The 71,322-nt window shown below is 47.3% G+C and overlaps 1 protein-coding gene across 2 annotated transcripts; it reads left to right on the top strand.

Annotated features, from left to right (window-relative positions):
- The first annotated feature begins 31,971 nt into the window (after positions 1-31,971).
- Positions 31,972-46,388, top strand: ACKR3 (atypical chemokine receptor 3). 2 transcript variants are annotated; one of them, XM_030917025.1, is made up of 2 exons: positions 31,972-32,080; positions 44,465-46,388. In XM_030917025.1, the coding sequence occupies exon 2, from the start codon at positions 44,492-44,494 to the stop codon at positions 45,578-45,580; it is 1,089 nt and encodes a 362-aa protein (XP_030772885.1). In that variant the 5' UTR covers positions 31,972-32,080; positions 44,465-44,491; the 3' UTR covers positions 45,581-46,388. The 2 variants fall into 2 exon arrangements, with proteins under 2 accessions (XP_030772885.1, XP_010356225.1); XM_010357923.2 differs by lacking the exon at positions 31,972-32,080 and adding an exon at positions 34,069-34,222.
- The last annotated feature ends 24,934 nt before the right edge of the window (positions 46,389-71,322 follow it).

Raw genomic sequence — 71,322 nt, 5'->3', positions numbered from 1 at the left:
TTCCAGGCCCTTCCGGCTCTGAAGAGGAAACTTTCTAGCAAATGTGGATGCTTGTTTCCAGTCCTGTAGGTCCATATTCACGTATTTTCTCACTCACTGAAGGGGTCAGGAAGAGAGTTGAAACCTCAGCAGGAAATTGGGTTGGGGGTCTAGGATGGAGCAGATTTGGAGCAATGCAGTGTTTTTGGAACCAGGCCAGGGAACGCCGTGGTAATTACTCTTTGTATTTCTAATGTTTCACAGGCTGAGCTTGGTGGTGTGCTTGATGCAAACATGGCAGATACGAGCCTGGTGTTGTACCTGTGGGCCGGGATGAGGCAGGCACGGTGTGTGTGAGGCTCTGGGTGTAGAATCGGCCAAAAGTGGAGACTTGCTAAAAGACTCTGTCTCCAGTAAATCAGCTGCCTGTGGGCCTGACTCCAGTCAAGATTGGCACCAGACTACCTTGGCTAAAGTGTCAGGGCCTCACATCAAGGTCATGCATGGAAGGAGGAATCCAAAGGAAGCTGGGGAAGGCCACTGGCTTCTCCCCTTGGGTGGAAAGGCGGAAGCCCTGGAGTGGGGGTTTAGGAGCAGTGCTCCTGTCTCCACAGAGTTGGCTTGGCCATGATGGAGGAAAGGCCAGGTCTCAATCTGGAACCTTCTAGAGGAAGGGGAGGGCTGATGTCAGGCAATCAGTCATGAAACCTTGATGTTGGGATCCAGTCCCTTTGGAGGGGAGTCCTTTTTTTAAAAAACTTTTATTTTAAGTTCAGGGGTACATGTGCAGGTTTGTTACATTGGTACACTTGTGTCATGGGGGTTTGTGGTACAGATCATTTAATCACCTAGGTATTAAGCCTAGTACGTATTAGTTATTTTTCCTGATCCTCTCTCTCCTCCCATTCTCTACCTCACCATAGGCCCCATGGGGTAGGGGACCTTCTAAGTCCTGAGTAACAGCAGCTTTTATAAACACAGGTTTTGCTTGGTGTCCCATAGGCTCCCCTAGCTGGGCCGGCAGAGGAAGATGGGTACAGAGGATGGCGAGGAGGGCAGTGGGAGGAAAGGGAGACAGAAAAGAGCAAGGGCTCCTGCTGGAGCCTGCGTTCCTCCCAGGTATTAGGCCTAGCACGATGGGGTTTGTTTGGGGAGCTCATCTCAGGGAACAGGAGCAGGGCTGGAGAGAGTGAAGTGGGGAGGAGGGCAAGGTCTCCACAGTACCTCCTCAGGCTGGCGCCACTGTGGGCTACAGAACCCCGTTCTTGGGGCACTGAGGAGTTGGGGGGACCTGCCTCTCAGAGCGGTCTGCCTGAGAACAGAAGGAGGAGCCGTCATCCAGTACATGCCTTCCCCCGGTCCACGGCCGCCACACAGAATCATTCCCAGGCTGTGTGCGCACCATGCGGGTGTCATAGGAAAGGAGCCCACAGGTACCTCCTGCAGGAAGCTGGTTGCTGCCACAGTGGCTGGAGTAAAAGGTGGGATGAGAAGCCAAGAGGTTGAGTTCAAGCAGAGGGCTCTGTGGTATGACGGGAACAGGAAAGGCTTCTGTGATGTTCATGAACTTGGTTGGTAGCTTATGGGTAACCCATGTCTTTCTATCTGGGGGAGGGAACATTGGTCACCTTTAGTTCTTGGGTTTCTGCCAGATGACCTGGTTCTGGGGGAAGGCCAGGTGTGGAAGTCAAGAAAAGCAACTCATTTAACCTATCTATCTGAGACTTAGTCTTCTCACCTGTAAAATGGGAATAATAATTTATTTCCTGTCTCCTGGGTATTGTGAGGTAATAGTGAATTACAATAAGAAATTTCCAAAGGAAATGCCTTGAGGTGTGTAAATCCCTATGCAGGTGTGAAGTGAAACTAATAGTGAAACACAGATGCATGTGAACTCTTTGGCAGTTGTGACAGCTGGCCCCTTGAGGGTTCTAGGGTGCCTAGTGAGTGTCTGGCACTTTTATATGCATAATATCATCTCATCCTCCTTGCAGCTCCTGTGGCGATCGCTGTTATTATTCCCATTTACAGATGAGGACACAGAAACTCAGAGAGAGCAAGGGCCTTTCCCTGGGCCCTGTAGGAAGTGGTACTGGGAGGCTCCACACTACCTCTCTGCATTGCAGAAGCCCAGCCCATCTGCTGCCCCAAATCTCTCACCTCTGCTTGGTTAAACACGGTGTCATCTGGCTGTGTAGCACTGTGGCAAGTAGTCTACTAATCCTGATTGGATTCTAGGAAGACCAGCAATGGGATGGGTGCCACCTACTTACAGGGAGAATGGAGGGGGTCAAGGTCAAGCCCAGGGGCAGTCAGGAGGAGGCAGAAACTGGTAAGGAGGCTGGTTTTGTTTAGCACAAAAATTGTTACCCAGGCTCCGTGAATAGGCTTGGGGCAGTGTCTCAACCTCTTGAATGGCTTGTATATGTATGGGCCCACGGGTGCATATGCTTTTTTCTAGGAAGCAGATTCATCATTTTTATTAGTGTCACAATAATCCATGACCCAAAGTTTGAACGGCAGTTCTCCATTGGGCCACTCTGGCATAAATGCAAGTGGTACAGGGCCCCTTGGATATCTCTGTACACAATGAGACCTGGACAACCTGTCCTTCTGAATGACTTAAATTCCAAGAATTTTGCTTCTTTGCGTGGCTGCTTTTAATTTTATGTTTTTACCTTTTTGCTACTATTATTTATGAGCCAGAATTAGGAATTTTCCGAGAAGAACTGGAGGGAGGGAAAATGTGTCCCAGCTTCATCATCCACGTGCTGTCTTCCACGGCCTTTATTTTGTCTGCATTTTCTCCACAAGGTTTAATGTTCTTATCAAATTCAGTTTTCTTTCTCTCACTAATACGTATTCATGCTCTTTCAAGCAAGCAAATGTGCTTCTATTAGGCAATCGGCTCTTGCAGATTACACCTTTTTTAGTTGCTAGGCTAGAAAAATAAAAATAACCTAATAAGAAAGTGTTTATGTTGAAAGTAGGTATTCCAAAAATAATAGTTCTTTTAAACATAATTCCCAGAACAACTCTTAACAGGTCTTGATTCAAAGAGGTTTTGTTTTCTTTTTTTTTTCTAGTGTGAAAAGCAATATAAATAAACCAGATCCTTTCCTTGCATAGGGTGGTTAATATTAGCACACATCACACCTGGTATTTGACTTCTTGGAAACTTGCTAAAAACCTTGTGTGGCCATAATCCCTGACTTGATTACCTGTGATTGAGTGTGTTCTGCAAAGTAACAGGAGCTTTAGATGTCTCTTGAAAAGAAAAGCAGAACAGACACAAATTGCCAAAAAAACAGCAGCACAGTGATGATATGTTTTCACAATTTGAAATACTAAAAATGTGGTCAAAAGAATCCATTCTAGTCAGAGATTGGGCTCTGTCTGTGGCCACAGGGGAAGCCAGGTGCCCTCTCTCTTCTAGAACCTGAGAGCCCACCACCCTGACCTTGGAGGGATAGTAAGACTTGAAACCCCCACCCTCCTACTGAGGAGTCCCTTGGAGAAATCAAGGGCAAAACTGGCCCCAAGCATGGAAAGGGGCTGCAGTTCTAAGGTGGTTTGGGGGCAGAGCTTTCCTTCTCTCTTCTGAGAAGTGGCTGGGGGTAAGACCAAGTCTAGTGGACCTCTTCATCAGTAGATATCTGCCCTGCCCTTAAAAAGCCAACAGCAAGCTACAGGTAGGCAGGGTTGCCAGATAAAATACAGACTGCCTAATTAAATTTGAATTTCAGATGGACAAGGAATAGTTTTTCAGTACAAGTATGTTCCATGCAGGTAGGTGCCATGCATGCTTCCAATATTTCATGGGACATTCTTATCCTAAGAAATGATGTGCAGTTTACCTGAGATTGAAACTTAGCTGAGCATCCTGTATTTTTATTTGCTAAGCCTGGATACTCTAGCTCAAGGCAAAGTAGGTGTGGACAGACTGTGTTGGCTCACCTTTCTGGTCAGGGCTATAGGTTGTGCTCTCAGGTTCTAGAACTTCATGTAGCTGGAATGATGCAGTATGCCTTCTTTTGCGTCTTGCTTCTTTTACCTGGTCTATTATTTTGAGATTCGTCCCTGTTGCTGCCTCTATTGTAGTTTGTTCCTTTTTATTATTGAGTAGTATTCTACTGTAAGAAAATACTACAGTTTATTATCACATCTGGATGGGCTTTGGGTTGTTTCCAGTTCTTGTCTATTATGAATAACACTTTTATGAGTTTTGATGGGCAAGTTTGTGTGTGTGTGTGTGTCTCTCTCTCTCTCTCTCTGTGTGTGTGTACACATTCTTTTCTTTTCTTTCTTTCTTTTCTTTTTTTTTTTCTTAGACAGAGTCTCGCTCTGTCGCCCAGGCAGGAGTGCAGTGGTATGACCTCAGCTCACTGGAACCTCTGCCTCTTGGGTTCAAGCGATTCTCCTGCCTCAGCCTCCCTAGTAGCTGGGATTACAGGTGTTCGCTACCATGCCCGGCTAATTTTTGTATTTTCAGTAGAGATAGGGTTTCACCATGTTGGCCTGGCTGGTCTCGAACTCCTGACCTCAAGTGGTCCACCCACCTTGGCCTCCCAAAGTGCTGGGATTACAGGCGTGAGCCACCACATCCAGCCACTGTTTTCATTTTTCTTGGGTAAATACCTAATAGTATAATTCCTGGATCTTGTATTGTGTTAGTCTGCTCTCATGATGCTAATAAAGACGTTTCTGAGACTGGGTAATTTATAAAGGAAAGAAGTTTAACTGACTCACAGTTCTACATGGCTGGAGAAGCCTCACAATCATGGAGGAAGGCAAAGGAGAAGCAAAGGGATGTCTTACATGGCGACAGGCAAGAGAGCATGTGCACGGAAACTCCCATTTATAAAACCATCAGATCTCATGAAACTTACTCATTATAATGAGAACAGTATGAGGAAAACTGCTTCCATGAGTCAACTATCTCCACCTTGCCCCGTCCTTGACACAGGAGGATTATTACAATTCAAGGTGAGATTTGGGTGGGTACACAGCCAGCTGTATCATATAGTAAGTGTATGTTTAACTTTACAGGAAACTGCAAAACGTTTTCCAAAATGGCTATACCATTTTATATGGTGGCCAGCGATATGTGAGTATTCCACTTGTTCCCCATTCTTGCCAACACTTGACATTGTCTGTGCATTTATTTAGTTATTGTAGTAATTGTAAAATAGTGTCTAAGAATTGTGGTTCTAATTTGTGTTTCTCTGATGATAATTCAGTTGAAAATCTTTTCATTTGCTTAATGACCATTCATGTGTCAAAATAAATTGCGTGTTTGTCTTTTGCCTGACTTTTTATTAGGTTGTATGTCTTCTTATTGAGTTACATGGGTTCTTTCTATATTCTGGACACCAGCCCTTTGCAGATATCTTTCTCCAGTCTCTGACTCGCATCTTCATTTTTATAGGTGTCTTTTGAAAAGCAGCGGGTTTTACTTTGATTAACTCAAATTTGTCATTATTTTTTCATTAATGTTTTTCATGTTCTTCATGTTTCATTAGTGCTTTTCATGTTCTAAGAAATCTTCCCGCCTCAAGGTCACAAAACATTTATTTTCTTATACAAGTTGTATAATTTAATCTTTTACACTTACATCTAGGATCCATTTGGAATGAATTTTAGTGTGTGGTGCAAAGTCAGGGTTGAGGTTCATTTTTTCCCCACGTGGTTATCCACATTTTTCCTTCATTTACTGAAGAGACCACCCTTTCCTCATTGATTGCATTGGTGTCTTTGTGGGAAATTTATCGATCACGTATGTGTGTGCCTGTTTCTAGGGTCTATCCTGCCCCACGAATTTTACATGTCTGTCTTTACACAACAGCACACAGTCATGATTATTGTAACTTTATAGTAAGTACTTAAATCACTTGTACCCGAATACCTATAACAGATTACTCCACTTTCTGGCAGAATCCAAGCTAACAACTGGGGACATCTTACTGCACAGCTCCTTGCTAGCATCTCTAAATTTTTACATTGGTACCTGTAGTGACTTGGATCTGTTTCTGATCCTGTCTCTGGACTGATCTATAAAAAGCATTAACTGAGTATCCTTATCTGATATCACTGTAGAAAACATGTATTTTCCCTTCCTCTCTGCAATAACCTCATAAAATTGTAAAAGTATAAGTTGTTGAAAGTTCTTAAAAATAAAGCTTACTTTGCATTTCTAGTTTCTTAACTTTCAGTCTTTTTCTACTTTTGCTCCAAAAATGTTACCACAACAGACAAATGCCAGTGGTAAGTGTTAATACCAGCAGTTTCAGCCTTTTTTAAATACCAAAGAACATGTGGTTCATGAAACATCCCTCGTCTGACGTATTCCCATAGCCTTGTTCAAATTCCTGAAGAATTCCCCTGTCTAAGAACTGGGATTCCACCTCTTTCTCTCCTTCTCAGAAATGTGCATCTAAGTCAAAATGATTGAGTCATATTATTATAAAGAAAATCTCCATTTCGAAATGGTCAGTACTTCTTATCTGGTACTTTATTGAGAGTAACAGGTTGTCTGTGTGCGAGCACAGATCTGCTGCTCTGTGTTTTGTTTAACTCAGCACAGAACCATGTACACAGCAGGGGCTTAATACCTGTGGAGTGGGTATAAAAATGATATGGTTTGGCTGTGTCCCCACCCAAATCTCACCTTGAATTGTAATAACCCCCATGTCAAGTGTGGGGCCTGGTGGCGATAATTGAATCATGGGGGCAGTTTACCCCATACTGTTCTCATGGTAGTGAATAAGTCTTATAAGATCTGATGGTTTTATAAATGGGAGTTCCCCTGCACATGCTCTCTTGTCTGCCACCATGTAAGATGTGACTTTGCTTCTCTTTCACCTTCTGCCATGATTGTGAGGCCTCTCCAGCCATGTGGAACTGTGAGTCCATTAAACCTCTTTTTTTCCTTTATAAATTACCCAGTCTTGGGTATGTCGTTATTAGCAGTGTCAGAATGAACTAAAACAACAAATAAACAATCTACAAATTTAGCTGGATTCCACCATGCTCTGTATGTTATTGTGAATTAATACAGGGTGCTCAGTCAAGTCTGTCTACAGCAAGGAGATGTGCCTCCACCTTGGTGATGGACCTGTTGGTGATGAAAATTGAAGGCCTAACAAGAGACAGATTGCACTGTCTCTTCCCAAGTCCGTGTTTAGTGACATCATGTCGGTAGTTTCCAATCTGCCAAGATGGGAGTATTTACACTATAGACATTGGCATGAGCTACAAATTAGAGCTTTTATCTCCTCAAGGAGCAGACTGTTAAACACCAGTGCATCACTGGACATGACCTTTCTGTTGGTAGGAAGTCAAGGTAGCAGTTGAGTTTTCGTAATGTGCTGTTGCTGTGTGGGACGAGGAAGGGCTCATCCTGACTGAGGCAGTCATTTTAGGGACTGACATCTCCTTGCTGTAGACAGACTTGCCTGGGCACACTGTATTAATTTGCAATATCATGTAGAGCATTATGATGGAATCCAGCTAAGAACAACCTCAGAGCCAGTCTCCAGAAGTCCCTCTAGGAGAGGGCGTGGCCAGTGGTTGGCGCCCTGGGCTGCATGTCCCCATGTGTGTCTGCCTTTGTGTCACTCGTTTACTCCAGCAATTGCAGGAGACTGGGACCTCCTATCTTCAAAATTACTACCCCTCTTTATGTAGAGGCACACTGCCTAAAAAAACAAGTTGGAAAATTTTCCAAATAGCTTTGACTCAGTACTTATCTGACAGCATGTGGACTATCTCTTGGGTCTTTTACACCATCAAACCAAATTGGCAGCACGAAACTTATAATCCTATTTACACATGTTTTGGGTTAGGAAGGAGTGGTACAGATTTTGTTCTAAACAGCATTGTGGTATTTTTAAGAGCAGTTGCATTTCAGTTTGAATTAAGTTTACATATAACTGAAAAAGGATATGACATTTCTTATAAACAGGAAAGTAGCATCAATCTGGGATGCCACTCACGGGTGAGAATCTAACACGGGATGTTCCCCCTTCATTCTGAGAGTGTCTTGGAGAAACGCAGAGTGTTCCATAGCTTGTGTAGTAGTACATCATGCCATCGTTTCTATTCTGTTTGGGGGCCACTGAGTTATCCATTAGTTACTACTTGTACAATACATTCTATATGTGGGCTCTGTGAGAAATGTCAAGGCTACAAAGAATGTGGCTCTTGCCCCCCAGGACTACAAATTCATTGTGGAAGACAGGGCAATAAAGCAATGACAATTGGGTGCAATCAGTGCTTCACAGAACTTAAGAAGAAATCAGGGAATCTTTCCAGGTGAGGTGCTACTTGGACATATATTTTCAAAGCAAATGAGTGAGAGTTATTCTAGCAGACAAGGAAAACGAGGCTGCTTCGGACAGAGAGAGGTGAAGGTGAGAAGGAGACCCTCTTGCCTTTGGGGATCTCTCTTGGGCTCAGGGGATGTGGATCAGTGGCAGGCACCCATCTGGGAGGATGGGGCTCACGTTTTGTGGACCCATGGAAATGATAGGAGCAGGATATAAAAGTGGAATCATTTTGTTCAGTTTCAGAGGATCCCCAAGAAAATGACCGCTATGTTCCAAAGCAACGTTTGAGGCCACTGTGTAGGAGGTGGTGAAGAAGACAGGCAGCTTTATTACTCCTCACCCTTTACCCACACTGAGAAAATAGAAAAGGGCTTGGAGATAAAAAGAAGATTTTGGAGAGAGTTACTGATATGTTGTGAGTCCCAATCCCACCCCCAGGGTAGTGGAGGGATAAATATACACCATGGGTAAAGAGATGAAGCCCTCACCCTCCAGAGCGGGTGCCCAGCCTGCAGAAGGCGTGGACCCACAAGGACGGGAAACTGCAAGTGACATCACGTATTTTAATGGAGTTGCTACACTGGATGATTTCACTACTACCTTGGATGGGGGCTTGTATTATCTGGAAGTGGCCAGAATACTGATGAAATGTGACCTAAATTTCATTCAAGGGCAGGAGAAGATTCAGCTTCCAGTGTCAATTTGAAGGGTTGATGGGATCCAAAATAAAATTACTGTATTGTTATATCCACGATTTGAATTGTGCTTGTCCAATGACATAGTGGTTACAGATATGTGCAATTTTTTCTGCTGGGAGAAGGGTTTATATACATATATATCATATATATGTTATTATATATAATATATATTACATAATATGTATATATTATTATATATAACACACACATACACACACACATATAGATATATAACTCCAAAGAGGAGAACTCTGGTGCACAGATGGTGGCTGGCAACCAGGGCAGAGCAGAGGTGGGGAAGACACGTGGCCCCCAAGGAGCCTGGTATCTCAGGGCTGCCAGGCACCCTTGTTCACTGTGGTCACTCAGGGTGTTCGCCTTTGCTGCCCTTGGGTTCTGTGGGACACCCCGGGTCCTTTCTGTGCCTTCTTCATCTTTAGGAGCTTCCATGTGGCTGGGAGGGCGTCTGTTTCTAGCAACTGAAGGATGTGAGACAAACGCCCTGACTTCCAGGGGCTCTGTTGTCCAGGGGAGTTTGAGAGTTCGTGCCTGGTGGGGTCACTCACAGGTCTGAACTGCCCCCTCTGCTGGGATCCACAGCCCTCCTCCTGTCACCCTGCCTAAGAAGACGAGACCCAGGCTTTCCGCTTCATTCACCATCTCAAAGCCACATCACATAGAAACTCAGGGTTTCTATTTGACATTTCTTCCTCATTTGTGCAGATGTCTGCGGGAAGGACATATGCTACACCCCATGGTCTGGGAGCCAGCGAGCCACAGGCAGATCGTCAGTGTTTAGATGATGATGTTCAAGGTATGGCAAAAAGGGTGCACAAAATATTAGGGCTCCAGGGAAGAATGAGTGTGTCAAATCGTTGATAAAACTGTGGCAGACTGACAAAATCAACTTTCAATGCTGCACTTTACAACTTGGTTATGAAACGCTAAGATGTCATGGTATATGACATGGAATCTCTTCTATCTGGGGATGTAAAATAAAACCCCTGGGAATATACTTTATAGTTCTTATGGGGAGAGCTCACTGTGTTTTCCAAGCCATATAAATTTATATTATTAGAAAGAGAAGTCATGTTTATTTATTAAATTATTTGCCTGGTTTAGTGTATCATTGTTGAATTTCACACGCCGAAAACATACGGTGTACTGAGAAGCGAAAAGCCCCAAGTTTAAAGTCTGCCAGAAAGGAAATGAAGTTGTGGACAGCTGTTCTTGGTTTCTCAGCATGACTACAAAGGAGGGGCCATCTTTTCACCACAGTAAGTTTTGCTTCCTTTTCAGAGATTCATTGCATGTATTCCTGGAGAAAATACAGGCCCACGTTTTGTGAGTTGTGAAGCACCAACAATGCGATGTTTTGCTCCCGTGCCAGAATTTTCCTTCTAACAATTCTTTGTCCCAGGAGAAGCTAGATAATTAACTAAGTTTGTTGAATTTGTGATAGGAAGATGATTTTTTAGTTCGTTGTAGGCAAAATGGGTACTTTGATGACAGGCGTGCTCCTGGGGGAAAAGGACCTCTTTGAGGCCTCCTCCAGTAAGGATGGCTTCTCAGGGCTGACTCACTGACACACACCTCTTGACTTCAGTGGTTAGTGAAGGTCCCCCTCTACCTCTCTGAGTCCATCTCTCTAAACAAGGGCAGGGCTTGTCTACATTGTGATTTTACTACATAGATATTGTTCCACTATAAATTTTATAAAATTTGTTGTCAGTTTTTGGTGGTTATAATGATAAATTATATTTCCAGGTATCAGAGTGTGCTCTGAGATTTAAATTGTAACATCCAAGATAGTGCTCAGGCCTGCCAGAGGTGACCACCCTCCTGCCTGAAGGTTTGCTCACTACAGGAAGAGAGGGTCGGAGAACCTGGGCAGCAGAGAGTGCGTGGAGCACCGGAGGCAAACACGTGGGCAGTGCCATCCAGACCCTGCCTGGGGACATGGAGCCTCATCCAGAGGACTGGGTGATCCAGCCCATCGCCAGGAAGGACAAGGAGGCTGTGTTTCCTGTGACAGTTAGCAGGAGGCTCACTTAGCCCACTCCCTTTGCTCTGAACCCACCCCAGTGAAAGCGTGTTCTTACTATGTTTTGACTTCTCTCTAAGAGCTGCCTACAGGGAGAGAAAGGGGCTGGCCTTGGAGGTGGTTGTTCCCACTGTAAATCAATGCGGCATTGGCCCTGTGACTTGTGTCTTCCCCTGAACAGTGCATCCTCTCTTGATGGGCTTCAGCGGCATTGGCTCCAGAGCTGGAGAGTTGGAGGTTGGTGGGGACTTCCTATTCCGCTTGCCTTAGATGGCATCCATCACCTCTGTCCATAAACACACGTTGTCATGGTGACAGGTGGTTGTGAGGCCTCAGCAATAATGATTTTAGAAACTGCGGAAAACCTATTACAGTGTGAAGAAGGAAATAAAAAGTGAGAGAGCTAATGACTGTTTACAAATATTCTTATTTTTATCTTCTTGCTTTTTAACATATTGCAAGTCATACAGTATAAAAATGTTAGTACACTTAATGGAAGCTCAGATCCTAAATAAGAAATGCTCTTTAGAGAGGCAAATTTATCTCTAGGTTTATCTGCCAAAGAATGTATATTCCTTATACACCAAGAATAGGCTCCATAAATATATGAATAATTTGGTTTGGATTTACCTACAAGCGGATGATTTCCTTTGCTCACCTTTCCTTCTTGTATATCAGACCATTTTTTTCTGAGACCATTTTATTTCTTTAAGGAGTGGAACCTTTTGAGAAGTTCCTTTAAGGAAGGTTTGCTGGCAGAAAACTCAATTTTTTGACAATTAAAATGTCTTTTAAATTTTTGCACTCATTCTTAATAGGTAATTATCTTGGGCTTACAATTCTAGGTTGATGACTGTTGTCTTTCATCATGTTAGAGATATGAATCCACTGACTTCTGGCTTCCATTATTGCAGCTGAAAGTAATATTTCAATCGAATTGCCCATTCTTTGTGCAGTCTGCCTTTTCTCCAGGCTTCTTTTAAGATCTTCCCTGTTATCTTTCATGCATTTTTTTAGTTTATCTGGGTGCTAGCTGTTCCAATGCCTTCCGCTTGAGATTTGTTGTGCTTCCTGAATCTGAGGATTTGTGTCTTTCATCAATTCTGGAAAACTCAGAGGAGCCACTTTCCCAGATGATTGTGTCATCCCACTCTCTGAAGTCTTTCCTTCTGGAATTGCAATTAGACATATGTTCCACATTCCCACTGGCCTTTCCTTGTTTTCGTGTCTCCTTCCCATTTCCCATGTCTATGTTTTTTTCTATATTCTAATTTTGCAGTCTGTATCTGATAATTTTAAGAACTGTGGTTTTGCAGGTTTGATTCTGCTGTTTGTTGCTCCTGCTTAATGCTCATAGTATCTTGTTTTTTTCGTGTATTTTATGATTTAATTTTTTTTATTATGATCTCATGATCAGTGGTATTCAGGGAATGGTTTGAGGCCTAGGTTGAGAGCGCTTCTCCCAGAGAGCATGTGTTTGTTTCAATCCGGCTACTGCATAAAGGCCTACTTTAAATTGAATTCTTAGCCAAGATACTTTTGGACCACAAAGATGTTATGAAATCAGGCCCTAAACCCACATAAGGTCTTGTGTGTTATTTTGAATTCTCAGGGAACATTTTTGCTCCCTCCCACCAGAACCTAGGTTAAGATGGTAAGATTTTCACCATCTCCCTCGTTAATCTTCCCCGGGAGGGTGTGGCATCTTGCAGGGAGGTCTTTGACCTGACTCCTCAGCTTTGTCACCAGCCCCATTTTTCATAAGCAAACCAATTCAGAAAGAGGACAGCTGAGTGAGGACAGTGTACACCTTATGGGCAAGAGTTACCATTCAACTTTGGAGGAGAGCTCCATGTGACTCTCTAATGGCAGAGACTATGGAGCATTGTTTGAAGAGAGTTGCAGATGTTGACCTTCTCTGACATAACAGCCAATAAAAACTCACATTAGCACAGTTCAGTATTTATTTAATTGTGATTTATACTTACTGGATGAGTTTCTTGCCAACTAGCTTATTAAAAGCTCATGCACATGCATCTAAAGAGGTCATATTGCCATTTTGGAGTGTCATTCCTGATGGCAAGCAACAAGGGCGCACATATTTAAAGCAATACTTACAACTTTAACTTGAGCATCTTTTAGTCAAAAATTAGCATAAATTAAATGAAAAACTTGAATTACCTTAGGTCCACTTTGGAAGGAACCTGAGACTGCTTTAGTGTGTTACTAAGAACTCATGGTAAGCTTTGTTTATCCGATATGTTTATCTTCTCATTTCCAATAAAATTGAGCAGAGATACTTTTCAGGTCCAGGTCTCTCTGCCCCTGCCCTCTCCCTGTGTCTTCTCCTCTAGCCCTAGCTCCAACCCTCTAGACCCAAGGGGAGAATGTGCGGAAAGGGAGCGGCTTCCTCCTTTGCTGGCCCCAGCCTGCCCCACAGTCCCTCCTTGGCCTCTGTAAGCCTGCCCATATCCTTTCATGGAACCCTGCATAGTCACCCCTGCTGAGCGCTCCATCGGTTCCCTGTCCCTGCCAGCAGGGTGACCTAGATATCCTGCATTCCTCCTTAATAACCCGAAGGCTCACATCCTCTGGGTCCCTGCACACAGTGAGGTGGCACGTCTGTCTCTCTGAAAGATTAGTCTCCGTGAAGCCTCTTGACTAAGTGGTGTGTCTGGTCTCCTGGGAATTATGTGGCCAGTAGGTTTTCAAGCGATTTAATTCTTAACTAAATAACAGTGGAGGCAAGATGTTAATTAGGGCAGCACCCTCCTCCCTTGGCTGCACTTCTGGGTGTGAGAACGGTAGTAGGATCATAGTTGGTGTTGGAAGACGTGTGTGTGGTCCGCAGTCCACTCAACCCATTGGTGAAAGGGAACGAGCCAACACGGACATACCCTCCATAACTGTGGCAGGTGCAACTATGGTGGAGCCCTGCACATCCCTGGGAAGTGCATTTTGAATGTGGACATTATCTGTTTTGGGTTTGGCGGAAGAAAATTGGCTGTGAACTATGTCTCAATCCATTTATTTCTGGAGGAGTGATGGGTAAACAGTGTTTGCAAATCATCAGTTTCTCTAATGTGACGGAGGGAATTTCTAGCTCTCTGGTGTTTCTGACATCCCCGACTGTGAGGGCCTATGCTAAGGCTGCCTGCTGTGGGCGGGGTACTGTCTGCCCAGGTACCCCAGGCCCTTTTGACAAGGGCTCTTTAAATGCAGGTTCATTAACAGCTCCAGTCCTATTGCCACAGCCAAACCGCAGCAGTGTGGATTCCTGCTTGGTGCATAGTCTGTTTCCACCCCTAAGGCCATGCGAGGGGCTCTTCCTGGCCATTCTGCACAGTAAAGGTGCAGTGTGAGGAGAATTCAACAACATCCTTCTTCATGCCTGCCCCTGGGGTCCGCTGGGCATGTAATGTGGCAGGATGGCTTTGCAAGACGAGGCCCGCATGGGAGATGTTGGGGGTGGCAGGGCACCCGGCTGCACACACATCTGCCAGGCCAGTGTGCACGCTGCTCACCTTGGCAAAAGAAAACCTTTCAGTTTCCATTGGTGCAGTTAGGGTTGGTGTGTCAACATTCTTCACGTCATCGGGCAGTAAAATACATGCTGATTGACGGCAGCACCTGCCAAGGATATCCAGGCTTGTGAGATTGCTCTGGTTGGCTTCAGGCAGGTGGTCTGCACCAAGGGTGAGGCTAGGGGTGAGCAGGCCTGAGACTTAGCTCCGGGCAGTGCGGGCTCTCAGAGAGCAAGTGAATCCAGTCTCCCTCAGTCAGCTGGGGACTGGCCTGGCACTTCGTAGCTGAGCAAGGCTTTGGACAAGGCATGAAACCTCTCCAAGCCTCAGCCCCTCATAGGTAAAATGGGTGTCTTAATAATTCTCTGCAGGGCTGTCACCAGGGCTCAAAGAACAATGCAAAGTCAAAGTCTCCATTAAAGAGCGGCTACTCAATACATATGTCTTACCACTGTCCTTGTGTTTATTATTCATGAAACCACTTGCCATGTCATGTGCATTCACACACGGCTGCCCCAGCTGGGTGGCTGCAAGAATGACTCTTACCTTTCTACTTCCCACAGCTGGAAAGCCGGGCCCTTCCTTTTGGTTTCATGTTACTAATCCTCTACCTTGTTTGTAAGTCCTCGTTAAGGGGAGAGTGCCTTCTTCCCTGTGGAAGTTTCTGCCTCAGTTTCCCTGCCTTCTTCAGCCTTGTAGGCACACCTGCCCTGCTGGGCTCTTCCACTAGCTGCAGCCCCTGCCTCTGCATCTCACACTTCCTGAGGGCAGGGCTGGGAGGAACCCGGCGAGCACCAGAAGTGGAAACTTGGTGCCCCTTCTCCCTCAGCCTCCCGGTGCTCAGGACTCCGCATGTGGGCACAGCCAGGAAGTCCAGTTCTCAGGCTTCATGCCCCAAGTCCCATGTCCCCTCTCACCCAGCCATTTGAGTCCCTTGTCAAGCCTCAGAAGACCCCACTGGTGGCTTTGAGCTGGAGGTGGCTGCCCCTAAGGCCAGCCTTGTGGCTGCAGGAAGGAAAGTGTGCTCCTGGCCCCCAGGAGGGACTCAGACAGCATTTCCCCTTGAAACCCTGAGGTACTGGGTAGGCACAGCAGTCCTGCAGTGTTGTGGGTGAGCTGGCATCAGGGGCCATCCTGTCACCTGAATCTCCAAGTATACATTGTCTCTGTGGGAAAACTGGGTCCAGGCACCAGCTGATTCGCAGACTCACTGACTCCAATGCAAAAATGGACTGTGTCCAGACTCCTTCCCCTTCCCCCCCTCTGGTCTAGTAGAACAATGGCTTCTAAAAGGCAAAATGGAATATTTGCAAATAACAAAATGTGCCTTGGACTGTTTGGAAACAATGTCGTACTTCTCCTTTTCAGTGTGAACCAGCATTGATTTTTATTTCAGCCTAGACCTCCAAGACCTTGATGGGCTTGGCTCTTTTTGCCCTTAGTTCTCTGAGCCTTGCATGTGGGACCCCTTACAAAAGGCTAGGAGGGGCTGGGCCCACCAGGCTCTGAGACAGCGCTGCCCTGGTCCCAGCAGATCAAGTAGCCACGGCCTCCACTCAGAGGCTCAGCTCTGGTCGGCCTGCTGGTCCCTCCCCGCCTCGTGGCCTGGGGACCCTCCTGTGCACCCGGGCCTGGCTTCTTCTCTTATTTAATCAACATTTGGGTAACTGAAACTTGGTCTCTACCCCCGTGGAACTTTCTGCCTGAGTTTCCCGTCCAATACTCTGATTCAGGGTATTTACATTTTTGTAAGGAAGACCCAGGGGATTTCCCAGAGCAAAATGGTGCTGGTCTTTTAAGATGGAAATGTGCATTGTGAGCCCCTGAAAGGAGGGTGAAAAGGGAGGGAGACCTTGCTGCTCAGTCGCCCTGGCGAGGACTTCTCCGTGTGTCCTCCGGGTGGATGTGAGGGCGTCGCAGGGGACAGATGCTGGGGAGAGAAGGGCTGATCATGCATCTGAAGTTCATTCAATTACTTTCTATTACACATAGTGAAAATCTGAGGAAATTAGTAAAATCAGAACCAAGGGAAACTGTCAACAGTCCCCATCACTTGAAGAAAGTCACTTCTCAGGTTTTAGTGTCCCTCCTCCCAGTCTTTCTCCCCTCCTTTTTATTCTGGCGTAGTGGTGATCACTATCGTGGCAGTGGTTCAAAACAACTTTCCTTTGTGGGAGGAGGGGAGAGAGATCATTTTATCTGGAAAAAATGGTAAATGCTTGCTGTTGTTAAAAAGGTAGAAAATACAGATGAACTATGATGACGCAGTTGGAATAGGGTGATTTTAGAAGTATTTGCTTACAAAGGAATGTTTACAAAGACATGCCCTCTGTGTAGGAAACTTGGAGTTGAGTAATAACATAGAGCATGTAGCCACTGAAGGGACAAGGGAGGGAGCGACCCAAGGAGGGAGGGGCCCAGGGAGGGAGGGGCCCAGGGAGGGAGGGGCCCAGGGAGGGAGGGACCCAGGGAGGGAGGGGACCCAGGGAGGGAGGGGCCCAGGGAGGGAGGGACCCAGGGAGGGAGGGACCCAGGGAGGGAGGGGCCCAGGGCCGAGAAGTAGGGTCATAGGAAGGTTAGGGAGACGTCATGCTGGTCACTTGTATGGGCCTCTTCCCAGGCCCTAGGAGAGGTCTCAGGATGTGTTCACGTTAGCAAAGTGTTTGAGAAATTTGCAGAAGTCACACATTTTAGCCAGGATCCGGTTATTCCATTTCTCTTCCCATTCTTATTTCCTTCTGCACATTGGCCCACGCTTGGTGGTTGGAGTGACACTGGCATTTTGTTTATCATGTGATATTCTTTTTCTTACAGGACCACCCTAATTGTGTCCGTTCCAGGCCGTGCAACACCTGGCTCCACCTTTGCGGAGGAGATCGAGTTGCCTGTGGTTGGCTGCTTTGAGTGCACCCTGGGGGAGGGTGGGAGAGCAGGTGATATTTCTCTCCTCCTCCTCCTGCTGAGGTCCCCACGGGTGAATCCCACCTAGAAGCCGGAGGCCCCAGGAGCCTTCCAGGCAGACGGCAGGTGGAGGAAGGCAGAGAGTGGACCTGGAGGGGCAGATGGAAGATCTTGGCTCATCATATATCCAACGCCTAAAGAAAACCACAGGTGCTGTTTGGCAGATATATGCTTACAGTCCCTTAAGGCGATGCTTTAATTTTGCTTGAGGCAGAAAAAAACAGGACAGGGAAAAGCTAATAAAGAAGGGCCAGAGGGAGGGAAAACACATCACTAAGGTTCCCAGCATACGAGAACATAGGCTGACCTGGAAAATGACCTGGTTGCTTGGAACAGCATCACAAATTCAGTGAGTTAAGTCACAGATGCAAAAGCACCTGCTTAAAGTCTGAGAACCAAAAAGGAAGCTCCCAATTCTCTAGCCACAGCTGAAGGCACACATATGGATCAGCCCCTGAAACCCCTGAAACTCAGGAGGGCTTCCCATCACGCGGGAGGGGCACCAGCAAGCCTGTGTTCAGAGCAGCTACGAACTGCGAATGCTGGGCTTGTGGAGCGAGGCCCTTGGTTTGTCAGCGTCTGCTGCAGTAAAGGGAGTGGAGTGTCTCAGACATCTTTAGAAAATGAAGATGTTTTATTTGATAATGTTTTGAATATTTCATCTCTATTTGTTTCTGTTTCTGTCATTTCGGGAAACTTATCTTACATTGTTATTTAACAATCTGTTTGCGTAGAGCTTTGTTCAGAAAATCGTTTCCCACCTGCTGTCTACATCACAGTTGGAGAGGGTCCTGGACAGAGGTTCACAAGGACACAGTACACCAGGAGTGATGGCGAGCCTCAGGGTGCGTCCTGGGTGGATACAGAACTCAATCTCATGGAGGAAAGTGTCACTGGAAAAAGTCCCAGGTGCCTCTGATATCTGCCCCTCTCCCTTCCTCCTTTCTGGGAAAATAAGTGAGTAAGACACAGTCCCTTCACTTTGAGGGGTTATTAATTCTTCATGCATCTTACACAAATATGTATAACGTGGAGCATCACTAAGGATCCAGAGGGAGTAACGAATTCCAAATAGGAGCTATCCAGGAAGGCCTCAGGAAGAAAGTAATGTTTAGACTAAAGGCAGATGTGTCAGGAAAGAAACTCCACAGTAACTTGAACAGGGAATGTTTAATTCAAAGAATTTTAAATTATAACCAAGGACTGGAGTAAGGAGGGATTGGCTAGAAAGAAGTAAAGAGAACTCTAAGGAACGTGGGATTAGCAGACACAGGAGCAGTCATGACCCCTAGGGCTGAGACAGGGCATCCAGGGAGAAGCCCCTGCCCCCAGGGCTGAGGTCCAGACTTTGGAGAGGGCACTGCAGCACTCCCTTGGGTGCCAAAATCCTGTCCTCTTGGGCACCAAGAAAGCTGTTCATGGGGAAGTGTCTCATTAGAGGCACCCACCACAAATAGCAGGGGGTGCAGGGAAGGCTGCCATGCGCTGGGAGAACTGGGCACCAGAGAAGGTGTGAGCAGGGCAGGAGCCCTAGATGCTAACACACCAAACCAGGAAATCAAACTCTTCCTCCTGCTGTGTCTCTCTGGTACCTCTCCTATCAAGCTTAATATCATGCCAACTGGCAAAGTAGAAATAGTTAAAGGGGCCCACACTTATTTTCACGGAACAGGCAAAAAGGGTGCGTTTGTAGCTGAGAAGCAGTGAGTCGATAAGAATCAGAGTAGGGGTTCGCCGAATGTCAAGTTTGGAAGTTTGTAGCTAAAAGGCGGTGAGTTGATAAGCATCAGGGTAGGGGTTCGCTGAATGTCAAGTTTGGAAGGGGCTTTAATGGTCCTGTATTCCATCCCCCATCCTCAGGGTTTGAATCTCAAATCCTCACATGCCAATCAAGTGGTTGCCATGCTGCTTCTAGAAATAACAAGGTCTCACCTGACAGCCTTTTAAATACATACATGAGCCATAAATGCTGCTATGCTTTTGCTTTGCTTTTGCTTTGTCTCTTGTAAACTACACCTCTTACCTCTGTGACAATTCAGAATCTTCACTCTATACCAATCATGGGCATGAGTAGACTTCTATAGGTCTAGGGCTCTGCAGGGGTGGGGAATGTCTCCCCTCAAAAACCTGCTCCAGCTGCACTCTGACAGTGCAAAATGGAGCAGGACCATCGGACCCTTTCATATTTTGCCATTTCATCCATAACTGACCTCGTTTTGCTGGTCATGGTGATTGATCTAGGGAGTGACTCCTGATCTGTGTCAGAAATGGGACTAGGAAAGAGAAGTCTCTTTTTGCACCTGGTCATGAAACTAAGAAGAAATGAGCCCTAAAAGCTGCTTTCAACTCTCATTCCAGCTTGAGAGGATGCATCCGAGAGGAGAGAGAAGCAGAGAAAAAAACCAAAGATGTCCTGATGCCATGACAGCCCCTGGTTCCTGTCATTCCTGAGGCCAACTCCACCCCTCGCTCTGCTCCGTGTGGTTCCATGAGCCAGCAGATGTCTCCTTTTTTGCTTAAACTAGTTCTAGCTGGGTTTCTGGAAATTACCAACAAATAATATCAACCTACATGGCCTTCTTACCTTAAAGGAAAAAAAAAAAAAAGAAGAAGAAGCAGGAAACATTGGCTCACTCCTTTGCCACAGGGCTTCTGTAGAAGCAAATGTCACTTTAGCTAGAACTGGGAGTTTGTTGTGAAGGATGTTTAGGGAAGCATATTTAGAAACTAAGATCTTGCTCCTCCCCATGTCTTCCCTTTCCTTTCTGAACAATTCAGTCCTAGAGCAACTAGGTGGGGGGAGTCTGCCATGGGAGCCACGGAGGCTCAGAGTGGGGTGAGGAGGGTGTCCAGGGTGGGGGCTCCTGTGTGAGGAGTCAGAGTCCATGTGGGATGAGGGGAGCATTTTCATGGAAAGATCGCCCAGGCAGGGTGAGGAGGACATCCACACCAGGGGACCAGGAACATGGAGGAGTTGGAGCCTGAGCAAGAAGAGGGTGCTTGTGTGCAGCCCGGGTGGGGCTTGCCACGGAAATGGGAGGTCAGTTACTGTGGGAGGCTGAATAAGAGCACCCAGAGAGGTCCACATATTGAGCTCCAGAACCTGTGAATCCTCCCTTATATGGCAAAGGGGGTATGGTTAAGTTCAGGGTCTTGAGATGGGAGAGTATCCTGAATTATCTAGGTGGGGCCACTGTACTCACAAGGGCCCTTACATGAGGGAGGCAGGGAGTCAGTAGTAGGAAGTGTGAGGATGGAAGCAGAGGTTGGAGTGATTCAAGGAGGGGCCCAAGCCACAGAATGCAGGTGGCCTCTGGTAGCTAAAAATGTCAAGAAAGCAGATGCAGCCACAAAGCCTCCAGAAGGAAGGCAGCCCTGCTGGCACACTAATTTTAGCCTAGGATGTCTAGAATTGTAAGAAAATACATTTGTCTTTTTGTTGTTGTTGTTTTTTGAGATGGAGTCTCACTCTGTAGCCCAGGCTGGAGTACAATGTCGTGATCTCGGCTCACTGCAACCTCCGCCTCCCGAGGTTTGAGCCATTCTTCTGCCTCAGCCTCCCAAGTAGCTGGAATCATAGTGCCCGCCACCATCCCTGGCTAACTTTTGTATTTTTAGTAGAGAGAGGGTTTTGCCGTGTTGGCAAGGCTGGTCTCGAACTCCTGACCTCAGGTGATCCCCCTGCCTCGGCCTCCCAAAGTGCCAAGATTACAGACATGAGCCACTGCGCCTGGCCATTGGTCTTGTTTTAAGCCACGAAAATTATGGTAATTTGTTTCAGCAGCAATAAGAAGCTAATAAAGTTACATCCAATGGGACTGAGCAAATAAATAATTATAACAAGGACAATGGAAGCTAGGTCTCTCACTATGGAGAAGGGAGTCACAAACATGGAAATGGAGAAAACTTGAATGAACTTTGTATAATGGATTGGAATTAGAGATGCTGGTGGGAACCAATTACTGTTAATACAGATATATGCATATATATTTTCATGTGAACGTATGTCTGTGTGTGTGTGTGTGTGTGTGCACGAGCATACATACAGATGTCTTGGCTTTCACCACTGAGAGAGCCGCCTGGGAGTTGTAACACACCAATTGCAATGAGCACACTTTGCACCCAGATCTTGGCTTCTAAATATGGTTTTCCACTAAGGCCCCTTGGAAAGGCAGATTCCAGGGAATCTTAAAGAAAGTGCAAGATGAGCCCGCACTGACTTCTTGTGCCAGAAAACGAGGAAGTATTCAAAGAATGATGACCATACATTGAAAGGACACAGAGGCTAGCCCTCACTGGCCAAATCAGGAATAATCTGAGCTGTCAACTGAATATTGAGAGTAATGGGTTATAATTCCCTAAATAGAACAGTAAACCACAAGTTCACACAGATGGAAATAAACAGATGAATAAACTGAAAGTCTGAGAACGAGACATTTCCATACATTCAAAGAATCCTCCTTCAAAATACTTATTAATGAGCTAGAGAAAAGAGAAAAAGTGGAACAGCCTGACAGCTGGTTCCAATCACAGTGAACATCATCAGTCATGGGACAAATTGGCATTGGTGGCCACCGGATGGGTTGCCATGAGAACACACCCTCACTTCTATGATATGTATGCCAGAAACCTGAGATCTGAATCTCATCATAAGGACCCATCAGACACACCCAAATGGAAGAATATTCTACAAAATAATCAATCTGTTTTGTTCAGATGTGTCCGGGTTATGAAAGTCAAGGGAAGACTGAGAAACTGGGCCAGACTGAAGGAAACTAAAGAGACCAGCAACTAAATGCACCACGTGATTCTGAGGAGTCTTTCTCTAGAACAGACACTCTTGGGATCGTTGTGATGCAGGGCAGGTTCTTGGCTTCGCTCAGGAAAGAATTCAACAGCCAGCTGGTTGTGGAAAAGGGCAGCTTTACTGAGTCCGGCAGTGATGCATCTCCGTGCCTGCTCCTTGGGGAGCAGGGCTACCCCACAGGCAGTGCGTGGACAGTAGTAGCCTATGGGCCGCTGCTAGTCATATTTCCATCCACTTTTAATGACATGCTAATGAAGGGGCGGGTCATTCAGAAATAGCTAGGAAATGGGTGGTAACTTCCGGCTGCCGGCATGGCATTGGTAAACTGTCATGGCGCTGGCGGGAATGGCTAATGGTGATGAGCAGCGAGAACAACCAGAGGCGCTTTTTGTGCCTTTTTCTAGTTTTGGCCTGTTCTCAATCTGATCTGGGAGACGAGTCCTGCTGATCTACCTCAGCTGGCAAAATTTGAGTGGAGTCTGGGAACTCGAAGGAAGGAAAGTGTTGATGCTAACTTCCTGATTTTGTGGTTACATTGGGATAAAGCAGAAGAATATCCCTATTTGTGGGAAATACACACTTAAGTATTTTGAGGCTGACAGGACATGAGTTCAGCAACCTTCTCTCAAATGGTTCAGGGAATAAAGATTCTTTGTTCTTTACCTTGAAATTTTTCTCTAAGTTTATGGTTATTTCAAAATAAAAAGGAAGGATCTCCCTTATTAATTTTGTCTCACGTTGTTTTAAGTTCTTTAGAGTATTTTCAAACGTAAGTGGAAATGAAAAAAAGTAACTATTAGCATATATAAAATTTAAATCTTAAAACCATGATCAACCTAAATAATTGTAGTAGATATACTGAGATATTTATTCTTTAATTCCCTTCAGGACTTAGATATCTTTAAGCTGAATCATTTTTATGTTTTGAAGCTAAACTCTATATATTGACGTTTGAGGAGTGTGAAATCGCAATACTTCAGAATGTTACCAACTTTTCAGAAGAACGCGACCTGGGTTTGACCCTATGTGCTTAGTAGCCCATTAGGCCCTCTGTGCTTTGATATACTCTCATGGCAAAAGTTTCCTGGTCTTACTCAGAGATCAGAAAAATTCTTTTCTGTGTCAAACTTTACAATGAAGTGAAAGTAGAGAAAGCAATGGTTCACTCAGAACTTTCTATTCAGGGCTTTTTCTTTTCTTAAAAACTGAAAGCTGAGAATGAAAAATTTCAAATATAGGTAACAGCAAGTAACATAAAGTATACCTATGTACCCATCAATAAGGTCTAACAAATGTGAATATTTTTGCCTAAAAAATAAAAATATTGTAGAGACATTGAAAATATTCCTATGTATCTCCCTCCATCTCATTTCTGTCTCTCTCCCTATACCACAGGGTAACCTCTGTCCTCAAGTTGATACATAGCCTTTCTTCCATCTGTGGTTTTTTGTATAGCTCTACAAACAATATGTGCTTTGCGTTGAGTGCTTTAGAACTGTACAGAAATAGTATCACTTTATATGAACATTCTGCAACTTGCTTTTTTTAATTGGGGTAAAATTTAATGAAAAGCACAGATCCTAACTGTACAGTTGATGTCCTTTGATAAATGTGTGTACCCACATAACCACTCCTCCAGTGGGAACACAAAACATTTCCAGCACCCCCAGAAAATTCCCTTCCAGTCTATCCCCACCTCTAGAGATGACTGTTTGATTTCTGGCACCACAGATTAATACGACTGTCCTTCAACAGTCACATGATGTCTTTGTCAAACATCAGTTGACCACAGTGTGTGAGTCTGTTTTTGGACTCTATTTTGTTTCCTTGCTCTGTTTGTCCTAGTGACAATACCACACTAGGTCCATTAATGTAGCTTTATAATAAGTCATGAAATCGCAAACTGTGAGTCTTTCAACACTTTCCATTTCAAGAGAGTGTTAGCTATTTTTAGGTCCCTTGCATTTCGATAAAATTTAAAATCAACTTGCTAATTTTGATAAAAAGAAACTTCTGGGGTTTTGATTAAGACTACGTCGAATCCATGGAGCAATTTGGGAGAGCACTGACATTAACAACATTTATTTCAAATCTTTTGAATAAATGTCCAGAAGTGGGATTTCTGGATCATCTGGTAGTTCTATTTTTAATTTTTTTTGAGGAGCCCCATACAGTTTCCCATAGCGGCTGCACCATTTTGCACTCCTGCCAGCAGTGTGCAAGGGTCCCAGTTTCTCCACGTCCTCACCAGCACTTGTTGCCTTTTTTTCTGTAAAGACCATCCTAATAGGTGTGAGGTGATATTTCACTGTGATTTTGGTTTACATTTTCCTGATGAATAGGGACATTCAGTCATTAGTCTTGAATTCAATGATCTTTTTTCATATACTGATCGGACATAGGTATGTCTTCTTTGGAGAAATGTCTATTCAAGTCCTTAGCCCATTTTAAAATGAGACTATTTTTTTTTCCTGTCAAGTTGTAGGTGTTTCTTATATATTTTAAAGATTAACCCTTTACCAGATAAATGGTTTGCAAATATTTTCCCCCTTTCCATAGGTTGCCTTTTCACTCCGTTGATTGTTTCCTTTGCTGTGCAGGTTTTTAGTTTGATGTAATCTCAGTTGTTTATTTTGTCTTTTGCTGCCTGTGCTTCTGATGTCATTGCCAAAATCAATGTCCTGAAGCTTCTCCCCTTTGTTTCCTTCTAGGAGTTTTACAGCTTCAGATCTGGGTATTTATCCAAAAGACTTGAAACTGGGGTCCTGAGGAGATACAAACACTTCCCAGTTCATTACAGCACTATTCACAGTATCCAAGGTAAGGAAACAGCCTAAATGTCCTTTGTCAGATGAATGGATAAAGAAAATGTGGTATATATATACAACAAAATATTACCCCATCTTAATAAAGAAGGAAATTCTGATATACGTGACAATATGAATGAAACTTGACATTTTGCTAAGTGAAAGAGGCCTGTCACAGAAAGACAAATACTCCATGATTCCATCTATATGAGGTATCTAAAATAGTGAATCTCATAGAATCAAAGAGTGGAACGATGGTTACTAGTGGTGAGGGTTTGGGGGATGGGAGTTACTAACCAGTAAGCATAAAGTTTTGATGTATAAATGTATAACATTATATCTAGTCAAAAATAATGTATTGTACACTTAAAAATTTGTTGAGAGAGTAGATCTCCTTTTAAGTGTTGTTAACACATTAAAATAAAATCTAAAAAAAGAAGAATATGGAAAGAAAATGATAACAACACAAGTGAGTCTCCCAATCCATGAACAAGATCCTTCTCCATTTATTTTATTTTTCTGTAATCTCCCTCGGGACTATTGTTGTTGTTTTCAGTGTAGACGTCATGACTGTTGTTTGTTAAATCTATTCCTATGAATTTTATGTGTTTCAAGGTGACATACACAAACACAATTGACTTTTTTTTTTTTTTTTTTTTGAGACGGAGTCTCATTCTATCATCCAGGCTGGAGTGCAGTGGTGTGACCTCCACCTCCTGGGTTCAAACAATTCTCCTGCCTCAGCCTCCTGAGTAGCTGGGATTACAGGTGCATGCCACCATGCCTGGCTAATTTTTGTATTTGTAGTAGAGATGGGGTTTCACCATGTTGGCCAGGCTGGTCTCGAACTTCTGATCTCAGGTGATCCACCCACCTCGGCCTCCCAAAGTGCTGGGATTACAGGTGTGAGCCACCGTACCCGGCCACACAATTGACGTTTGTATACTGAGTTTGTATTCTTTGGCTTTTCTAAATTGACTTATTAGTTCTTGAAGTTGTTTTGTACACTTACCAGGATTTTCTGCATAAATAATCCTGTCAACTGATAATAAAAGTTGTTTTACCTCATTCTTTCCAATCCATATGGCTTTTATTTCTTTTCTTCTTCCTTTTGCATTAGCTAGAGCTTCTAGTACACTGTTGAAGGGAAATGGTGAAAATGAATGTCCTTGCTTTGTTCTCAATTTTAGAAGTGAAGTATTCAACCATTGAGTATGATGTTGGCTCTAAGTATTCATAGGAGGCCTACGTCAAATTCATACACATCGAATATTAAATTGGGGAAGTAAGTCAAATCAAAATCATTCTATTTTTAGTGCACTTCAAGGTGTTATCATGAATTGATTTTGAATTTTGTCAAATGCTTTATTTTAATAATTTAGCAAGTTATACTATTTTCAAATGTTAAACTTATTTTTCATTTCAGATATAAATTCCACTTAGTCACAGTATATCATACATATTGTTGGATTTGCTTTGCTTTTTTATTTTTAAAGGGTTTTTATATCTATCTTTATGAAGGATATTGGTCTATAATGTTTTCTAGTAATGTTCAGTTATTTTCAGTTTGGGTCTCTCATAAATAGTCCTGCTGTAAACATTTCTGAGTATTTCTTCTGGTGCAATGTATACAGCTTGAAGTTGGGCATGTACCTTGCAGTGAAGTTTCTGGGTCACAGGGTATGAGCATGTTCAACTTTAGTGAATACTGCCAAAGTGGATGTGCCAGTTCACATTCCTACCTTCAGGGACAGCAGTGCCCCTCAGAGTGTGGACTGTGAGCTATTTGTTATTAGATTGCAATGAGCTAAGTCCAGAAATTAAGCGTGAGCATTTAGAAACTTTTCTAGAAATTTGATGTTGCTTTGACATCAAATATTGCTTTGACATAGGCTCTTCTCGTCCAGCAGTGCATTGGCCAGTTTAGATGCTGTCACACTTGCATTATGAGGTGGGTGTGGGAGGAGCTTCACATGCAATGGGGACCATGTGTTTTGGTCTGCAATGGAAATTTAAAAGGAAAGAAAGGCTGGTCTCTCACCATGTAGTACTGGAGAAGCCTTTGTGCATGAGAATTCTGGTGGTTCCATATCCTTGCTCACATTCAGTAATTTTCATGTTAGCCCTTCTGGTTGGTGTGCAGCTGGATGGCATTGTGACTACAGTTTGTATTTCCCCAATGACTAAGGAAGTTGCCCACCTTTTCATATGTGTATTGGTTTCAAATGTGTATCTGCATATTTCTAGGTGTGAAGTACTTCCAATTTTCAAAGTATATGTGTTAAGTTTTCCTAAAACATTTACCCTGGATACTGTTCCCCCGCCCTCCTCCCATATTTCCGTGATGAAGCAGGTGGGCAAAATATGGAGAAGACAAAAACCTGATTCACAAGCAGTCATTCACCTGACTTTATACATTTAGTCAATATTTATGAGCGTCTGGCACGCGCCAAGCACAGTGTGTGGAAACAGGGATGCAGAAATGAATAGAATAGAAATGTTCTTGTCCACTAGGGATTTATACTCCAGTTGTGGAGAAGATAGATAGTGCGCTGATACCTTTGGATGGTAGTAAGTGCCATGAAAAAATAGGATAACACGAGAGTAACTAGGATGGGAACATTCTTTGGTTAGAATGGCGAAAGAAGGTTTTCTAAAGTCATTATATTTAAGCCTGCATCAAAAAAATGAGAAGCAGGTGGCCATATAACAGGTCAGAAAGAGAATTCCAGGAAGCAGGAATGTCAAGTGCAAAGGCCCTGAGGTAGAAGCAAAGTGGTTTGAGGATTAATTAGAGAACACTCCTTTACTTTGGTGAAAATTGACACAATAGACGCCATAGACACCTAGTGCGGTGGATACTGGTGGTGCTGCTCCCAGATGCAGGGACCCCCTTAGGTTCTGATGTGCCCCTCCTTCACCGTTAATGTGGGTTTACTGCCCAGAGTGCCTATAGTACCACTGGAACTAACCCTTGAGAGACTGTCTGTAGGTGGGTTACTGGATCCACTGTGCCCACACAGGCTGTGATCAGGAAGTACCTGAGGGGCTGCACTCTCTCTCCTACCACCCAGCAGCCCTAATCTGGTAGATGGAGGATGTAGGGATATGAAACCCCAGCCCCTGTGACAGCAGCTGGGGTGAGGCAGAAGAATAGGGTCTGGAGACAGGCAGCCTAAAACCCACCAGCCTCTGACTTCTTGGAATTGGACCAAAAAGAAAACTCCATCTCTCCATGCCCGTGTGACAGGGGGCCAGAGGCCCCTCCCTCTACAAAATCCCCTCTCGGGAAATGCCTCTGATTGGTCAGAGGCCAAGCCTTCACTTCAGCCTGATTGGTCACAGGCCAACCCTTCATTCGCAGAAGGTGTAACCAGTTGGAGGCCTCTATTGGAGGCCTCTAAAGGGTACCTAGGGGTGTTACCAAATTCTTCTAGTTTAATAAAAACCCTAAAGAATATTGCAGTTGGGGCTCTGGAGCCACCTGATGGATCCTGCTCCCACTCTGTGGAGTGTACTTTCGCTCAATACATTTGTGCTTTTGTTGCTTCATTCTTTTGCTGCTTTGTGCATTTTGTTCAATTATTTGTTCAGTGTGCTGAGAACCTGAATGACTCAGTCAAGACCTTCTATCTGGTAACAGGGGCAAACTCAGGGTGTCATTCAGGTTCAGAGAGCCATGAGGATCACACTGAGGCTGAGATTTAGCCAGAAATCATACCCTTGGTTGTCCTTTTCTATTTTCCTTCCTAGTTTTTTTTTTTTTTTTTTTTTTTTTCTGAAAGCACTTCCTTAATAAATCAGTTGTCCCTGAACTCTTAACTTAGGGTCTGCTCTTAAGACTTAAAAAAGTCTGCAGTCTTAGGACTTAACAGCCCTGCTATAGGTTTCTACAATTGTTTTTCTTTTTCTTTTAATGATTTAGTTTTTTCTGTGGTACTAGGTAAGAGCATCAGGCACACTTGGGTTGGAATGCCAACTGCCATTCAGTCACAGCCACCCTTAGGAAGGTCACCTACTCTCTCTGGGCCTCAGTTTCCTCAATTACAAAAGTGGGACAAAGACAGTGCCACCTTTATGGCTGCTCTGAAGATTAAATGAAAGAAGATAGGCAACATACTTAACAGAAAGACGGGAAACCAGTGAACACTCGGATTTACCTATGACTATTAAACCTTTCTAAACTTCATCAGAGAGTTCAAAAAAATGTTGTCAAGCCTTGGGATATATATCTGTTGCATTCCTTTAAAAATGTATGGTATCACTGGAATTTGGCTGGGGGCAGAGGAGAGAGGAGGAAGAGAAATAGCCATTCTAGGTAGTTGCAAGGTACCATTCATGTGCACCTTCTCATTTAATCCTGACAAGCACCCAGTTAGAATAGAAGGTTCCATTATAATTATTAAAGATAAGAACCTAACACTCAAAGAGGCTGTTATCTGAGGAGACATGGTGTTGAAGAGGTTAAAATATGCCATTCCAGCGTATTGACTAAGTTCGACACTTTAAAAACAGCAGGTGCAACAAGATGATTTTGACCTTCCTGCTGTTTCTTAAAAGCAGAGGGTGGAATTCCTATATGAAAGATGCCCTCCCTAGATGATGCAACATTTTTATATAGTCAGAGTTGAAACTGGGAGAATTCTGTACAGATCTGGTTAAAAATAACTCTCATCTTTTAAGCCTCTCCACATACTTCAGTGGCTTCTTCACAACGAACTCTTCTCTGTCCAATCCACTACATAAGTAACTGACTTCAGCTACTTCTTTGGGGCCTTCATTTCTTTATGAGGCTCCTGTGCTGCGTGAAGTTTGTATTAAGTTTTTCTTCTCTTAATCTATCTTATGTGGATTAAATTCTTGGACCCAGACGGGACGCTAAGAGGATGGAGGCAGACTTTTCCCACCCCTACCGTGTGTATATATCAGGGTTCCAAGCCAGGTTGTCTGGACAGAGGAACCCAGTTCCCTTGAGCTGAGGGGCGGTCTTTGCTTTTAGGCCCTTGCCCTGCAGAAGCGGCTCGGTGTTGCTCTTATTCTGGGGGAAGGTCCAGTCCCAGCTGAAATGACTCCCGCCACACCCAGCTACCAGATAATGAAGGTATCTTCCCAGGGTCACAACTCCAAGAATGAGGAACGCCTTGTCCTCAGGCCAGTGGCACAGTTGAGCCTCTCTGGGGTCATATCACAGTCACCATAACTGCACTGTCTCCACTCTAATGGGGCTCCCAGAGCAGAGACCTTACCTGCCGCCCCTCTGGCCCACCAGGATCCTCTCACTTTTAAGTCAGGTGCCGTTTCAGGAAGAAGCTTGGTGGTCCCACATCTATAGGCAAAGCAGATCCCAGAGCAGAGAGAGCTGACCGCCTGCCCTGTGGGGTGTACAACCCCAGGTGCAGATAACAGACAGGGAAGGAGGGAGGAGCTTAGCTGAAAACCCCTCCTGACCCTTTTCCAATAGGCACTCAGGGGTAGCAAAACATCCAGGAACTTTGAGTTCTGGGTCAGCTGGGACAGCTGTAGGAACAGCGTCCTGTTCGTGCCTTCTCTGAGTTTTCTATTAGGTGCCACCAAACACATTCCTACCCAAAGGAACCATTATGTAGGACCTTATTAAAAAGGTTAAAATATGCATTCTGGCATGGTAACTGTTTAAGTGAAAGGCACTTGAAAAACAGCAGGTGCAAGATCACTCTGCCCATACCAGAAGGAAAGACAGCATCCTTATCCTTAGGACTAGAAGCTGCCACCTAAAGAATACTGCACAGACCTTGTTAGAGTCACTCTAATCTTTTTAGTCACATTTTCAAAGTTTATTCTTATCTGTTCAATCCAGTATTTAAGTAGTGGACGCCAACTGCTTGCTCGGGTCTGCCCGCCCTCCCTCCCTCCCTCCCTTCTTCCCTTCCTTCCTTCCTTCCTTGCTCGGGCGTGCAATTTCTTTCTTTCTTTTTCTTTCTTTCTTGCTTGCTTTCTTGCTTTCTTTGCTCGGGTCTTTCTTTCTTTCTTTCTTTCTTTCTTTCTTTCTTTCTTTCTTTCTTTTTTTTTTTTTTTTGTTTTTGACGGAGTCTCGCTTCTTTTTCTTTTTTTCTTTTCTTTTTTTTTTTTTGACGGAGTCTTGCTCTGTAGCCCAGGCTGGAGTGCAATGGAGCAATCTCGGCTCACTACCACCTCCGCCTCCCGGGTTCAAGCGATTCTTCTGCCTCCCGAGTAGGTGGGATTACAGGCGCGCGCTACCACGCCCCGCTAATTTTTTGTATTTTTTAGTAGAGATGGGGTTTCACCATGTTGACCCGGCTGGTCTCGAACTCCTGACCTCGCGATCCGCCCGCCTCGGCCTCCCAAAGTGCTGGGATTACAGGCGTGAGCCACCGCGCCTGGCCGGTTTCTTTATGAGGGCTCCCATGCCGCGTGAAACTTGCAGTGTGCTTTCCTCCTATTCATCTATCTTGTGTCAATTTAATTCTCGGACCCAGCCGGGACCCCTAGAGGATGGAGGTGGAGTTCTGCCCTTACACTGAAAACACAAATTTCCAAAACAGGGACACTCTTCAAAACTTTGAAAGAGACCTTTTAGGTCCTAGGGCAATTGAATCTCGTTTTCTTAAAAAGCCCTGCTTGCTTACCCTCTCGTTTTCCCCCAGGACTGTTTTCTGAGACAGAGTGGGAGGCCCAAGGAGACAGCAAAGTTCAGGCCCCAAGCACCCAGCTCCTCCTCCCAGGGTGCGAGCCTGCCCGGGGTTCCCGACCCACCCCGCCCCATTCCTCGCCGGCGCTTGGTCCGCCCCTCCCAGTCTGGAAGCCTCCTGCAGCCCCGCCCGGCGGAACTAGGGGACGGGTGGGGAACGTCAAAGGGCAAGGGCGGTGACCCCGGGGCCCGAATCCTCTCAGGCTCCTGGGTCGGGTGCCCGGCCGTGCGTGAGTGCGGAACAAGTATGGGCGCGGGGCCATGCGTGGGTGCGGGGCTGGGTGCGGGCCCTGGGTGGGCGCGGGGCCGGGGCTGGCGGGGCAGGGCGTGGGGCTGTAGCAGGGCACGGGGCCGTGTGTGGCTGCAGGGCTGGGTTCAGACCGTGGGTAGGCGCGGGGCCGGCGCTGGCGGGGCGGGGCGCAGGCTGCTGCAAGGCGGCCTTGTGGATTCTGGCCCCGGAGCGAGGGCGGGCCGCGGACGCACGAAGTGGGTTCTCCTTTTTAAAAAAAACTGCGTTGCGTTTTCCTTCCTCCACGTTAGCAACTGCATCCTGTCAGGGGCCCCCCGTCCATGTGGCCTTTCTTCCAGCGACAGCACACTTAGCTCAGAACAGATTCACACCCACTCTGTGTTTCCACCGGGCGCGCCGGCTCTGCAATGCGGAGCGCGTTCTTTGAAGGACAGGCCCTGGAGTCACCGCCACAGCCACAGAAAGCGGAAACCGAGCCTCTGTCCAGAGGGGATCCCAGTACATTTCCAGCAGGTTCAGACACAGGGTCCCCCACAAGAAGGAAGCAGGACGGAAAAAGTCAGGACGCGTGTGCTGTGGAGGGTCGAGGTCTCGCCTAGGTCTTGGGTGTGGGTAGTCGTAGCCGCTCGCAGTTTTCCTTTCCAGCATCTCTGGGAAGCCTGGAGATGTGCTCGGGGCTGATGTGACACGAAGAGTGATTGCGACGCTCTGCAGAGGCGGTGGCGGGACGCTGCGCTCGGGCTGGGAAAGGCCGGCCCCAGGGCGACCCCTCCGGAGGCCCCCGGAGAGCAGGTGTGCGCCTCGCCTCCCGCTGGGCAGCCAGTTCAGGAGAAAAATGTGAAGCTTTTATCTAAACAAAATATTTCTTTTGTTAAGGGCTTTCTCCACAATGCGACTTTCTAGCCACGTGAGACTTTGACCTCCCAGTCCCCCAGATTCAGCGCTGGGACCGAGCGTCTGCTGTTATTTTTAGTAGACGTATAAAAAGAATCTCTAGAAGTTTTAGCTCTGGAGAAGGCGTGAATACAGCTGGTGCCTTCACACACTCCACTTGAGCCGCTCTTAAAGAACTCCAGGAGATGAGAAAGCAATACGAAAGCCAAAGCATTGCACATGAGGACGGGCTGGCGGGTGGCCTTTGGGTCCCTGTCTTATGGGTGATTTTTGTAAATGGGGCATTAGAGATGAGTATCGCCTGGATTACATTTTTAGGTTGAATTCCTCCCATGGGGGGAACTTTAGGAATACGCTTCCAAATAAGAATGTAGATTTCAATAATTGTAGTAAAGTGTTTGCCAAACTCATCTCAGAAAAAGATATTATCGAAAGGCATTTATTATCTTCTTAATTCGTGTCTGGCACTGGGCAGACACTGTAGAATACTATCTTGATTAGAGTCTCAAGGATTGTGTGCCTGAAGTTCTTTACAAATAAAAATATTCAAGTATAATCTATTATAAAGACTCTTTTTCCCCACTTTGGGGATATACGGTGTGGTATCGACTCATTGGTCATACCAAAACTTTGCTAATTTGGAGGAATTAGCAAAGAAAACCCAGGCTTAGCAAATCAACACCGAAGTTCAGAAGTTCAGAGTAATTTGTCTTGGGAACAAAGTCTTCCCTAGAGCGAAGAGGCATTCACAGGAACTCTTGGTGTTAATGGGATTATTCAAGATATACCTGAGACCAGATAAATATTTGATGATTTTGCCAAGCACTAGAGTTTCTTTACAGTTTTTCTTTGGCTGACGTTTTCCCCCATGGGGTTCGGACTTTGTGGCTTCATCAGATTTTGCAAATGAAAGAAGGCTGGGGTTTCCCAAGAGTGCGCTTGTGCAGGAAACAACAGACTAGTGGGGTTTACAAGAGGGGTGTGTTCTGTGTATATGTGTGTGTGTGTGTGTGTGTGTGTGTGTGTGTGTGTGTGCCTGTGGGATGGGGGTGGCACGGGGGAGAGAGAGATGTGGGTTACAAAGCTGCCATCTAGAGGCTAGAGGCTCTTTTCTGCAGTGTATATAATGCAAGTCTGCAGCCAGCAGAGCTCACAGTTGTTGCAAACTGCTCAGCACTAAGGGAGCCAGCCCACGGCACAGCCAGGAAGGCGAGCGAGCTCAGCCAGCCGAGCCAGCCCAGAGGTAAGGAAACAGTGCTCGGGCAGCAGCTCTGCTTGGAAAGAAGGCATGGCTTCTGCTTTTAAGCCAAGGGGTCTTTTTCAAAGGACTTCTTTAAAATCGCTGAGATAGGTGCTTTTGAGTCTGCGGGTCTGGTTTCTAAAAACCCAGGCTGCACGTAGCTGCATTGCAAAGTGCTTTTGCTAATTCGGAGGGCTTCACCTTTCGCTTCAGAAAGCAAAGGGCAGTTTTCTTAAGTCACTTGCAGAAGGAAATTTCCTTGTGTATTTAGGAATCTGGTATTTATTTGCTGTGTGGCTCCAGTAAGCAGGGGAACTTTGCAAGAACACAGACTATCCATTCTGCCTGACCAATTTGGCATGGGGATTAGCTTGGCACCCACTGTTTACCTGTTTTGCTTCTAGTATATCAGTTTGGAAACAGATAAAATTGGCAGTAAATACGTAATTCCAGAACGATGAACACTTTATGAAGAGGCATCCTTAATGGAGCAGAAAACTGCTGGGAATCTTTCTGAGTCCAAGATGTATTTGAATTCAGTACTTTGGGGGATTTACCAGAGTCTGTAAGTCCGGAAGCTATAAACGTGAATGTTAAATACAGCCCGGTCTTCTCTTCTCTTGATGGCATGCTTGCTAATCTAATTTGAGTACTGTTCTCTTAGAAGGTGTTAAGTCCAACTTCAATTGTTGGGAGTGGGGTGGGGGGGGAAGCACACACGCGAGTCTACTCTTTTGCAATTTAAATATACTCTTCAGGTAAAATGTGGATTTTGTTCAATTTTGTTGGCATGTGCAAAGATTCAAGGAGTGACTGAGAGAACTTTGGAGTGAGGTCAGGAATGGGTGGTTAGCCAAGGCTTGTAACTTCCAGGGAGAATGAGAAGTTGTAAAAATCAGACTGGCTGTCTCTCTTTCTCTCTTCCTCTTTCTGTCTTTCTTTCTTTCCTTTTGCTCACAACAGGATTACTTAGTTTTTCAAAAGTGGGAGAGAGCTTCCTTAACTGGTTTACAGCCCTTTGAACGTATTTGGTGCAGTGACATCCCCTGAAATTTCAGTCTGCAACGTCTCAACATGGTCACTTTGTTCTTTTCTTTTTTAAAGGCAGATGCTGCCTTTAGTGTCCCTTTATTTATTCCAGGAAAAATGTGGACATCAGCTAGGCACGCCTAGCAAAGAAAGTGGAGGCTGCTGGTTTCTGTGCTTTAACTTTCCATAGATTTTAAATGAATAAACTGCTCGCCCTTCTTTCATCAGAATATGAGCTTTCCCCAGATGGAAAGCCTTTTTCTAAAGCAAAGTTGCACATGGGAGCTCTAGCTTGGAAACAATTTGCTCTTTTTTCCCCAGTCTCTGCCATAAACACTTGAATGTGCATACAACTGCAGAGCTTAATGCCACAACCTCCAGGAGATTGGGGGGAGGGGGAAGCTGCCCAGGATGGGGGTGGGAAAGCAAAGGAAAGTGGAGAAATGGCTGTAGTTTGCTGCCCATCAGCCTTTTTCTTTTAAGGGGCAGACATTGCAGTCGTCGTTTTGAAAAAGTTCCATAAGTATGGCCAAGGCAGCATGCCTGTGCAACACACACAGGATTTTGGGGTGTGTTTCCTCCGTATTAACAGCGAGTCGTTGAAGCGTTGAGAAGGTATTATGATTTTTAATCAGGCCCAGAACAGGCCAAGGATAGGCTTTCTGAATGAAAAAAAACAAAAAACAAAAAAAACCCCGAAAACAAAAATCCCTACTTAATCAGGAACAGTGGCTTTTTGTGTGATCATTTTAGGGAGAGAGCTCCTGTTTTCAAGTCGATGTGAGGGAAATTGGTTGAAGTTACTCAAACCTGAGGCTGAAGGGCAGTCACTTTATAAACCTTAAGAGTAACCGAGGGGAAAGAAAAATACCTCAAAGATTGCAAAACTTTAGATTTTTCTCAGTGATTTTGTACAAGATGAGGGGAATTTGGGGCCAGAAGGCATTTGTACCTTTAAACCAGGCAACCAAAGAACTTAGTTTTACTCTTAGAAGCAAGAACCGTATTAAAATGCCTTCAATTGCATTGCATGCGTGTAGGTATAATTTAGAAAGAAACTAAAGATTGCGTCATGTCAAGTGTTATTAAAGTCCAGGAAAGAAGAGACAAAGCTCCGGGACACCTATTTTCTGTTGAAATAAAAGCGGGCAAGCCAGAAATAGACAGAGCAGGGCAGGGAGGGGTGCGGGGGCTGTCCTTGATTTTGCATACTTGATGGTTTCCTGCAGGGAATATTTGATGCTTTTATCTACTAATTTGGAAGTGGGAAAAAAAGGCATTATTGCTTCGATATTAAAGTGATCAGGGAATTGCATAATTTTATGGTGACAATTTTAAAGAGCCGCAAGTAGTTTTGGAAGCAGACTGTGTTTTGTTCCAGGCACTGAAAAAGTGGAGGGGGGCTGAGACTATCTCAGGTGGCCTTGAACCGCTGTTGGCAAAGGGACAGATAACGAGCCCAGGGCAGCGTGGGGGACTTTGCGTTTTGAAGGCTGGGTCAGCCAGATAGGAAGCATATTTTGCTTTTCCTGCTATAACAGATATGTGGGCATCCTCCCTCAGTTGTATATGCAGAGCCTAAGTTTGCACAGCATCCTCCTGGGAAACCCATTGTGTCTGGCTGAGGGTGGGGGGTGAGGAGGCTCTCCTAGCCTGGCTGACCTCCCACTGCCTGGTCCTCGTCCTAAGCTGGGTGGGAATCAGGGCTCTGATTACAGTGGGCCAGCCCAGACGGCAGCCTTTGTGACGTGGGAATCTCTGGACCTGCTCTTGTGGGGATAGCTTTGCTTCCCTGTCGGGCAGCTGAGCACAATAGACCAGATCAGGTTTCTGGATGTGGGATTTATTTGATCCACCAAATCCTTAAAGTGGACGAGGATGCCCCACGTGTTCATGTGAAGTATGTCTAAAGACCCTGAGAAGAGGTGGACTGTATCTGAATCAGGGTATAGAGTTTTCTGTAGTTACTGTTGTTGTTGAGTTCTCAAGCCATTCAAAGCAGGTATGTACTTGCATAAAATAAGATCACTCAGGTCACTGGTGAATGTGCAGTTGAGACTGTTTTCCATTTGCTGGCAGCAGAGGTGCCAGACAGCTCTCCATTCTGCTATCAGCCCTAGTGGATAGTCACAGAGAGTCCACCTGGGCCGAAGCTTCCGTGGGTTTCTCCCCTAGGTTACTTGGTTGGTTTCCCCATAGATTTGATGTAGCGTTGGTTAAAAACACACAGAGACACACACATGCCCACGCACACCCCACTCAGTGATGCGCAATTGCCTGATGCTTCTTCAGAGGTAGTGTGAATTCTCCTGATCTAACTTTCAGGCTCAGCGTAAGCCGGGGCTGGCCTGGTAGAAAAGGTGTTATCTGCTCAAAGAGACCAGAGCGTTTGCTTTTGTAGCATGACTCCCGCTGGAAAGTCCCTGGAGATGTTGGAAAGGGGAAGAGAACTCTGTTCTTAGCCACAAGCCTGCCATAACCCAGTCTCTTCACCTGGCCTGGCCTCAGTTGCTAGGTGTGCAAACAGTGAGGGCCACTGTCCCAGCTCTTGTCTGGGACAATACCAAGTTTCTTCATGAAATTCCTTTGTAGGACACAGGTCTCACACTGCAGAAAGCCAGTGAAGGAGGAGAGGTCCTGCAGGGCCCGGAGGGCCAGAGGGCCCCTCGTTTGGGAGCTGGTCCTGGGGCCCCAGGCCTGGCCTGAGTTATCTTATCTGTGCCACTGTAGAGGAGTGACGTGTGTGTAGCAGCCTGGTCTGCACCCAGCTACCAGAGCACCCCACTGCAAAGCCGCCTGTGGGGTTCGTATCACCTCCATTCTCAAAGCTTCCTCTGCCCCAAAGCCATGGCCTTGCTCTAGACCTTCCTGGTTCCTGCATGGATAAGCCCAGGCCACATTCCTTGCCCACCCTTTAAGGCCCAACCCTTACCTCCATCTGCTCTTTGTGGAGAGTCTTTGCCTCAGCCAGGCTGGGTGACTTTACCCATGGCTGTGCCTTCTGGAACATCCTTGATCACTACCTCCTTGAAGGCCCCATAAGCCACCAGAGTAGAAACCCCTCATCTTCCTGCTGCAGGGGCATGCACCACCTTGCTCATGCCTGGGAGCTGACGGGCCTGCGTGCCTTCCCAGCTAGCCGGTGGGGTCTCGGGGATTGCGGGGAGATGTTTCTGATCTGTTGTCCTCCCATGCCCCAGAGCAGTGCCCCCTCGAACAAGAGGCTCAGTCCACCAACACCAGCTCGGTGATGATTTCAGAAAAGTCTCTCCTGGACGCCCGTCTCCGCTGCTGGCCACGGTCGCTGGTCTCAGTGGACCATGATTAACTGCTGGCTCCTTGAGCACCGACTGTGTACAGCTGTAGCTGTATAGCTGTATAGCTGTAGCTACATAAAGTTACAGAAGACTTGGTGGGGGGTGCGGGGCTTGGTAGGAATGAGGTGGAGGGGCAAGAAACGTGAACAACGTCATGGTACAAAAGACATTTCAGAATAGAGATGTGCGGTGTGGGGCCAGGAGAAGGTGGGAGAATCAGAAGGGCAGAGGGCATCAGTGGGGAAGAGTCTGTGGTTGGAGACTGCAAACATATGGAAGGGAGTTTGGGGGAACACTGGCTGGGTGCCTGAACACATGGCATTCTCTGGAAGGAACTAACCAGCGTAAGGACATGCTGATTGCATACTTAGCCACCACCCATGGAGGCTCTAAACCTGAGTGCCTCTAATTCTGGCTTCACCCTCAGCTTGCAGAGTGAGCCCAGGGAGACCATTTGGATGCAGCTGAATACCCCAGGCTGCTTGCCGCAGCACGGTCGTTGTCAAGGATACTTGGTTGATGAATAAAAAATCCCAGAAACGAGAGGTGAATCTCCGGGAAAAGTCCTGCAATTGACAAGAGGAACCCCATCTGGGCTGTGAGTGACAGAGGAGTCCCTTTGCAGGCCATAGGCTGGAAGGGATGGAGGGCTGGACAGGTGCTCGCCATCGCTGGCCACAGGAAAGTTCTCTCCCTGTCACTGCAACGTGCGACAGGGCCGCTAAAAAGGTGACCCCTGTATGAAGGAATGAATGAGCTAAAACAGAGCAGGCGCTGGGAAAAAGGGAATGAAAGCTGACGTTCACTGCTTTTCGTTCTCCCTTGGGTCTCTGTGGTCCAGGAAAATGGAACATGAGCCTCGATTGTTTGCGGACCATTCCTCCCTTTATGAACATTTACATAATTCTTGATGTCAAATTTCAAATAACACAAGAGTTTGTAGAGCAAAAACTATAAGTCTCCTTTTGTTCCCTCCTCCTACCCTCCCGGCCCCAAGTTTAATACTTACTACAGGTCTTTTTCTATGCCTTCGTGCACATATATTTACATATAAAAATACATAAATGTAATTTTTGTGTGTCTTTCTGCATAGCTGGGATTGTGCTGTGTGTGTGTGCGTCTGCGCATTGTCTTTCACTGAACAGCATGCCGTAACTCTCCCTGTGGATGAAGGGAGGCCTCCCCTCACAACTGTATTGTATTCCAGATGGAGACACCAGGCTTTACTGAGTCATGCCTCTGTTGAAAGACATTTATGTTGTCTCCAGTGTTTGCTCGTAAATAAATACTGCTTTAAAAAACATCTTGTGTACATTTGGAGACACATGAATATTTTGAGGAGAGAAATGTGTGAATTTGTATCATCACAGAACTGGAAAGAAACGTCTTTTGTTCTGCACTCCCTCCCCTTCCTTCCGCCTGGAATCTTTTATGCAGAAACCTTAGAACCTGAGTGTCAGAAGTGGGTCTCCTTCCCCTGCCTGCCCTGGCGTGGGCACTGAGGCCATAGAAACCCAGTCAGTGGGCAGGTTTCATTCACACCCAGAAATGTTTCTTAGACCCTGGCGTCAAGCGGGAATGGAATTGCTGGTTGATTCCAGCAGAGGGTGACTGGTCTAAGTGGAATGTCTCCTTCAGACCCTGTGGCTATCGGCTGTCCCAGCTTCCCAGCGTAAACAGACCCGGCACAGGCTGAGAGGCATTCAGAATGTATACAAGGGCCCACGGGCTGGCCCATCCAGATCTGTGCGGAATGCAATCAGCGCCTTCTGTATGGGATGAGGTAATCCCCTGCTTTTGCTTGAGGGGACCTGTGATTTCTGTGTAGGGCCCTCTGGGGTTCATTAGAGGCCTCCCTCCCTCTCTCCACTTTCAGATTTTGCAGGGAGCTTTGTCACCAGGCCTTTGGGAACCAGGGGCCCTGGGTACACATTTCATAGTTTGCCCTATGAAGCTTTTGTTCCTATCAGGGATTCTGAGTGTCACTTGTTAAGGTCTAAGCAGGTAATTTAGGAAGATTCTTTGCTCCAATGGCAGACGCACACCATCAGTGAATGGTGTTCAATGCAAGTGGGCCCTGCCCACCCTAAACGTCCTGCACGCAGGCTGGGGCGGCCAGAGCCTTTGTCGCAGACCACATTCCATGTTACATGGCAGTTCCCTGTTTTGAATAAGGGGATTGATTGTCTTTGTCAAATAATAATCTGTTTTCTGGAGACAGCCCTTTTTTCTGAAACCTAATGCATGAAAAATACCGAAATGACGAAAGGCTGAGCTATTGTATGACACTTTTTTGTTGTTGTTGTTTGTTTTATTTGGCTCCCATTTAAATTTGCAGAGGACTTGATGGCTGCACTGTCTGCTTAATCTCCCTTTTCGCTCTACTTTCCTTTATCTGACCACTGGAGCCTTTGGTGGTGGGAAGGAAGAGGCTGGTCCAGGCCCCTAGAGGAAAGCAAGTGATCAGGGTGTGGGCCTCTGACTTCGTTTCCTGGCCAGTCCCAGTGTGGGCTGCTCTTCCTTGGACTGACTGGTGGTTAGTGATTGAGGATTGGTGATCGGTGATCGGTGACTGATGATTGGTGGCCGGTGATCGGTGGGGCAGTGAGGAGCTCCAGCCTCTGCTCTCTCATTCAGCCCTTGGGCAGCAATAGCCACACCCTTGTTGGAAGTTTCCCACTGTGCCACACAGGAGGGGAGAAGCAAGGAAAGAGGGGAGGATGGCCGAGCGGGGAAGTGCCTATCTCAGAAATACTATTTTTGACTCAGAGGACCAGTGGTCCCTAAATCAAATTTTCTTTGCCCAAAGAGGCAGAGGTAGAAAGCCAAGGACTGGATGGGGGGTCTCTGAGCCCTTTTCCACCTCTCAGTCCCACTCTGAGAATACTGAAGGCTGCTGGTAGCTCAAAGCGAGTGAGTGTCTGTTTTGTGGTAAGAATGGAGGCACTGGAAGGAAGGACACACTGGAGATGTGGGAACCAGGCGCCTTCTCACCTGAGTGACCTGGCCTCCTGCAGGGGCCGTCCATGCCGAGCAGTGGCCAGGCACCTGGCCAGCCGGCACCTGACATGTCTCTACATTGGAGGGCGAGTAAGACCTGAGCCAGAGGACTGTCACCATGGTGGGGGAGGAGGGGGTGGATTCGGGATCCAAGTTCTGGCGGACAAAGACTGAGGGTCATTTCTTTCTAGCCCCTGTGAATGGCCCAAACCCCAGGATTCATGGCAGCTCCTGCTGAGTGGCTGTGCCAGTGGGGACAGAGCAGGGAGCCCAAGCCAGGCGCCAGCCGAGCTGCCCTCTGGACCCAGCTGCTGTCCCTGCTGCTGCCCAGCTGTGGGGCCGTCCTCCATTCAAGCTTTTCTGCTCCCCGGGACTCTGGGGTCAGATAAGATCACGGGTGAAAGTGTTTTGGAAACCAAGCCATGATGCAAATGTGTTTTGTGTTAAGGAAATGGGACAAAGGAAAAGGTGGTTGCAGTAGAGCCATGTGGGAGAGCAAAGGTGAAATCCTTGTCTGCTGGAATCACAGGGTGGAGAGTGGAACGTCAGCTCTGGGTGGTGGCCAAGGGAAGGTGGAGATAGCAGCTTCAAGGCACAGCCTGGGGCTGGCTGTCTGCCCTGGGGCTGGCTGTCCGTCTGGCAGGCCAGGGTTTCCTCGGCTCCCTGCTGGGCTTACGTCCTTTTGGAGTTCTAGAGCTGCGTCTTAGGACAGGTGTGCCGAGCCTCCTACTTTGAGTTTCTGTCCTGACCTTGACCTTGCTCACCTTCACGGGCACCCTCCCATGCTTGGGCATCAGGGCTTGTCATAAGTCAATGGTCACAGGGCTTGATTCCTCCTAGTGGGTGACTCTGAGGACAGCCAGGCCTCCCGCTGCAGGACCAGCGTGGTTCCCTCCATGGAGGGCTTTCAGAGTGGGGAGGGGATGCGGCTGTCATGGGAGGTCCAGTGCTTTCTGTCAGCCGTGGAGGACACTGAGTCAGGTTAGGTCACCAGGAGGGGACCCCACGGTGATTCCCATCCTGCAGAGGGAAGTGCCCAGAAGCCTGCAGCAGTCTCCGCTAAGTGGGGTTCAAGCGAGATCCTCTGCTGTGAACGGTGGGGCTGTGGAGCCGAGGCCGCGCAATTTCTCACTTTTCAGGGATTCTGTTCATGTTGTCCCAAAGGAGAAACCCATCAAACAACCCAGTCTCTGTGTGAGCCTGTGAGTCTCCCTCCACCGGGGATATTTATTACTCAGCCAGTAAAGCCAGTTTTCAAGGGGAGTAGAATTAAACCAGGTTCTGCTTTTTGCTAAAGGGAAAAACCGCTCGCCTTAGGTGGGGGAATCCCCAGGGTTCTTTCTTCTTGGCCAGGGAGGGAGAAGGGGGAGACGTTTTACTGAGCATCGTTTTACTGAGCATCGTTTTACTGAGCATCGTTTTACTGAGCATCGGCTAGGGCCAAGCTCTGAATTAGGCCTTTTCTTCTTAGGCTATCTGTGAGGTAGGTGCTGCTGTCCTGGGGAGGCAGATGCAGACAGATTAACTCTTAAGGTAAATACTAATGAGTAGAGGAGCCAGAATTCCAAGCCAGGAATGTCTGATCTCGGAGTGGGCGGCTTCCCAGCTGTGGCTTTGCGTCCTGCTAGTGTAGCTACCTGGACATTGATCCCCTGACCGTTGTCCCCGATCTTCCAGGAAATTCTCAAAGGTAACCTGGAATCCACTTTAAATGAACTTGGTAAATAATGACTTGACCCTAGGCCAGTCATTACCTGGGACAAGTGAGGGGGAAGGGCATCCACCCGACTATGTCACTGTCAACTGCATCCTTGGGCTGAGGTTTTGATTTTACAGTGGGGTTCAGGCAGGGCCAATTGCTGACCCAGGACCATGGCCTGGAGGGATGTCAGGGCCTTCCCATGGGCGGACTGACAGTAGAAGACAGCCCCTGTCAGTCTATCTGGAGAAATCACTGCCAGATAACAATGGTACCCTGTGGCTGAATTCTGGCTGGCAGTGAAATGGTGATGGAGTGTTGGTCTCACCTCAGGTCAGCAGGGAAAACAGTTGGGAAAATCGTCAGCCCTCCTGAAATGCAGCAGGTGGTGGTTTTTGCGCTTTGAGTCTTGGCACACTTTGCTCTTGAAGCAGTTGAACAGATAAAGGAATGGAAAAACAGGTGCTGACGCAGAGCTTGAGACAGCTGGTTGGTTGCCCTTCATTGAAAACCACACTGTGAACCCAGAGTCTTCAGGTTTGGGGCGCAGTGAAGCTGTGGGCCACCTCGCGTAGGCTCACTATGTTTCCAGAGGCTCTGTGACTGCACACTGGGGCTGCCCGAGAGCCAGGTTTACATGTGAATTTAGCAGAAAAGTAGAGTGCTGAGTCACATTTTAAATGCAGATTTGGAGGAGGACTTGAAATGCTTTCATTGAGACACCAAAGCAGGACACTTGTAATACAGCAGTGCCAGGAGCAGACAACCCTGCCATTCTTTGGGGACGTAGATAAAATGGCTCCACTGTCCCCTGCTGAGAGCGAGCAGGCCATCAGCATCGCGGTGGCTGGGGCTCAGCTGCCTGACGTTTCTTTGGCCCCTGTACTGTGTTGATTTCACACCCTGGGCACAGCCAGACTGGCAGTGTCTTGAGAACATAGCCATGAAAAGATGGAGAAAGCAAACACAGTTTCTGTCTTGGAGCACCACATGGATTTAGATTTGAAGTATGTTTTATTTTGTTTTGGAGAGTTTTATTATGGATTTTTTTTCTCCCTTTGTTGCAAAGACATTACAGAGCTAAACCCAAACAGCTGAGCCTATCAGGGCCCTGGAAAAGCATTTTGCCTGAAACTGGAGTTTTTCCTAATGAAGTGACTTTTCTCTTCCATCTTTTTTGTTTGCTTGGTTTTCTCGTAGGTCATTGGATTGCCCGCCCTCAGAACGATGGATCTGCATGTCTTCGACTACTCGGAGCCAGGGAACTTCTCGGACATCAGCTGGCCATGCAACAGCAGCGACTGCATCGTGGTGGACACGGTGATGTGCCCCAACATGCCCAACAAAAGTGTCCTGCTCTACACGCTCGCCTTCATTTACATTTTCATCTTCGTCATCGGCATGATTGCCAACTCCGTGGTGGTCTGGGTGAACATCCAGGCCAAGACCACAGGCTACGACACGCACTGCTACATCCTGAACCTGGCCATCGCTGACCTGTGGGTTGTCCTCACCATCCCAGTCTGGGTGGTCAGCCTCGTGCAGCACAACCAGTGGCCCATGGGGGAGCTCACGTGCAAGGTCACACACCTCATCTTCTCCATCAACCTCTTCGGCAGCATCTTCTTCCTCACGTGCATGAGTGTGGACCGCTACCTCTCCATCACCTACTTCACCAACACCTCCAGCAGCAGGAAGAAGATGGTACGCCGTGTCGTCTGCGTCCTGGTGTGGCTGCTGGCCTTCTGCGTGTCTCTGCCAGACACCTACTACCTGAAGACCGTCACGTCTGCGTCCAACAATGAAACCTACTGCCGGTCCTTCTACCCTGAGCACAGCATCAAGGAGTGGCTGATCGGCATGGAGCTGGTCTCTGTGGTCTTGGGCTTCGCCATTCCCTTTTCCGTCATCGCCGTCTTCTACTTCCTGCTGGCCAGAGCCATCTCGGCGTCAGGTGACCAGGAGAAGCACAGCAGCCGGAAGATCATCTTCTCCTACGTGGTGGTCTTCCTCGTCTGCTGGCTGCCCTACCACGTGGCGGTGCTGCTGGACATCTTCTCGATCCTGCACTACATCCCTTTCACCTGCCGGCTGGAGCACGCCCTCTTCACAGCCCTGCACGTCACACAGTGCCTGTCGCTGGTGCACTGCTGCGTTAACCCTGTCCTCTACAGCTTCATCAATCGCAACTACAGGTACGAGCTGATGAAGGCCTTCATCTTCAAATACTCGGCCAAAACAGGGCTCACCAAGCTCATCGATGCCTCCAGAGTCTCAGAAACGGAGTACTCTGCCTTGGAGCAGAGCACCAAATGATCCGCCCTGGAGAGGCTCTGCGACGGGGTTGCTTGTTTTTGAACAGGGTGATGGGCCCTGTGGTGTTCTAGAGCAAAGCAAAGTAGCTTCGGGTCTTGATGCTTGAGTAGTGTGAAGAGGGCAGCACGTGCCCCCTGCATCCATTCTCTCTTTCTCTTGACGACGCAGCTGTCGTGTGGCTGTACGTGCCGACAGTTTTGCAACAGGCAGAGGTGTGTCGTGCAGCAGTGCTGTGCATCAGAGCCAGCTGAGGACAGGCTTGCCTGGACTTCTGTAAGATAGGATTTTCTGTGTTTCCCGAATTTTTTATATGGTGATTTGTATTTAAATCTTAAGACTTTATTTTCTCACTATTGGTGTACCTTATAAATGTATTTGAAAGTTAAATATATTTTAAATATTGTTTGGGAGGCATAGTGCTGACATATATTCAGAGTGTTGTAGTTTTAAGGTTAGCTTGACTTCAGTTTTGACTAAGGATGACACTAATTGTTAGCTGTTTTGAAATTATATATATATATATATAAATATATATAAATATATAAATATATGCCAGTCTTGGCTGAAATGTTTTATTTACCATAGTTTTATATCTGTGTGGTGTTTTGTACCGGCACGGGATATGGAACGAAAACTGCTCTGTAATGCAGTTTGTGACGTTAATAGTATTGTAAAGTTACATTTAAAAAAAACAAAAAACTGTTCCGGACTGCAAATCTGCGCACACAACGAACAGTCGCATTTCAGAGAGTTCTCTCAATTTGTAAGTTATTTTTTTTAATAAAGATTTTTGTTTCCTAAAAACGCATCAAGTCTCAGTTTTAAAAGTGTGTTTTGGCACTTGAGTAGCATGCGTGGTAGTAATACATGGATAGATGCGGCACACACAGGCCAACTGAATGAAGACTTTAGAAAAAGAGTGCTACCGTAAAGCAAAAGCCACCAGGTTAACTTGTTTGAAATGATATAAAAAGAGAAACACTTGAGCATACTGCATAGTTTTTATTTATTTATTTATTTATTTATTTATTTATTTATTTATTTATTTTATTTTCAGGCAATAACGTGTTTGGTGGGGGGGGATGATTGCTAGGGTCCAGCGAGATGGTCATGGAGAGAAGGCTGGCACAGAGAAGGTGCCACTGGCTGTCCAGAAAGGAGAGTTTCAGGTTGCAGGACTGGTGTCCTCATCTCTACCACCTGTGTGCTTCCAGGGCCTGTGCAAAGCCCTTTAAATCTCCTCTGCTAAGGTAAACACCTGCAGGGGCAACACTTCCTATTCAAAGCCTTCATTTAAACTGTGCCAATTAGCTACTCTCTTGAGGCCACACAAAGAGTGAATCCCCAGCTTGTGCGTGTCCTTACTAGTGGTTGGAAAGAGTGCTCTCAGAATGGCCAGTTCCTGCTGGGCCCTCTCTAACTCTACCTGGAACCACAAGAACGGCGGAGACTTCAACAGACGAGTCAGCTGGGCAGGGGATCAGAGAGGGGCTGGGCTCCCAGCACTGCCCTCACCACCTCTACCTCTGCCAAGACCTCTCTGCACAGAGAACTGTTTGCCAACACAAAGGCAGACCCAGATGCTCATCTGACCTGTGAGCTGGGGGGCTGCTGCTAGGTTGGAAACCACCCTGTGCAAGTCCTTGCCCCACAGACCCACAATGGGCAGCTCTGCAGTCCCCAGGGGCCCACAGACTGAGTCCACTGCAGGGGGCTCCTATTTCCTGCAAAGGGCTTCACAGCTTAGAGATTTGAAACTAGGGCTGTAACTTACTGGAAATATGTTCTTGATACACACGTACATCCTCAGGTGCACATACACGTGGTCTTACTTCAGTGGGATTCTGATTCGATAACAGTAATGTAGGTAGTGGGATAACAGCATGCAAAGAGGCAAACATACCAAGAAGAAGGGAAAATAAGAGTAGGTAGGATGGCAACATGAAATTGCGAAAGTTCTCAACCTAAATATGTGTTCCTTGACAATAAAAATGGATTACATGTTTGCTGTGAGCCTTCTAGGGGTCAAGTTCAGGCAGAAATACATTTTTCCCCTAGTAAATTCAAAGTGGGGCGGGGGAGAGGGGCACCGATTGCAATCCACACGCTCAGCTGTGCAACAGATGGAACTGTAAAAAGGCATTCAACTGAATTGCTGCGCTGAATTGCCATCGCAGTCCATCCAGCGGTCTCTCCCACCCCCTTACCCTGGAATTTCAGTAGGCTCCCGGGGGCTAACAGTGCTGGGGTGGGTGGGGGTCTTTCAGGCTTCTCTGTCTACCTGGATGTCTGAGAGGGCCACTGCCTGTGCCTTCTGCAGGGCTCCTCTGCCACCCCTGTTCCTGTGGCTCTGGCTGCTGTTTTTGCCTCGCTGGACGGTGAGACTGGTTTGGCCCTTTTCTGTTTTTCTGCTGCTCTGCTGCCTGGGGCTGCCCCAGCTGCCTCCTCCCACACTGCAGTGGAGGGGCAGGGAGGGAGGGTGACACTGAACCAGACCCGGACTCACCAGGCGGCACCCTCTGCTTTGGGGGGATTTTCCGTCTCCCACAGGGCCCAGGGCACCATGGCTTGCTATCCCAGACCCTCCGACGTCCCTGGGGTCTGCTGTCTGCAGGGACGGGCTCCATCTCAGAAATGCTCCAGTGACTGTGTTCTCTCTCTTCCTCCTAGAAATCCCCTTCTTTGTCCTGCCTGGGGCTGGAAGATTTGCTGGTTTATTCCCAGTTATCTGAACTCAAAATCTCTTTCCTTTGATTTCCACTGTAGGGTCCTTCCCTGGAGCCAGGAGGGATAACAGAGGCTGGGTCAAGGGGTAGAGTGTCCTGAGGGGAGGGGAGTTAATACTGAAAAAAAGAAATTCAGCCCCACCCTATGACTGTGGTGCAGAGAAGGCAGAGAGAATAGTGAGCCGTGTTTGGATATGGGGTGGGCCTTGAGGGGAGGAGGGATGGACAGGAGACCCCTGGCTCTCCTCAAATCCAGGACTAGAGGGCCTGCAGTGCTGCCATGGGAGGGTCATTCTTTGGTGTCCTTTTCTCTGGACAGATCTTCCAAGACACCCGCCTCCTGACGTGGTAAGAAAGTTGTTAGCACCATGACCTTGGACCCCAGGAAGGTTGTCTGGAGCTCCAGCCAGAGTGGGACCTCAGAGCTGGGAGAAAAGCAGTTTTGGTTTTCTTGATGGTGCTTCCTGGATCCTTCTCCCACCCCAGGGAGAGGGGGACATTTTCTTCTCCATTCCAGTCTAATACTCTGCTCCTGTTTCATGGTTGAAATGCCCAAGGCATGGCAGGTGGTGGGCAGCGGAAGGCCACTCCCAGCAGCCCAGATGGCAGCCCATCATCTATGAGTCATTGTTAAATGCTTTCCATCTGGTTCAACGTACGAGCTGCTAACCTTGATTGTACCCTGGGTTCCGTGCAAGTGAAGAAGAAAAATAACGCCGCTCAAAAGGTCCGATGGAAAATCACCTGGGCACACAGGAATACACTCCATTTGCTGGCCGCGGCTTTTAGTCCTTCCAAGAGTCTCGCAGCAACCTGGGATGGGACCCGAGTGATACCTGTGGTCAGATCTGGCAGAGCAGCAATACATTTAAATCTGCTTTAAAGCATCTGTATCTGGACGCTTCCTGGGGCCTCTCCAGGAGGCAGCAGCTCCAGGGCATGGTCTATTTTACTAGGAATGTGGAAATCCTGCCTTACTGGGCTTCTACTCTGAGGACATTGGCTATACATACATAATGGATCTGGGGGATGTCACATCTAGGCTAAGCACAGGTATCTCAGAACTCTGGGGAAACGTGGGGTGCTGTGGATCTGCCCTGATGGGATGGATGGCTGAGGAAGACAGCAGAGAAAGTTCCCAGAGCTTCCTGCTGGAGGTATGGGTCTTCGCCCCTAAATGCCAGGGATACCTCTGCATGGGTTTATGCCACTGAGATTTTAGTCCTTCAGGGGTGGTGGTTTCAGGTGGGTTAAATGCTTTAAAAGATCGACCCACTGCTATAGAACATTTCTCACTTCCTGTTTCTCAGTCTTGGATTTCCCAAGAAAAGCTCCCTGGTGGTTTGCATTTATGCAGGGCCTGCTAAGATCCCACAATCTTGATATCACTGACATTTGATATGGAACAAGATTAGTTTGAATGAGAGTTGATAGGACGTTAAATCACTCGAACGCAGTTGAGATTTACAGTGGTTCGTTTGCCCTGAGGATGGCTGAGGACGGCCTGACTCTTCCATAAACTCTTCTGGTAGAGTAGCTGAGTTTGCTCACCTCATGCAGTCTCTGATGTGCACACACACCCGTGCATACACCTGGACTTGCTACCATCTGTGTGACCAACACGCGCTCTTGGACACAGTTTTCATATGCGTGTTTAGGACCATCCTAGCGAGAGCCTGGGCCACAGGGTCGAGATCCACCTTCTCAAAGTCTCAGGCCTCTGCCAAGTGTGTAGCCCGAAGAGCCATCACTGTTTTCTATCCTGGGAAATGTGGGCCAGGTTTTAGCTTTGCTAAACTTAGCCTCCTTGTTTATAATGTTGGATGATGCTAGTACTTGATTCATAGGGCAATCGTGATGATCAGCTCACACAGTCTCTGCAAAATGCATGTCACCGTCCCTGGGCATAGTGCATGATCGGAGAACAACAGCCATTCTGACCACATTCTCTGGGCATAATTTGCATTTTTCTTGAGAAGAAACAATGCATTTCAGAGAAATGGGGCAAGAGAATATCTGCCCGTGGGTGGTGAGTGAAAAGAGGAGGCACATCTGTCTCACACTCATTCTAACCAGGGCAATTTGCACTTTCAGGAGATATTTGCCAATGTCCAGAGACATTTTAGTTGTCCCAACTTGGCGTGGGGAATGCTCATGTCATCTTGTGGGTCAAGGCCAAGAATGCTGCTGAACAGCCAGTGGTGCACAGGACGGCCCCCAAACCGAGAATTACTGCTACGGCTTGGCTGTGTCCCCACCCAAATTTTACTGCTACGGCTTGGCTGTGTCCCCACCCAAATCTTATCTTGACCTGTAGCTCCCATAATTCCCATGTGTTGTAGGAGGGACCTGGTGGGAGACAACTTGAGGCAGCTGGGAGAAAAGCAGCTTTGGCTTTCTTGATGGCGTTGCCTGGAGCCTCCTCCCAATCATGGGGGCAGTTTCCACCCTACTGTTCTCATGGTAGTGAATACGTCTCATGAGCTCTGACGGTTTTATACGGGGTTTCCCTTTTCGCTTGGCTCTCCTCCTCTCTTGCCTGCTGTCATGTAAGACTTGCCTTTCACCTTCCACCAGGATTGTGAGGCCTCCCCTGACACGTGGAGCTGTGCGTTCATGAAACTGGTTTTTCTTTATAAATTACTCAGTCTCAGGTACGTCTTTATCTGCAGTGTGAAAACAGACTAACACAATTACTGAGTCCCGAATGTCAACTGAGTGGAGGTGGAGAGACCCTGACCTAGGATAAAACCAGCCACGATGACACAAGCCTTCTGGATGCCATTCACTGCCTGGGGAATTCGCTGAGGGTACAAAGAGCACCTGGGGAAAAGCATCTGAGTCCTTAGAGCCGTGGCTTCTCCATTTCCTGCCCCTCAACTCAGCAGAACCCTAACAGGCCAGGGCAGCGCAGACAATCATGCTATGTGGATTCATGCCAGCATCTCCACTGTGCCCGAATATGTTTCAACTACAGGAATTTGGGGCATTTGCCATTTACATAAAAGATGTACTCCTGAAATAGGAACACACAAATTAAACATTAGTAGACATTTTAAGTACCCTTGGGAGGTTTTAAATTTTAATTTGTGATTTAAAGTATTTTGCCTTAAAAGCTCCAGAAAGAACACGGTTAGCGGGACAGAGCTGGGGACAGGACTGCATGAGACCAGGGTGATAGATTCAGTTCTGCTTCTTATTAGCTCCATGGCGTTAGAAATATTTCTTCTCAGTTTCCTCACCCTCAAAATTACTTCTCCACTTTCATTAAAGGATTGTCGTAGAGATCAAAAGAGAGCATATATGCGAATCAATGCAGTTGAGTGAATGCAAAAAAGAATGAGTGAAGTGTTTGAAACCAGCATAGGACCACACAAATGTTCCTAACCATTTTCTAAGCCTTTTTTGGTTTTGTTATCTGCATGATTCATTTTTATACTGCCCAATGCTTAATCCACGTGCTGTCTGGTTATGTCACAGTATTGAAATCTATCACGCCTCTAGCGTGCCTCATTCGTTCCGGGTTTGTCTGAAGTCTACGAGGGGTTCATGTTCACCTGTCTATTGCTGTAGGGCACGGTGCTCATGGCCTTTACGTAGGTTTCACGGGGCTGGGCTTCTCCAGCTCTGAGATCAGGGGCCCTGGGGGCAGGACCCCTGTGAAGGGGGATGTGGTTATCTGGATGGCATGGGAGAGAGGAATGCCCAATTCTAGAGTTTTTCTTAGTTTTCAAAAGCTTCATTTTTGTTGACCTTTCATATGCTTGTGCACTCAGACCTTTCCATGTGGGATTCGGAACGGCTGACAATCATGTCATTTCTCCCGACGGGTTGGAGGAAAAAAGTGGTGGCTTCATCAGCCATTTGTTACCCTGTAATGTTCAGAAGAAGCAGAATGAAAAAATCTGAATTTCCATAGTTATTTCCGGAACTAAACTGATTAAAATCATTTCCTAGGTAGGTCGGCATCTTCCCTTTAACAATTTTCAGAAGAAAAGGCAAAGAGAAAGTCATTGTGGCGATGGCATTAAATCTGCTTGGGTGACTCAGAATGTATGTTGGCACGGCAACATGTCATGGGGCGAGCAGCAAACATGTCCTGTCGGTGGCGGTGGCGTGTCTGAAAGGGCCTTGGGCTTCGCCGTGCCATGCTGGATTTGCTTCCTTTTAGCTTTTCACATGAAAGTGTTTGAAGCTAATCTTTTCATTCCTTTGCGAGGGGCTCATCAATAGGATGAACGCATTAAAGGTTTCCCCACCGTTGCGTTTCTCAGGGCCGTTGTTAAAAGTGTGAATTGTGTTTCGTGCCACTGTGTAATGAGAATTTGAATTTCGTGCGGAGCCCAAAGTGTAAATGAAAAATCGTCCGTTGCCCAGCTGTGCAGACGGTGAATGTCTTTCCCTGCGATGTATTCCACACTCGTTCTTGTTAATTTATTCATCCATCCACACGTTCGTTCACTCACTGATGGACAAGCTTTAGTGTGTGACCACTGTGTGCCCTGCTCTGGGCTTGTCTTAAAATGTCACAGATGGCCAGAGGGTAATTTTTTTTCCAGTTAAAATGCTCCCAGCCTGGAAAGGGAGAGGGGGAATGAGATGTAGAGAAATCGTTAAGGGGCAACACGGTGAGAAGGATTCTGGAAAGATCCTTTAGACTGGGGGAATTGGGAAGGCTTGAAAAGAAGGAGTCCTCCTATCCTGGCCCAAGGATGGCCAGGACCTGGGAGGGCAAGCCCCGGGAATGAGGTATGGGATGGCAGGCCTTAGTTCCTGGGATGCCATCACTTTTGGGGGTAGACACTTTAAGGAAAAGTGGAGGTGTCTGAGAGGTGTTCAGAAGTTGACAAACATTGATGTTGTCATCATTGTGCCGTAAGAGCTATTGATGGCGGGAATCAAAGGTCGTCATGGCCACTCCCAGTGAAGACAGAAAAGGAGGCTCGGGGCCAGGAAGTCGGGAAAGTGGACAGAGAGGCCTCTGGGCCCTGCAGGTCAATGGCTGTAGCCTCCTTCTGCTTTTGCTGTGCAGCCTGGGACCTTGTCTTCCCCGCTCTGACAACCAAACAAGCAGCTCAAAGTTCATGACTATCTGGGAATCCTGCTTAGCCAAAAATGACATCTGTCAGATGGGTTTCCCTTTTTCCCTGGAGGTTTTCGAAAGCTCTGGTTGTTCTTGAAGACCCCTTGATCCCAGGCAGACCCTGCAGGCGGTGCCCATAGACTGTGTGATGGGTGGTCGGGTGACCCTCTGGAGCACCATTCACGAGCACAAGCCTGGGCTGAGACCTGGATGCCAAAGGCAGTGAGCAATTTCCACCCCCGCACCAAAGACGGGGATGCCTCTTGAGACAATCACAGGATTAGTATAAATAGAATTTGTGGGGAAGCAAAATTTTAAGCCTAACATGGCACTCAGCTCTTCCCTGCTGTAGAATGTACCACTGGACGTGTGTTTCCAGAAGGAAGGGGTAACTCTGTAAGCCTGAGCTCCTCTCCTGGTCCCTGCCTGGTGGCACACACTGCAGTGGCCTGTGCTGGTCTCTGAGGCAGTTCACAGAGGAGGCGGAGTGCACATTTTCACACTGGGCTCACGGTCTCACCTGGCCAACCCCGACCCTGTGTCTCCATTGCTCACGGTCTCACCTGGCCAGCGAGACACAGTGTCTCCATCGCTCACGGTCTCACTTGGCCAGCGAGATGCAGTGTCTCTATCGTATTGTCCCCTCCCCTACACCAAATTTTTTAAGCCAAGAAATTAGAGTCATCTCTACATGCGAAACCCAATCCAGTCACTGGCAGAGGTGCCTGGTGTCCAGGGCTCTCTATCCCCTGCCCTTCCCCATATGGCCTGTGCACTGAGCTACTGAAGACTTGACCTGCACCCCTCAAGTTGTTGCCCTTGGGTACTAGGACCCCTCATCGTAAGGAGGGCTGGACATGCCTTGAAGTCCACAGTCAGTGCCTGGCAGTATGGCTGTGTAAGAACCCAGCTCCTGTGCCACAAGGCAGGACCAGCTTCAGGGTGCACGTTGTGCTCTGAGTCTCCCCGTGATCACACCTTCCATCTGATTTCTCCCCTCCCCTCTCCTGCCTCACCCACTCCCTGGTTGGGACACTTACTCCCAAATCCTCAGCTTAGGGCCAAAGGAGGCCCCAGGAGAACAGAGCTCAGATGGTGTATCTGTCACCTCAGCTGCTGCAACAAGGCATCGAGGACTGGGAGGCCTAAACACCAGAAATCTGTCAGCATTCCAGAGGCTGGGAAGTCCAAGGTCAAGGTGCCAGCAACATAGGTTTCATTCTGAGGCTTCATGTCTTGGCTTTGAGGTGGCCGCCATCTCACCGTGTATGCACATGGTCTCTTTGTGCAGGGGGAGATAGAATGAGTTCTCTGGTGTCTCTCTTAGAAGGACACGAATCCTATTGGGTCAGGGCCCCATCCTTATGTCCTCAATTAACTTTAATTACTTCCATAGAGGCCCTACTTCAAATATAGCCACACTGGGGGTGAGGGCTTCAACATATGGATTTTGGGGGGACACAAGCATAACAGAGATAAAGTAATGAATGAAATAGGAGCATTTACTGAGCACTTGCTCTGTGCCTGGCCCCTCATGTACAGCCTAAAATTCAACCCGGAGACAGAAAGAGCCACTGTGTGCTACAGTAACCCATCCCAGTCAGGTAGGCGGTGCTAGTGCAAAGGATGAGGCCACTCATTTCAGAGAGAAGGGAAGCAGGGGTGGGGGTGAGGGGCCACAGGGCACTGGCCTGTGAGCAGTAGAGCTGGCGTCTGAGTGCCACCGGTCATGGTTACAGCCTGTGCCCAGGCATGCTGCCTGCTGCCTCCTGCCTCCTGCTCAGACAGTGTGAGGACTCTATTAGCTTCCTAAAGCCGCCGTGACCAATTGCCACAAACTGGCAGGATTACAACCGAGATTCATGCTCTCACACTTCTGGGGGCCAGAAGTCAAGGTGTGGTCAGGGTTGGTTCTTCTGGAAGGACTGCAGGGTGGTGAGTTCCTTGCCTCCTCCAGCTTCTGGTGTGGCTGGCAAGCCTGGGTTGGAAGATGCATCACTCCCGTCTCTGCCTCTGTCTTCACTCGGCCACCGCCTGTCTCATTTCACCTCCCCTTCTCATCTAAGATCACTTGTCATTGGATTTAGGGGCCCATCCTAATTCCAGGATGGTCTCATCTCGAGATACTTAAGTTAATTATATCTGCAAGGACTCTTTCCAGTGAAGGCCCCATCCACAGGTTCCAGGGGACATATTGTTTTGGGGGACACTATTCAACCCACTTCAAGGATGTTTCTATCCATTACCAGGTAGATGCATAGGTGTGGGCACTGTCAACCCTACACACAGGTATGTGCATTGTCAGCCCTACACACAGGTGTGTGCATTGTCAGCCCTACACACAGGTGTGTGCATTGTTAGCCCTACACACAGGTATGCGCATTGTCAGTCCTACACATAGGTGTGCGCACTGTCAACCCTACACACAGGTATGTGCATTGTCAGCCCTACACACAGGTGTGTGCACTGTCAGCCTTACAAACAGGTGTGCATATTGTCAGCCCTACACACAGGTGTGCACACTGTCAGCTCTACACATAGGTGTGTGCATTGTCAGCTCTACACACAGGTATGCACACTGTCAGCCTTATACACAGGTGTGCACACTGTCACCACTACAAGTAGGTGTGTGTGCTGTCAGCCCTACACATAGGAGTGCACATTGTCAGCCCTACACACAAGTGTGTGCACTGTTAGCCCTACACACAGGTGTGTGCATTGTCAGCCTGCCTCCTCCCATGCAGGGCCTTCCTTCATGTGGGGCCACCCAGGCTTTCCCTCTTCCTCTCTTTTCCTGTTTCCTCCTTCTGTTTTCTGCATTTCACATTAGGGCTTTTCTCAAAGAGCTACTGATCTTTGGCGATGGAGTCACATTTTACAATGAGGAGTAGAAGCCCGGCTGGAAGCTCTGTGCTGAGCTTGGTGACCAGTGAATTTCACTGAGGTCTCCAGATGTTCCCCTGTGGTCTCCCTGGATGTTAGTGGCTGAGGGCCCTTCTCAGATTGGTCTATTTTTGCCGAGAAAAATCGTTCAATGTCCCTGGAAGTGTCACCCTGACTCTCAGCATTCTGAGAAGGGGCCTGGAGGAGCCGCAGCATCCAGTGTGTAACCCTCACATAGTTCCCCTATGTTTAGGCTTTACTGTGTGCCCCCCATCGCCTGTGCCTGGTGTCCTGAAGCCCAGAGCCTCCAGTCTGCTTTCCTCATGGGCTGAACTTAGGTCTTCTGCCCAGGCAGGTAGGGCGAGCTTCTGACTGTTTGAAGTGAGGATGGGATATAGGGTCTCGTATCCGACCAGGGTTTTTGAGATCACGATGCTTTTAATCTCACCCAGTGGGGTGCTGGTAGGTGTTTACATCTTGGGATTTGTGGCACAAATAGGTTTGTTTCTTGTTGGTTTCTCCCTCTCTGGCCTTCTGATTTCATTATGGGTTTGGAAGATGACGGAAAGCAAAAGGTGAGAGGTCAAGGCGGATACGCACGCACATCTCTGTACGTGTATTTCGAGTTGCTGATCGTTATTTTCTCTGCTGCTGCGATCGTGAGGTTTTGGAAAGGGAAGCCGGTTATTTGTTGTTAACGGTCATATTCTGAGGGGGAAACTTTCGTTGCTCAAATGGGGGTCTCCTGAGTAGACCCCGACTGAGGGGGGATGGCAGCTAAGCAATGCAGTCGGTCTGTGTTTACCAGGAAGCTGGAGCCATTTCCTCATGGGTTCACCTTCTCTACGCAGGCCAGTCCTCCTTGTCATCGACCACCTGGGGCTGCCACCTTCATCCCGTCCCTCTCACGTCTCCTCGTCAGTTTGTGTCCGACCTCATCTTGTCCATCCAAGTCACCACACGATGCTGGAGTAGTTCTCCGGAAAGTGCAGCGCTGATGGCTTCAGTGTGCCCCTGCCCTGTCCAGCCGGCACAAGGTCAACACTCCTCTCATGCTTCGTCGACTTTGTGAAGCTAGCTGTTAAGCCTCAGTCAACACCCCGGAGTGTGGCCAGTGGTGCACACGTGACATCTTTAAACATAAAGATCAGGTTTCTGACCCACAGTGGAGAAAGCGAGAAAGGAAAAGGAAACACTTCCTTTAGTAATAGCAGCTCTGCAATGGCAAAAATGACCTAGGCTCTAGAGAGGACAGCGTGACATATTGGGCCATTTTATGGTTGTGCATCTGTGTGCGTGATGTGTTGTATGTTATGTTGCATGTGGAGTGTGTATATGTGCATGTGTGTGTTGTGTTATGTGTATGTGGTGTGTTGTGTGTGGGGTGTATGCATATGTGTGTGTATGGGTTGTGTGTCCATAGTGTGTATATGTTGTGTTGTGTGTGTAGTGTGTGTTTAGGTGTGTGAATGGGGTGTGTGTCTATAGTGTGTGTGTTGTGTGTGGGGTGTGTGTAAAGTGTATTATGTGTGGGTGTGTGTATTGTGTGTGGCATGTATGTGTGTGTGTGCGCATGCAGTGTATTGTGGTGAGTGTATGTATTTTGTGTGTGTGGTGTGTATGTGTGTGTGCAGTGTATTATGTGTGGGTGTGTGTATTGTGTATATATAAATATGTGTGTGTATGTAGTGTGTTGTGTTGGGTGTGTGCATTGTGTGTGTGATGTGTATGCGTGTGTGGGTGTGTGTATTGTGTGTGCAGTGTGCATATGTATGTGTGTGTGTGCAGTGTGTTGTGTGTGGGTGTGTGTATTGTGTTGTGTGTGTATATGCATGTGTGTGTGCAGTGTGGCGTGGCGGGTGTGTATATTGTGTGTGGTGTGTATGTGTGTGCAGGGTGTTGTGTAGGGGTCTGTGAATTGTGTGTGTGGTGTGTATATGTATGTGTGTGTGCTCAGTATGTTTTTAGTGTGTGTGTGTTTGCATGTGCATGTGCACACACGTGTGTCAAGTGGTCGACACTCAACTTTTTGGAGGTAACACACTGTTGAGTTGCGAGGCTAACTGCTGCACTTTTGCCAGTGATATGTGGAGTGCTGCTGTGTCCTGATGTCCTGGCTCTGATGCTGAGAGCCGGCATAGCATCTGTGACACGATCTCGGCTCACTGCAACCTCCGTCTCCTGGGTTCAAGTGATTCTCCTGCCTCAGCCTGCCTGAGTAGCTGGGATTACAGGTGCGTGCCACCACGCCCAGCTAATTTTTGTATTTTTAATAGAGACGGGGTTTTGACATGTTGACCAGGCTGGTCTTGAACTCCTGACCTCAGGTCATCCACCTGCCTTGGCCTCCCAAAGTTGTGGGATTACAGGCATCAGCCACCACACTCGGACCAGTAACAGGTGTTTAAAGTTGCTTTTCAGGAACTAGGGGGCAGTTCTTGTCCAGTTCAAGCCAGTTGAGTCCACCAGCCCTTCGGCTGGGCCTGCTAGGATGCTGGAAGAGTGACCTTTTGATATCAGAGGGCCAAGAACTCCACCCTCAGATCACGTGCCCGTGGCCATTTTCTGCACAGCTGGTATGAAGAACCACGTGGCACGTTTCCACTTGTGCAGATGCCCCAATTGCCTCACCTTTCCTACCTGCCAGCCACCTTTCCCCACACTTTAGACCACCTGCTTTCTATCCCATATATCCCATAAATATCCCCAAACTCTATTTTCCTGGAGGCAGATTTGAGATTTGTTCTCCCATCTCCTTGCACGGTAGCCTTGTGAATAAAATCTTTTCTCTCTTGCAAAACCTGTCACCAGAGCGATTGGCTTGCTGTGCGCAGGCATAACACACCTAGCCAGTAACAGGTGCAGGTCAACATTATTTTACAGAGAAAAAACAGATGTGGCAGGGGGCAGGTGACTTGCTTGCAGTCTGCTGGTGATAGTGTTAGGATTGTTCTTGGGGTAAGGGGTTTCAGGTGAGTTAAACTTCTAGCAGCACTCCCTGAGAAAGAGTGCTTTGTAGACAAATACGTGTGAGAAATGCTGCATTGCATTGTGGGAAATTCCCAACGCACCCTGGGCACATCTCAACCTCTGAGGAGTCCTGGAATAAAGCCTTTTAGCTTCCTTGACCGTGGAGCCCTTTCCTTGTAGAACATTCCAACTGGCCCACAGAGCTCGTTTAGCCTGTTGTGCTAATATTGAAAATGGCAGGGTTTCCAAGGCAGCAAGGAGACCCAACTGGGAAGGTTTTGAAACAAAAGAGGTTCCTCAGGGTCTACCCGTGGAGGGTTTGGTGTAGGAGCTCCGGGGTGGGTCCCACGATGCACACTTTTTGAATTTTTCCAGGCGACTCTGATTATCATTCAGGTTAGAATGAGGACTCAGGTTCCACAAAGTCTCAGAGTTGAGTTTGGTTTTTCTTTTTAAGTCTGAGCTTCCCAGAGGCAAACCAAATAGAGAGGTCAGTAATGGCGCAAATCCATCTTAGGCTTACCCTGTGGGTGAACATCTTGGGAAACACGATCTCAAGACAGACCCTGATGGAGGAGGCTGCCTTTCAAAGGCTGTGAAAGATGGCTGTAGGGAAAGTCGCATGACAACAGTGGCTTCATGAGTGCAATAGAAAACATTTGCTCCAGAGGCACCTTACCTGCACTGTTAAATAAGTGAGTCTTTTTTGTGGTGGGGAGAGAGGGCAGGAAATGGTTTCTTCTGTGAATGTGTATTTATCCCTGGCTTGGGTGGTATCCAGGCAAATGATTATAGTGCATGTCCACCCATCCCAAGAAATGTGTTCAACATAACATGGAAAAATTAAGTCATAGGAGACATATGAGATGTGTGTGAACCAATTTAAAACCACTTTAGGAAGAGCCTGAGGTCATGGATTACAACTGATCCACGAGGTACCTTTTTGTAATGGAGAGGCAATTAGGCCTGTACAACTGGCTCCACTAAGGCGAGCCAGAGCAGGAGGAAATTCCATGTGAACTGTGGAGCTCGGCTGCCTCCAACCTCATGCGATGAAGCCATTACGTAGGACAGAGGGACCCGCAAAACATGGAGGTGTCCAACACTTGTGGAGCCTGATTGCAATGAGTGACTGTCAACAGCATCTTCGAGAGACGGTTTCTAACAAGCACCCTGGAGAGGTAGACCCTGCCGTGAATGCCCAGGAGGTGAGCCAGGTTGGCATCCTAAGGTCTTAGGAATCTTGCGGCGGTTAAGCTTGGCTACAGATAAGAATCTGAAAATCGGTTGAATAAGTTACCTTTAAAGTAACCATGTCTCATCTTCAAGTTAAGTTGCAAGGTTGTCAAAAGGTCTCAAAATCTTTCTTAGTTCACTGAGCATTTCCTTGTATGGAAGACTCAGGAATTTCCTAAGAATGCTTTGCATATGCGCATTATTTTTTACCTGTCCGCTCCACTACCAAGGTACCTGCAGGAGGCAGAGAGAAAGCTCCGGTCTTGGAGGTCTTAAGCGAAACAAATAATGTGCAAAAAAATGGTAAAGAGCTCGAGCTTTGGGTTCAAGTCAACCTGGGTTTTAGTTCTGGCTCCCGCCCGTGTGAGTTTGGAAAAGTTATTTCACACATCAGAGCTTCGGTTTCCATATCTGAAATAATTTGGGGATAGTCAGGTATCTTCTTCATGGGATGGCTTTTGAGGATTAAATCAGATAGCGTGTGTAAAGCATATGGCACAGTGCTGGGTAACCTTGTGCACTCAAGGTAGGGTAATTCTTACCAGCAGATGCTTAGAAGTTATTTGTCTCTCTGGGCTGTGTAGCACTTTGACTTGCCTTCTTTTACCACACCTCTCTCCAACTAGAGTGAGCCTGAACTGGGAACCAGATTGTTCCTGTACACCCAGTTTTCAGCAGCGCACCGGCTCTGCCAAGTACTCAATGCATAGTTGTTGAATGAATCAATGAATGAATGAGGAAAATCAGAGCTTCTAACTCTAAGCCCTAAGCTCTTTGCATTGCCTTGTGCTGCCTTTAGAGTTAATGCAGTGATAACAAACACCGTGAAACATGATTGATTTAAACTGATTAAACAATTGTCTCACACTCCATCGTCGATATATACATTCCGAAATTATTACAGAGAGAGAGCTAGAGTCCACCAACACTCATCAGGAGACATCCTTGGATTCGGTCCTCCCACTATGTCAAATGGTTTCCTGCTCAGTGCCCTGAAAACTGAGCTAGTAAATAGTGTATGGATTTCTTTCTTTTTTTTTTTTCTGTGAAAGAAAAAGAATGATCTCTATGGGCTTTTACTTATAAAGTAGTATCAGACACACAAAGTGGAAAGAAAAAAAAAGAAAAGGTGACTATGTTCTTGGTACAAAAGCAGGTGCTCCTGGCAGTCTTGGCTTGAGCTCTGCTCCCGGCAGTCTTGGCTTGAGCTCTGCTCCTGGCAATCTTAGCTTGAGCTCTGGGTGTTTTGAAGCTCCAGGAATGCCACCAGACTGGCCCACTGGACACAGCTGATTGGGAGCCTCTTATGTGAACCTCAGACTGGCTGGTTCTGAAGTCACTGCCCCCATCCGGGCTGACTCCAGATAAAGAAAGTGGTCTATGCAGACTCCACGTCAGAAAACCAGTGGATATTCTGAGACAGTCAGCCCAGCTGCCAAGAGTAAAACATAGCCCTGCCAGAAATCCAAATCCAATTTACTAAACAATTTTCTTCTTTCTTCCCCCTTTTTCAAGTTACAGGTTTGGGCATCAGTCCTTGAGTTGTTGGTTTCAAGAGCAGATATACCTGATGAAATATAGATTTACTTTACGGAATCCTCCAAAGCCAAAAGTCATCCAAAGGCCAAATAAGATTGCATGCCAGGAGCGATATCTGAAAGTAGGAAATAGAACCTTTGATGTTCCACTCAAAATGAAGGAAAGATGAGCAGATAGGTTTAATATCAAGCAAATTACACCAGCTTTTCAACTTTGAGACTAACTTTTCCCCTCCTTTCTTTCTGATAGCTAGATTTGGTCTTAAAAGATTACCGTAGATTGTTAAACTGGCAATTCATTCTTTTTTCCTGACAGTGCATAAAAATAGTATGGATTGCCTTATGGGTAGAAAATTATTCTTAGAAGCTAGATCCCTGGGATAAAGATAGAGTCATCTAGAAAGGCTGGAAAAACCAAACCATGTGGCTCATTTTTGGTGTTAAGTCCTGAAATATCTGAAATGAGGGACTGTTTTTAGGGGAGGCCAGAGGGACTTTGTGAAGATCCTTTACTGGGGAGGCCAAGCTTCCTGCTGTAGTTGTAATCTCAAAGCACTGCTTTGCTTTAAAAGATGGTCATTTCTGTAATAAGCTCTTCTCTTTTATTTAGCACCTACTTTCGGTTACTTGATCCAGCAAATACCCATATATTGCATACTCAGCAGTGTTTTGTTAGGTTCTCTGTGGTTAGTGCCTCATTCCATCATATTCCAAGGAAAGTCTTCCTTGGGGAGGTACCTTCAGTCCCGCTGTATCTCCAGGTTCTAGTACAGGGCCTATGTCTTTCAACATAGTAGGATTAATAGAGGCTCTTTCACCTAATAAGCAATTGAATGGATGCAGGGAGATGACGGCTGTTTTTGTTAACACCTCCCTTAATTAGGAAACATACAGACAGAGTGGACCCATTTCAATTTTAATTCAGTTCCAAGAAACTGCCCAGCCTGAGAAGATAAGGACCACTGGGGTCCGTCCTGGCTTTGAACTCCCAATGAAGTGTGTGTCATTCCATTTTGGGAGCTGTTTCTCAGATGTCCCTGGCTGCAGGGTGGACCTCAGGACACATCCTCAGTGGATCCCGCCATCTTGGATCTGCACTGCCAGGATCTCGCTAAGCCCAGACTCTCATTCTGGACTTCCCTGGAATGGACTTCCCAGTGTACCGACTGGTTCTGGAAGCAAGGACTGCTGGCCCCAGGAAGCTAGCTCCTCTGTCTGCTGACTGCAGCCTGCTTCTCTCTCTAGCACATTCTGGTGCAGAGATGGGGACAGGGTTTGGGAGCCAGACATATCTAGATTAAAATTCTTGCTCTGCACAAGTGACTCGGCTTCTCAGAGACTTGATTCTCTCTGCTAGAACTTGGACCCCATACAAGTACCTGTCTCCAAGGGTGCTCTGCAAATTCATGGAGATGGTCCTATAAGCCCCTTCCTAAACTGCATGGTGTACTTCTCCCATTAACTTGGGTTACCCTGGCTCCTTGCTGGTCTGCCTTTTTTGTTTTTAGCCTTGCTCTACTGTTTGACATTATGGTGAAAGGAGGATTGAGAACGTGTGTGAGAAAGCTTTTGACACACAGGTGAATGCCTGGTGCCCCTCACAGGCCCCTACATACCGGAGGGACTGGAAGAATGGTTATCAGATGAGCCAATTGATAAGCTCAATTTCACCCTTGGCAAAGGTGGCAGATTTAACTTTATCCACACAGCACATTGCATTGCAATCTTCTTGGTTATCTTAAAGAATCCTTTCTGTGTCGCTACTCTTCAATTTTTAATTTTTTTGTTTTCTTAATTAATTTTTATTTTTAAGTGTCAGGATCCATGTGCAGGATGTGCAGGTTTGTCCCACAGGTAAACATGTGCCATGGTGGTTTGCTGCACCTGTCAACTCGTCACTTAGGTAGTAAGCCCAGCATTCATTGGCTATTCATCTTGCTGTTCTTCCTCCCCTCACTCCCCACCCTGACAGGCCCCAGTGTGTGTTGTTCCCCTCCCCATGTCCCTGTGTTCTAATTGTTCAGCTCCCACTTACAAGCGAGAACATGCGGGTTGTCACTCTTTTAATATAGTTTTTTCAGAGGTCTTTGTTGTCACATTCCAAAAGTGAAGTTCTTTTCTATTTTAATAGTCCTCTGCAATTCATTTCTAAAACCAAACCCTGTGGTTACATGCATACTGTTTGAGGAATTCACATGTTTCCAAAAATTAGTAAAAGTGGGGAAAATAAATAGCAAGTTTACAGCCCCACCTGCAGTGACAAGTTGCATAACCCTCTGTCTGAGCCAGGGCCTGTGTAAGTGGCGGTCACATACTGTTCCCTAAAGTCGCTTAACTCAGGATTGTTGGAATAGCATGATGGCATAAAGATGGGGTTCCAGTTTGTTTTATTGGTCCCTGAGGGCTACCTGAAGGAGGTGGAATTCCTCCAGCACCAGAATCAGAATCTACTCCATATGCTTACCTGGGCGACTTTTTGATCTGACTGTCTCTGGACACCAGCCTGTCCGCCGCTTGTCCAGCAACCTCGGGGATGGCCGAGAAGAGATGGGAAGAATGGGAACCAAGTTGCTTTGGGAACACCAGAACCGGGAAGGATGTGGATCTTCTTCATCTGTGGGTTCTCCAGCCTCTACTATACTTTTAACGTAAAAGGAGATGGAGGAAGGCAGTGGAAGCAACAAACAGGAGACTGTGTCCTCCTCCTCTTATGTTTTCGGGTCCTCATGCAGTGCCCAGGACACAGGAGGACCCACGTACATTTGCTGAACTCAGGAAGGAATGAGTGAGTCCTGTGCCCTTTGTGGTAACAAAGAGACTTCACTAGTTCAGACCCAGCTGATTGTTTTATGCATGTTCATGAAACTCCCATAAATTTGGCCAAGACTTACCATGTCTGTCCTTAGGGCAGGCTGGGTTTTTGAAAGCAACTATCTGTGGATTCCTTTAATGAAAACCAAACAACATAAATCGTGCCAAGACACACAAGTGACAGCCCCAGGGAAGCGAGGCTCTTCTCTAATTACCTGCAGGAGCGGGGGGTGGTGGTGAGTGCTGAGTGTGGATAGATATGTAAACAGTATCAGTCATCACAACAAAACCTGTGTCCTTGCGGTGCGCCCTCCTACGTCCCAGGAGTGAAGCGTGACGAGGACATTGCTTTCAATGGACGATGGGAAAGCTTCCAACCCAGCCTCTGCCTGGTTCTCCCGACTGTCACCTCCACTTCCAGTACCTGGCATGTAACTTTCAGAAGAAGAGATAAACATGAAATATTATTTTGAATGATTTTTTTCCCACTGAGAACGAAACTCACAAACCAAAGCTCCTTTTGTTTGTCTAGCTTCACAACTCATGAAGGACTTTAGCTATGCTACTAAATACTCTGTGTAGAATGACTCCATTAATCATGAAACCCCGCTCTTCATGTTGATGTTGTAATTGATTTTTACCCGCAGGAGCCAAAGCGGGCTTTGGATGTTGCTTTAGTAAGAGAAACCTCACGTGATGTTTGGCTAGAGAGAGCTATTGCTGTTTTGGTCACCTGTGTATGGGTTGACCAGTTTGTTCGCCTCTGAAAGCGCCGTCTGGGAATACTCCTTTTACTGAGATAACACTCAGACTTCAAGAGGTAAGGCCAACTTCGTCGATTTTGAAACAAAGTTGTTTTTCAAAATCCCCAAGTGACATCATAACCACTCCTTTAAAATAAAAACTCTTACTTCTGAAATGGCAATATTTAATAAAGTTTCTCTGAAAGACTTTGTCAATTAGGTTTGAGTAAATGGAAAAAAATAGAGCACTAAGGGATCATATATGACAAATTCACAGATCAGTAGTTGGCCTGGATGGATTTCCCCTATGACATAGCTGCTGAACTGGAATGGTAAGGACATAGAACCATGAGAGCATGGAACCACCAGGGCGTGGAACCATAAGGGCAGGGAACCACCAGGGCGTGGAACCATGAGAGCAGGGAACCACCAGGGCGTGGAACCAGTAGGGCCCAGACCCCGTGGCCCTTGTGACTGGCAGCCCCAAGCTGACACTGGCAGAGTACACAGCCAGCCTAAACAAGGAGTTAGCACAGATTTTTTTGGTCAATCCAAGAAGAATATTCTACAAGGTAGGTTTTCATGAATTCTGTTAATTTTATTGAGAAACACATGACAGGCCACCTGGTCTCCTGGCCGCTAGAGATTTACAACGACTGGCGGTTGGCATTGGAAGGCAGAGCCGCCTTTTTGCATGGTGTAAACCACAGTTCAGACCCCGTGGCTGGGTTTCTAGTACTTTCTTAAAGGGATGGTCTACCACTTGATCTAATTTGTACCAGAGTGTGGGTCTTTCCATCGCTGGCACAAATGCAGGTAGGCCAACATTTGTTTTTCCTCTCTACTTAGAATTCTTTTGTGTGGCTGTTTACAAGACAATTCTGTTTGCCTTTCTTCTTGCATCTGCATGTATACTGATGGTGCAAATTTTATGGAACTTTGAAGAGTTCAAAATATTTTTGTTTTGTTCTTGGCCTAAGGTGTTCAAGAGATGACATTGCACAGTGTCACAGAGAGGACTGAATTGAGAGTTGGGAGGTCTGGGCTGGGCACCTCTGCTAGACCCTGGGGAAGCACATCCCAGGTTGCTTTTCTATCACGTGTGTGAGTAACACAGCTCCCCATCCATGAATCTCCAGAATCCATAAGAAGGAGCCTCATGGGCATGGAGGCAGACTACCAAGTTTCCAAAAATGCATTTGTCATCAATAAAACGAGCGAAGAATTTAGTGGATGATGCAAGTGTGACTGAGTATTTGTCTCCAGACATGCAATTCCTTTAGGGGCTCCTTTATGGAATATCTGTACCTTAGTAAGCCCCAGGAGAGAGCAAATGGCTTGTTACTGAGTTTAATTAGTCAACAGGCATCTTATCCCCCCAAGGGATTTCTTTAAAACGTTGGAAGATGGATCCGGTGATACTTTAAAACACCAGGAAAATATCACGCCTGCAACATCTCTAGGACAGATCTCTTCAGCACATCTGGAAAGGTGTTAAAAATTTCAGAAAGCTGCTCCCTCTTCATAGGAGCACAAGATACTTGGAGGGCGCTGTGACCTCTGTCAATGGAGAAAAGAGCTGTCATGCTAGAAAATAGCCACACATTGCAGAGCTCACACCTCAGCATCACTTGCACCCCTAAAAATGCCCATGACGTTCGTTACCCAGCAACTCCAAGGTAAGCGGCCAATTACACCCCTTGCATCATTGAGTTTCTAATGACTTCAGACTGTTCCTTTGCCTGGATAAACCTTATGTTTTCCTGCCTCCAGCCCTGCTGGTCCCAGCTACCTGAGGTGCTCCCTGGCGCTCACTGACCTCACTTTCCCTTGCCGTCTGTATTGTATGCCATGTCCAATATGGTAGCCAAGCACCACCTGTGATTACTTAAATTTAAATTCTTTTTAAAAATTCAGTTTCCCAGTTGCACCAGCCAGGATTAAAGTGTAACCAGGGCCGTCCCGTTGGGCAGTACAGATGATGGTACATTTCCTTCCTTGCAGAAGGTCTAGTGGATGGCACTGTGAAGCCCCAGCCCTGGGTTTACACAAGCAGCTCCTCACTCCCTCTGATTCCAGGCTGGCTGCTGCTGGAGAAAAATCACATGACTGTGTAGACTGGTGCCAATCAAGTGGGTGGATTTTCATCTGGGCAGAGCCCTTAGGCACTTGGCGACTGCACCCTTCTTCAGAAAGCTCCTCCCTTCCCTGCCAGATGTCCCCAGATCTCCCCTGGCTTCTCAAGCTCCCACTCTAGCCCCCACCCGCTAGCTCAAACCCTACCTCTGAAGGCAGATGACCTTGGAGAAAGCAGGGAGGAAGGACGGGCTCGCCCTGGGCTTTCTTCCAGCACCCCCACCACACACCTCATCTCCCCTTCTCTTCCCAGGAAGCCTTCCCCTCCTGCCACTCCCACCCAGTCAGGCACCTTGTCTTCCCCTGTTCTGTCTAAACATGCTGGTCAGCCTGTGTACCCCACCCCTCTCCTTAATTTCCTGCTGTAACAAAGTGTCCCAAACTGGTCCTTTGATTGTCTCAAAGTTCTAGAGGCTGGAATCCAAGGTCAAGGAGCCAGCAGAGCAGTGCTCGTGCTGGAGGCACTGGGAGCATCTGTTGCAGGCCTTTCTCTGGGTGCCTGGTGTCACTGGTCATCGTTGGCGTTCCTTTGCTGGCCAAGGATGCATCACTGTGGCCCTCGTCTTTACAGGGCTTCACACTGTGGGTCTGTCCATGCACGGACGCCGTCTTGTAAGGACACCAGTCGTACTGATGAGAGGCCACCTTCCTCTACTTTGACCTCATCTTAACTAATTACATCTGCAACAGTCCTATTTCCAAATAAGGTCATGTTCTAGGGTACCAGAGATTGGGACTTCAACACAGCTCTTTTTGAGGGAAGACGCAATTAAACCCACAGCTCCCCCAGATGCGTTATTCACTCTGTTCTGTGTCCTGCGGTGACCCTATGGTCTGCCCTCTTTGCTGTGCTCTGGTGTTTTAGCCTCGGTTAGAATTCCTGCAGGAGTTCCCAGGAGATCAGAAGGTGAGATGAGACAGTACTGGGCCATTTCTCCCCAGCCCTCCCTGCACGGTGCTGTGGTTCTGGCAGGCAGCACCAGCACCCCGCACAGCTTCTGTGAGGCACCTCCCCTTCCACGGCTCCAATTCTCTCCAGACGTGGGTGTCACCTTTTCCCCCTCATCCCCCAGGCCTGGATGTTTAATGACATTGTCCTTAGGTGTCTCAGGGCCCCTTCTGCTTCCCTAGGGCTGCCCACCATCCTCTCCATCACCCCCGCATTGAATTCTCTCCACAATCCCAGCTGAGTGTGCCTTTTGTGTGCCCTGTTCCATAGCAGAGGGCCGAGGCTTCTCGTATAACACACACGCTGTTTACCAAACGCAAAGCGAAACAACATCTAAAACTCTTCCCTGGATCCTTTGCCCCTTGACCCCGCCAGCACTGCTGCCTCCCCGACTCCTGTCCTTTGTCCACGCCTCCCGCGGCGCCGTGTGCTCTTGCTGTGTCCACAGGCGGAACTGCCATTTGCTCCTTCCAGCCACATGACCCCGCTTTGTCCTTGTTCTTCTGCAGAAACAGCCCTTGCTTTTGGCTCGTGAGCCGCCACATCACGTACTCTTTGCCATGAGTGTCTGTTCCTGGTGCTCCATGGATGTGGCTACCTCTCTCCTGGGTCTCCAGCAGCGAATCCTTCTCTGTAGCCTTTGATTTCCCTTTTGTCCTTGCCCACAACTTCCTCAGTTGTCGTCCGGTGATGCATTCCTCTGCTAGGGCGGCCATAGCTGATTATCATGGCCAGGGCGGCTCACACAGAGGAAATGGATTTTTCTTACAGTTCTGGATGGTGGACGTGCCAAGATCAAGGAGTTGGCCAACTCAGTTCCTTCTGAGCTCTTTTTCCGTGGCTTGCAGATGGCCTTCTCTCTTCTGTGTCCTCACAAGATCTGTGTGCAGACACCCCTGGTATCTCTCTGTGTGTTCAAATCTCCTCTTCCTATAAAGACAGTAGTCAGATAGAATTAGGGACCTCCCTAACAGCCTCGTCGAAATATAAGATGCAACTTACAGAATGTCAGGGTTCTGTCTCAGCCAGCCCAGGTTGCCAGAGCAAAGCGCCGCAGACCGATGGCTTAAAACAAAGAAATGTGTTTCTTCCAGTTCTGGAGGCTGGGAGGCCCAGCTCGGGGTTTGGTTCCTCCTGAGGCCTTGCTCCTTGTCTTGTAGCTGGGAGCCCCACCCTTGTTTCTTCATTTACCCTTGTTACCTCTTCAAAAGTCCTAGCTCCAAACTCAGCGAAATTCTGAGATACGGGGGGGTTGAGGCTTCAACATATGAATTTTGGGGATGGGGGCACAATTCTGCCCATAACATGCCCTTAACATGTGTTGGGCCTCCATGGGCCAGGTGGCTCCCTGCTTGGCGTGTCCAGTCCAGATCTCTTGTCTGAGACCTGATCACTATTCCCCTCTGCTCTCTGGACGGCTTCATGGCAACTTCTCAGGAGCTCCAGCAAAGTGGCCTGCTCACACCCACCACCTTTTCTCCAGCTGCCCCCATGCGTCCTCTTGTCTTCCCACAATATGAACAGGCTCCATCATTCTCTGTTACCCAAGCCAGGAACCTAGGGAGCTGGGGGCTCTCCTCCCTCTCTGTCGTGTTAGTCCAGCCCAGCCCCAGGAGTTCACAGATGGTTTTTGTCCATGTCTCACCCCCACCTTGGTTAGGGCTCACTGTGTGGACTACTGTGTTCACCTTCCTGCTGGCCCCGTGCCCTCCAGCTTCACCCTTCTCCACAATGCCACCAGAGTGGCCTTTCCAAAGGGCAGATTTGAACATCTCACATCTAGATTTCAATTCCTTGAGGATGTCTCTTCACTTCACTTTCAGGAACAAGTTCAAACTTCGTTGTAGTCTTTTCTGCAACCATCTTTGCTGAGAAGACGTGTTCTCCTCTCTCTCTGCCACGTGCCTGCTCACAATACAACTACTGTTGGCGTACTCCTCTCCAGTGAGACCCCGTTCCCCCTAAGGGTTTCCACTGTGCTCTTGAACCTGTGCTCTCTGGGATCTCCAACAGGTTTAACCAGTCTCCGATGTAGTCGGTTCTCAGTAGAAGTTTGATAAATGCGTGAATGTGCTTTGCCCGGATAGGTAGGACCTTCCAGCCTCACCCCAGATCCACTGGTCCTCAGCCTGATCATGGACATCTGCCTTCTGCCAATGGAGCGGAGACACTCCTCTTGGACCCCGCTTCCTGGAAAAGGAGGACCCATAGCCCTGGCACCAAGGACACCTTTTCTGAGACTGGCTTTCTTGACACAAGGGGCACAGCTCTGCTTTTGTGTCTGCACCCTTCGGAGATGGCCTCTGACCATCCTTGGGCTTCTGGGATGATGCCTGACCAGGCTTAGCACAGTGTCCCATGTAAAGCCCAGACCCGCAGCATTCCCCTTCCTGGGGTAAGAGTGGGGTCTGCTCGTTTGACCTTGACGGCACCTTCTTAAACATATCCCAGAGTCCCTCTCAGGGAGCACCTGGGGCTCCGTCTTCACTTATTCATGTCTTTTTAGGTGCTGCAGTGTGTGCCCTACAACATGGTCAGCACAACCCCGTCTCCTGGCCCTGTGGGACTCATGCTGTGGACCCATTGTCTGCTCACGTTCTTGGCATGTGGCCTCAAGCCCTGGCTTCCTGGGCGCTTTTCTAAAGAGGATCCTTCCTTTATCCCTCT

Source organism: Rhinopithecus roxellana, chromosome 14, assembly GCF_007565055.1.
Source record: "Rhinopithecus roxellana isolate Shanxi Qingling chromosome 14, ASM756505v1, whole genome shotgun sequence".
Classification (NCBI taxonomy): domain Eukaryota; kingdom Metazoa; phylum Chordata; class Mammalia; order Primates; family Cercopithecidae; genus Rhinopithecus; species Rhinopithecus roxellana.
Note: the sequence above shows the minus strand (reverse complement) of the source record. Positions and strands in the feature narration are given on the sequence as shown.

Bases quoted from the DNA above. Each gene is read 5' to 3' on its own strand.
- ACKR3 (XM_030917025.1), top strand. From the start codon at position 44,492: ATGGATCTGCATGTCTTCGACTACTCGGAGCCAGGGAACTTCTCGGAC.